This window comes from Heterocephalus glaber, unplaced genomic scaffold (assembly GCF_053883595.1).
Source record: "Heterocephalus glaber isolate CG9 unplaced genomic scaffold, H.glaber_assembly_v1.0 deba00001662, whole genome shotgun sequence".
NCBI classification, from domain to species: domain Eukaryota; kingdom Metazoa; phylum Chordata; class Mammalia; order Rodentia; family Bathyergidae; genus Heterocephalus; species Heterocephalus glaber.
This window is the reverse complement of record NW_028258403.1, coordinates 9,919,810-9,991,898: the sequence shown is the minus strand read 5'-3', so window position 1 is coordinate 9,991,898 and position 72,089 is coordinate 9,919,810. Positions and strand designations below refer to the sequence as shown.

The 72,089-nt window shown below is 37.4% G+C and overlaps 1 pseudogene; it reads right to left on the bottom strand.

Annotated features, from left to right (window-relative positions):
• Positions 1 to 44,430: 44,430 nt before the first annotated feature.
• LOC101708394 (large ribosomal subunit protein uL10 pseudogene) lies at positions 44,431 to 45,442 on the bottom strand (annotated as a pseudogene).
• Positions 45,443 to 72,089: the final 26,647 nt, after the last annotated feature.

Below are 72,089 nucleotides of genomic sequence, written 5' to 3'. Positions count from 1 at the left end.
CTCTGTCTCCAGGCTTTCAATAGCACCCCAAAAATGATAGGCCTTGTAAGGAGTGAGCAGTTCCAACAGGGAAAAAGTATGTTTAGAAAACAGGTTATTCCTTCTGGATTAGTAACAAAGACTCCACAGCATAACCTCATCTGGGAGGGAGCAGCATATTCATTTCCCAATTTGGGGGTCCTCCTTAGGCCTGCTTTCCGCTTTGGTCTGTGGCTGCCCTCTTCTCTCCCTGTTACCCAAGGATAAGGAGGGTGGGCCACATTTGTCTAACATCCAACCTGCTCTGGGTCCCTGGATGGCAGGGCCAAACTCCAGCTAAAGCCCTCTGCCTTGCTTTGCACAGGGAGATGCTGACCCTGTGATGTTTGGGAGCCAGCAGATTCCTTGCAGAGTCTTCTAAGTATTTCCAGAGATTCTATAACAAGTGAGGTCTGCCCTCGCTAGAGCCAAATGTCTGTAATCTCTTCCTAACAGCAGGTAATGGTGCTAACATTTAGTGATTAGAAGTTACTCTTTAGCGTGTTGTATCCATGTTCTGTGGGTTTTGGTTACAGGTTATACGATTAGGTTTGCGAGAACAGTAGTGAACTAAACTTCCCAGTGAGAGGTCTTCACACCAGGGAAGTGTTACTTTTCTGCAGCAGCCCTGCCTCGTCACTCATTAGGGCGCTGCAGGTTGTCAGCCACTGCTCTCAGCGCGCGCACAGGCGCGCACCCTTAACGTCCTCGGGGGCGCGCACACGAGCAAGGCGCGTGTGTGTACACACGCGCGCGCGCACACACACACTCACACACACACACACGGCACTAAAACTAAATTAAGAAGCCGATGATTAAGACAAGCGTCTACTAGGCCTGTCATTTCAGCATCCTTCCATCATAACATTGTGGCACCGGCAATTTTGCTTGAGAACCTCGAGAGAAAAAAATCTATGGGAGAGCCTCGTCTTTGAGAGTCGAAATGTTTAACTTGTACAAGCCGAGGATCCATTCGGAAGTGAGAAAGTCCAAAAGAGGAGGGGGGATGGTGTGAAGTAAGAGGAAGAGGAGAAGAGGGAAGAGGAAGACGGTCTTCCCTGAAACCCTTGCGTTCTCGGGGCAAGTCTCGGTGACAAGGCCAGAAATTTCAGGCTTTCAGAAGCCAAATACACATGCAGAAGAAGAGTCCAGCGATCTTTAGCAAAATGTGCAACGAAGCTTTTTCTCAACATTAACTGGAGGACAGTTAGGCTCAGAGAGATCACCACCAAATATTGCCACCTGAGGACAGAAGGCCCTTTAGCCTCCCTGAACAAATTCTCCATAGAAAGTTCTGCACATCTCTGATAAATAGAAATGTCATTTCCCTTCTACTTTGCTTCCCGTTATTTGCTAGCAGCTTGGGAATTTAGAGGTAGACAATGTATAGAAGGGGTCTAATCTCTGATAATGTGAATGCAGGCCTGTCCACTTACAGATATGACCCAATTGAGAAAGATGGTCCCATACTACCTGTGCCCCTGTACCCTGAAAAGCCAATTTCTATTTTTCCTCGAGCTGCCCAGGGAAATGACAACATCCACTGTTCAAGAGGACAGGGAAAGCTCAAGAGAAAAGAGTTGGAGAAGTCATCCTGAAGTAGAAATGGAAGCTAAGGCCCAGTTCTTAACTGTTATCCTCCAAGACAGGATACAAGACTGCGCTACCTTGGGTTTTCCATCAGTGGGGCACTAAAAGAGAGAGAGAAAGAAGAAAGTCTTCATAAATATAAAACTGAAGTGAAAGGTACAGTCTTCAAAATGCTGAGCTCCTAAGACCCAGTGCTCCCACTGTCCCTCTCTGTTCTTAATTTCCAGTAGGAGCCTGAATCATCTACTTTGGGAATTGGTATAGAAGCCTTCAAAGAATGTGGACATCAAAGTCTGTCTGTTTTGAAGTGCCTTTCCAAATGCTCACCACACTCCAGGGCTGACAGGAAACATGGAAATGTGTGGCCCAGGCTGGACACTATGCTCCAAGCCTACAATATCAACTACTCAGGAGGCTGAGTATATAGGAAAGTGGAGGCCAGCTGGGCAATTTAAGAAGACACTGTTTCAAAATTTAAAAATAAAAAGGGTTTGGGATGTAGCACAGTGAAAACGCTGCCCCTGAGTTTGACACCCCCCCCCCCCAGTACCATCACCAGCACTAACATAATAAACAAACAAAGTGACTCAGCTCCAACTCTTAGGCGGTCAGCTCAGAACTACTCCCATCTGAATACATTAAATGTATGTAGAAAGCACGAAAGAGCCCAAGGTCCAGACATGAGATTGATCAATCTGATATAGGAAATGATCGCATCCACTGAAGTTCTGGAAGAATAAGGAGAAAAACTGCAACAGAGAGTGAGCAAGTCAGGAGGCACACAGTGTAACCGCCACCCCCACATCTCCCTTAGCCTGGGAAAAGTCGTAGGAGAGAAAGTAAACTATTTATTAATCAAATACATGTGCTTCTTTTCTCAAAGCCTGCGAGGACAAGCCAATCGGCCAGTTTTGACTTGGTGGACAATCACACCCACCTCCTCTCCGCTCTGCAGCATCGCTTCTTGCAGCTCTGCCCCACCCCCACCCAACTCCAAACCCGGAGAATCAGTTGGTGCAGCGTTTCCCAAAGGACCCCGCTCCGCCCACCTCCTTGAGTGTAACTGCTGTGCTACCCCAGGACCAGCCTCGGAGGAGCCTGGGCCCCTGCGGGTCCTCCCCGCTCTTCCCGAGAGCTCCTTTGTCGTCCCTGCCTGCCAAGTGCAACAAGCCAGAGAGAGGCCTTGCTTCTCGGTTTCTTCCCCAGATTCCCACTCGTCTTCCCCACCCCCCTCCACCCCCACCCCCCACCCCCCGCTCCTGAAAAGGCAACTTTTCACCCTAGATGTCTCGTTTTTTTTGCACATCAGACTGGAAGCATGCACACGCAGATCAATATTTTTGGACGTATGGGTCATCTGCCACGGTGAACGCGGGGGAAAAAAAAGAAACCAGTGAAAGGTTTTAAGGTTCCACAGTATCGATACGGTGCATAACTCAGAGCTAAGATACCAGTGTGTGCCAGTGAAGATAATTTTGAATATTCAATTACATCTAAGGAGTATTGAACCCGGTAGTCCCATTTCTTTTCTGTCCTTTGGAAGAAGATGCATGCGGGAAGAGGACCTGACAACTAAGCTAGGGGCAGCCCAACCAGGCGTTAGGAGCAAGTTATGGTTATCATGTAACACACACTCTCTCTCACACACACACACACACACACACACACACACACACACACACCTCTTTTTCAGGTCAACAACAGAGGTGGTGGGATCCTTTTGATTTATAAAACAAACCTAGACAGATTCTGGCTGACCGATTTTGTACCTTCCCTCTGGAATTTTCTTAAGGCGCGCAGAGAGAGAAGGCGGCGTTCAGGGAGAGCGCTCCATCGGCGAGTTTGGCTCCGCAGCGTCCGAACTCTGAATCACCGCGGTGAAGAGGTTTTTTTTTTTTTTTTTTTTTTTTTCCTCACCGAGCGTGAACTTGTTAGATAAGACAGACGAGGCCACGAGAAATGGAAACACAGAAAAAGCCCAAGAGCACAGCCTATGAGGCTGACAGGCGGCGGCCCACGGTCTCGGAGGCACGGGCGAAGGCTGGTTCCGAGCGTGTCTGGTTGTAGCCTCCGCGCCGCCAGCCCGGCCACAGGCTCCCGTGGCTGCCCAGGCTGGGCTGTCTGCCTTTGGGCCCTGGCATAAACTCCTCCAAAAGCGAGAGAAGGGCCCGCAACTAAGCTAAGAATATGCACACCCGCTCGCTCGCTCGGAACACAACACTGGGCCCCAATCTTTTCCTCCAGGAAATTCTATGTCTGGACCATAAAATAAACGGTGTGTTGGAGAGGCTGGGTTTTAAGGATGTCTGGATTTACACATGAAACATTATTTTCCTAATTAAAAGTAAGTCTCTCTCCCTCTTTATATGCATACACACGCTATTTATTGCACGCCCCTATTTGCTTGAAAAACTGCTCAGAGCATCTGTAGTGCACACTGCTCATTCTTTGTCCCCTCGAACTTTTGCAGCTGATGGTGTGGTTTGTGGAGATCAATTAGCACTGGATTTTGCTCCAGGATTGCTCCCCGGGGCGAACAAATGAAGCCAACTCCTCTCCAGCGAGTTTTTTCCGCCCATGAGTGTATCCAAGCCAGGACTGCTGAAGCAGTTCGAAATCCCCAGCCTTGGTTTCATTTGATTTTGTTGTTGCTGTTATTGATAAATATTGGGTCATACACAAGCCACTTGTCAGAGCCTTTGGCTTCATCTCGCAGCTGCAGCTCCTAACGAGGCATTTGAGTCGTGTCCTAGAAACTGGAAGGATTCGAGGGGAAAGCAAAGACACGCTCTCTGCCCCTTAAATTTTGGAGATGGTCCCTTAAGATTCTAGTCCTGTCTGCTGTCACGTTTATTTCTTAATTTGTTCCAATACGTGAACCCTGGGTAGATATGTGTAACCCCCTTAAAAAAGACTAAAAAGATCTTTAAAAAAAGAAGAGGAGACTCTTGATCCCAGTCCTCTAGGTTTATGTGAAACCAAAGGAGCACATAGATAGACAGATAATTGTTGTAATTGCAGGGGGTGAGGGTGAGGTTGTAGGTAGGGCGTTTGGGGGTTGTGTAATCGGAGTAATATGTACAGTTTTTCTTTCGGCGGCGCTGTATATATTCTTTCCCTTGATACATGTTGCACATGAACTGAACTCATGGTCTGCTTGTCTTAGCATGTTTGAAGCCCCAGACATCTAACAGTATCATTACAGGAAAGAGACAAAGCCCCAAAGACTCCAGGCTGCCTTGGGAGTTCATCTCGGCGTTGAACTTTTCCGGCCAGTTCACCCGCACGTTCAGACTCCCTTGCTGCGCAGAGTGCAGGTCTTCCCCGGGCTGAAGCGGGGGTGTGGGGGAAGAAACAGCTGATTTTCGACATTTCACAGGGACTCTTTCTATTTATCAGTGTTACCGAAGTGTACGTTACTGGAAAAACAACAAAACAAGCATAGAGCTGCAATTTTCCAGAAAATAGGATCCCCAAATATAAAAATAAAAAGTAGCAGATAAGATGTATAATTCAATCAAATTACACAAAATTGCTTGAAAATCCAGAACAGTAGCAATCCATTATGCCTCTGTTTTATTAGTGACAAGCACAATTACTCTAAAATAAAGAACACTGGTGAATATATAATTGGCTGTAATCATGTTAGTGTTTGAATAAAAATGACGGGAACATTTAACACTTTGACAACAAAATGTTCAGAAATAACTTATTTATTCAAACAGTTTTTATTTTCCTCCAAGTGAAGGAGAAACACAGTTTGCTTAGGAAAATCAATGACTTTTCCCTTCAATAAATAAATATCCAAAAGGGGAAAAAACAGCCCCACACCTCTATATTATCGCTATTATTATTTTTAACCAGCAAGAAGCTTAATCCTGGGCTTGAAGTCAGCTTCTCCCAGCGGCGGTTCGGCACCAAAGTCTGCCCCCTAGAGGAGGAACTCGGAAGCTCATCACGGCGCCAACCCCTTTTCCCGCGGTGACCTCGGGAATTAAAGTTAATATTCCTTTGCAAATTGCTCTCCAAACTGACTCCCCCACCTCACCCCCTCATATCCCCTTCCGCCCTACAACAGCGTCACAATATTTTCTTAGTAATTGCTGTGCGCTGCTGACAAAAGCGCCGAGTCTCCGGTAGCGCGTTGCTCCGCCTGGAAAGCGCGAGGGCGCCCTGGGGAAGCCGGCCAGGGGAGTCCCGGTCCTGCGGACCATCCCCGCTCATCCGCTGCGCTCCAGGGCAGCCTGAAGTCGGTTCCCGGAGTGACGGCCGGCGACTCGGACACCGCGTTCCTGTGCTGCCTTTTGCGGGCTTCCTTAGAGAAAACAGTCCTGGTACGGCTGCCGGGCAGTCAGTACCTTAAGGGCTTTCCCTAGCGCACATCTCCCCCAAGAAAAAGCCATTATCTAATTAGATCCCGGAGCCCAGTGGTTCCCTTCATTGTCCCAGATGGGTATGCTGGAAATACTGACTTAAAGATATTAAGGAGGAGGCCCTGCTTGCTCAAGCTCCCTGCCCCCAGGAGAGACCCATCCGGAAGAAATCCCTGATTTTCACACTGGGTCCTGGAGTGCCTAGAAACTTCGGCGGGGCGCGTAGTCCCGGGACCCGAGGGACTAGGAACCTTTTCGCATTGTAGTTCTGGTGGACCCCATCGGTCCTTTAGGCAGAGGAAAGCCAACCTCACTTACTGAAACCAGCGCTGGGAGATGGTGAATGTGGCCACGGAAAGAGAAATAACTGCTTCTGTGAGCTCCAGGCTCCCTTCAGACCCCTTCTCAGATGGACCCAGAGCCCCGCCAGTTCCCAGGTCGTCCTCCCTGCCCCGCTTGATCAGAATTTTATTTTATTTGTTTAAAGGTAGAAGAACACAGTTCAAGTTGAAGTTCTGTTAGAAAGGCCAGGAAAGAGCAAGCGAATTGAAGTCGCCGTGGAAAAGGCGATGTGTGAAATCATCAGACTTAAATTGGCTTTTAATTCTTCTGTGTGGGTGTGTTTTGCCCCCCGAACCCCTCTCTCAGCTCTTCCCTTCTCTCCTCTTCTTTCCGTCCTTCCTCCTTTCTTTCCTTCCTTCCTTCGTTTTCTTCGACTTCTAAGTCCTCCTGCCCCGCAGCTTCCTAAGTGCAAGCAAAAGGAAATAGTGGGTGTGCTGGAAGCCACCGTTGGTACCCAGAGTCTCTTGGACACCCTGTCCTGGCCCCTTGGTAGTCTCCTCGGTGGTGGAGTTGGAATGAAACACCTGGGAGCTGTTTCTTCTTCCCCTCCCTCTCGAAGAGGACGTCTGGATCGTGGACCGAGGAGCTATTTCCCACGGTAGAAATTATTTGTAAGGTCGTGAAAGTGAAGGTATACTTTAAAAACGCCAAACATCTCAAACTGATGCCTCAGTGCCTGTGAGGCATGCCCCAAACTTACTCTACCCCCCTCGCCAAGAGCATAAGTCTACAGAAATGTTGCGTTTTGTTTTATACAAAACTAGCACTCCACTCTGCGCTCCCAGGTCTGTCATGCCTCCCCTGCATTATACTAACGGGCTATGTTAGCCTTCCCCTACGTGTTCAGGCTGCTAATGCGGGCCACTTCAACGCAACAAAAATGCTCATCTGTGGAGATTTTCCCAAGGCTAGCTGCGATGTTGGCTCCTTTCTCTTTTTTAAAAAAGCTTTTCAGGGCACGTCCATTCCTTCCCCACCCCTTCTTTTCTTGAGATGGGGACTGGAAAAGGGGTCCCACAACTTTGAGCCAGTGTGTGAGGCTCCTTCCCTGGCTGCCAGTCCTCAGAAGGGAGGCGTGATTTTTTTGGTTTTCCCTTGAAAGCAGAAATGTCTAGATCATTGGGCTAGCACTTGGTTGCCTTGCTCAGTAAACTTGCTTTCATCTTTCTCTCAGTCATGTTTCTCTTTCCTCCTCAGCCCAGCTTGTGAGATCACTTCAGGATTCCCTCCTGGCCACTTCTGTGATGTTCTCAGCCCCAGCCTTCTGAAGAAAACTCCATTGGGTTTACTTTTCTGTTGGTAGGGAACTGGGTAGGGGACACTGTCTACACTGGAGTGCTGGTGTGCGTTGTGTACATTTCTCCAGCTTCAAAAACTTTCTAATGGAGACTTGGGCCTCTTGGCCTTTCCCCCATAGGAGGGATGCTCTGGAGGAAGCACTAACTGGAACTTAGATGGCAGCCTTTTGTCAGGCCTTCCTACTCCCTCAAGTAAGTCTGCTCGAGAAAGTAGTGTTCTGGAGATTTCTACGCATCTCCTCTCCAAGGAGAAGCCCATGGTGGTGGTGGTGGTGGGGGGCAAAGTAAAACCAACTTCATATATAATAAATGTACTCAGTGGAGCTTAGTTTAAAAGATGATGAGAGTCTTCATTATTCACAGCTAGAAGATTTTTGTTTCTTAAAACCTGATCGCAAATAGACATGGCAACTGCTTTTCAATTCTGCCTTTACCATTCTTTTCCTATGAATCTTTTATGAAGTTATTTTACCATTTCAGTTCTTTCTTTATTTGAAAAATAAGTGACCTGAAATCAATATATAAAATACCAAATACCTTTCATTTGTACAATTCTCAGCAAAACACCACCAAGAAATGATTCCAAAAGTTGTAAGAATCTTGATAAAATATATATTTTTGGAGAAAGCAGGAAATAAAATCTCATTCAAACAGCAGCAGCGACATCTAGTGATTGTAATGTTCAATTGCCGAGATGAAAGTTTACAGAGCAGTGAGTTTTAGAGGAGATAGCAATGGTGACTTTTATAATAAAGCTTGATTGTTTCACAAAGAGTATTTTTTTGGTATCAAAGATTATTTATCTAAGTTTAGATTATAGTATTATTTTATAGGAAAGAAATTATTTTACTACCTTAAGTGTGCACAGAAGGCAATTAAAATGTGTCAGAACATTCTTCCGATGCTTTAAATTCCATGCCAAGAAACTAGTCCTAACAATGGTATGTGAGTTTTACTTTGCTTAATTAATTTTATAAATTATCATCTGGGGCTGGGGGTGTGGTTCAGTGGCGGAGCATTTGCCCAGCACGTATGAGGCATAGTATTCCATCCCATCACTGCAAAACAAAGACAAATGCTCACTAAATGTATTTCTACACAAATTCTTAAAAGGGTAAAATGGAAAAAATTTCTGATATCTCTTTTTATCTGAACCAATCATTTCGTTGAGTTGAGGTAGCTTCCTTGTCAAAATCAGGGAACTTACTGAAAATAACACTGTTATAAATAACTATGACTATGCTCCCTCTATGTAGACTTTGGTCACAATGTTGTGAAATTCAAATAAATGGAATTCTGATGCCTGGATGGGGTCCATCTCATCCCTTTGCAGAAAAGATGAAATGTACTATTTGCACACAGTTGTTGTTGCAAGGGAAGACTACAGAGTACAGGATCTCAGAATAACAACTTTTTCATTTGTATGGCATTTGACATTTTATACTAGGGTAGTGGAAAAATTCACTGTGGCTCTGTAACCAGCCATGTGAGTGGGTGTAGTTTCTGCCTGCATTTCCTGAAGCATAAGGGTGTTTAATTTCCCATTAGAAAAGTAGCTGATAACTACTGGGGCATACGAATCTATGTTTTGTAACTTTGAGGATATGCATTCTGTTTATTCCATTTTGTGTTTTCACCAAATATTACTTTTATTTTACTATGAAACTCATCCATGGTTTGGCAGACTAACTAGCTAGTTCTAGAGCAAGATAACTGGATTAGTAGTTGTAATCACCTGGGAGAATTTGAGCTAGTCACATGACTTTTCTGGACCTTAGTTTGTACACAAAATGAAGAGGTTGAGTCTTTCTACTGTTGAGTGGCTCAAGAGATCTAGGAATCAATAAATCATCAGCCTTCATTTGAGAAGACCCTCTTCCGGTGCCTGTGCTGTCATTTGCAACTCTTCACTGAGCAGTTAGGTAATTCATCAGAAATAAGAATTGATCAGCCCTCCTTCTTCCCCATGTCTCAGCCATCTCCCACTTTTGATGCGTTAAAAAATAATCAAGATTTTAGACTCTCCAGTCAACATATACTGACTCATTGGCATGCACTCAGCAGTCATTTGCTGTCCCTCCAGAAGAATCATAATGTGAGAAAAGGATTAGACTGAGCACAAAGCAGAGGCAGCTGTATTTGAGTTTCTCCAGCATGTTCCTATATTCTCATGGTGATGATTAATTATTATTTTTAATATTTTTAGGAACCAAAGCCAAAATATTCTGGCTGCAAATAGCCTACATTTTCTCCCTAAATTCCTTTAGAGATGGCAATAAAATGTCTCCAAATGCTATCTTACTCAGAGCTTCATTTTACACAGCTAGTTTCTTCAGCAAGAAGAGTGCTCACAAAAGGCAAATATCACTCCTTGATGAAAATGTGCTCAACATTTAGTGGAAGCCCCAGTAGGCTGAAGACATCCACAAGGAAAAATATTTCTACACTGACTTAGATTGATAGATAGAAGAGGATTCATTTTGCAGAAAGTTCTGAATCTATCACAAGTTTCTTTTTCAGGTGCCCTTCTATTGTTCTCTATATATCTTTCTGTTCTTCCTACTCCTTGGTCTCTTAATTAAAATATTTATGTTTGTACAGGTTGAGTATTTCTTATACAAAATGCTCAGGGTCAGAAGTGTCTAAAGGTTTGGATTTTTTTTTTTTTCTAATTCTGGAATACTTACATAGGCTTTATGAACTGAGCATTGTTACTCCGAAGTCTGAAGTCCAAAGTGTTTCCAAATCTAAAACTTTTTGCACAGCTTCTCAGCACTCAAAAAATTGAAGATTTGGAAGCATATTGGATTTCAGAGTTTTGGATTATGGGGTTAAAAAATGTTTAAAATTAACAAGTCACATTTTCTTCAATGATTCTTTACAAACCCCATAGAGATAAGTAATATTTTCTTTTAGAATGGAGGAAACTGACAGAAAGAGAGTAAATTTCTTGCTTAAGGTCAAACTGTTAGGAAGACCCAGAAAAAGAGTGAGAATCCTAGTTTTGGAAGGGCCGCAAGGTGTATTTGGTCATCCTGATGGTTGCAGCCTTAGTGCTAGGAACCAGGAGTACTGGGTGATGCTGCTTATCAGGTTTGCCAGGATTCCCCTGCATGTATTGAATTTGAAAAATCTCAGCATTTAGTTTAAAGGATTCTTGGGACTCATTACTCCCTATAACATGATAGAGTCTGTGTTTGCTACTCTTTTTTTTTTTTCAGTATGATTTTCTCCTCTTAATGCTAATAATTTTACATTATTTTCACAGAAGGGACAATCTTTGAAAAAAAATGAATTGTACTCGAAACATCATTGTTAGTGATCGTGGAAGCCCACATTTTGGAGTTGGAGGGAATCTAAGATATCATGTAATTCAGCACCTCTGGAGAAATATCTGAATCAAAGCGTCCTGGAAACTGGTGAATCTGAGTTTGGCTTATTCTGAGCATCTGGGTGTTGATTTTTGCTTATCTCCTTGTTGTCTGGGGATCTTGCATTTATGTATTTTGTTACTCTATTCTTACTGGCCACCCTATAGACTAGTTTTCTAAATGCACTGCATCTTCAGCAGCGTTCTGTGGATTGGCTAAGCACCCTACTCTCTGCCGGAAGCTGTTAGATCTAGCATGGATTTTCTATTTTCTTCCAAGTGGCTCTCTGCTGCCCTCAACTGGTGGTCAGCACCAGAGCGCTCTAGCTTTCAGCATTCCTGCCAATCCGGGGCATTCTTGAATGTAAATGCAAATGAGATACAGGAGCAGGATTAACCACCTTGCTTACGCCTTTTATGGCAGAGAGAGAGAGAGCAGAGAGGGAGGGAGGGAGGGAGGGAGAGAGAGAGAGAGAAAGAGAGAGAGAGAGAAGAATCTAGGCCTCTCTGTGTGCCCTTACATGCATTTTCTCACTTCCTACATGTTTACTTACAGCCTATGAGGGAGGATATCTGATCTTCCTTATTTTTAATTGTTTGTGTTAGAATACTGAGAACTATTTAATTATCAAGTTGAGATACATCTCTGCTGACATAGTACCTTGTAAAAATTTCTGAAATTTTCATTTATTTTATTTGTATTTAGTCTTAAGTAATAAGCATTTTCATCTTAAATGTCATAAAGATATTCAAAATTATATGAGGTCCAAAAATGATAAGTAAACTTTCTCATTTATTCAACAAATATGTATTAGGAACATACTATATGTTAGATACTGCTCTTGGTACTCACAATACAGTATTGGATAAAAGAGATTTAAAAACCATTATCAATTAACCATTGCTTCACATTTCAGTTATTAGAAGGTTTCCATCATTTAAGACTTGAGATGTACATCTTTGCACAAATATCTTTTTCTCCACCACTGATTATTTCATTAAAATAGATTTCTTTTAGAAGAAGAATGTTTTGAATCACACTGCATACATTTTTTAAAAGATAGTTGCTACACGTTGGTGAATTGTATTTCATTAAGTTTGTACTTAAGTATGTGTGCATTGGCAATTTATGAATGTGCCTGTCTTATTGAACCCTCACAAAACATTACATTTTCTACTGCTGGCTTAAGAGGACAAAGTTCCTAAAACTAGCTTAAGTGTACTTTTCTTTATTTACACACATTATTCACTTTTAAAATTTTTCTTCTATAATGTTTCTATTGAGTCTTTTGCCCATTTTAACAATATATTCTTCTACTCTTGAAATTAATTTTTAAGGATTTTCCTAGATAAGGATATTAACACTTTGAAATTTTGTTTATATATCTTCTACAATTTTACTGGTCTTTTTTAGTCTGTTATGAGTGCTTTGGCTATAGCTACATATAGATTATATATGTATTGGCATGGTGAAATCATAATGAGCCAAATTGTGGGTAAAAACTTAAGCCCTGGAGTTATACTGTCTGCTGTTGAGTCTGAGTCCAACACTTTCTGATTGTGTAAACTTGAAGAAATTATTAAACTTGGGCACTTTGGTTTCACTAAGTGTAAATTGGGAACAACAGTGTTAACTAGCCTGTAATAGGAGATAAAAATGAGGTAATTTATAAGGAGTATACTTAGAAGAGTACCAGACAAATGGCAAGTCCACAACATTTCTATTATTCTTTACATATTCAAATTTATGGCTTTCTAAATTTTTATTACTCTTAATACAACACTTTACATATTGTTAAGTTCAGGATCTCGAATGTTTCCCAAAAGTCTCATTCTAAGGCTTGGTTCACAGCTTTATGGCAAATTGGGAAATGATTGGATGATGAAGGCTTTAACTTCATGAGTGGGTTAATCTACTGATGGATTCATAATTTGATGGCAGGAGTGGAGAGGATGGGAACTTAGGAGGTGGAGTCTAAGTGAGTTGGACGGAAAAGTCACTCCAGGCATGGCTTTGAAGACTGTATGTTATCCCTTGCCCCTTCCTCTCTGGCTCTTTCTGTCTCTCTCTTTGCTTCCTAGCTGCCATGAAGTGAATAACTGTCCTTCCATACATTTTGTCATGATGTTTTTCCCTCACTACAGGCCTAAAAGCAATGAAGCCAGCAGATAATGGACCAAAACCTCTGGAGTCATGAGCCAAAATAAACTTTTTCATTTTAAATTTGTTTTACTCAGATATTTTGTCACAGTGATGGAAGGCTAAAACACATATGTAGAAATAAGTTACATGTTATCTTTTATTAACTAAAGTTCAAATTTAGCTAAGAATTTGAATGTCTAGGTTTATAAATGAATATGATTATTCTGGGGAAATGCTACTATGTCTTTTAATCAAGTATCTAATAATAACTTTATTCATTGAATCAACAAATATTTATTAAATCTCTACTGCACTAGGAACTGCAGTTAAACAAATAGTGAACAAGATAGATGGAAATCTTTGCCCGTATGGAGTTTACATTCCATTTTGGGAGAGACAATAAAGAAAATAAATTGGTTTCATGAAAAATATAATGGAGGAAGATAAAGGGAATGTTAGTACCAAAAAGAATGCCATTTCAAGTGGGTTAATCAGGAGAGACTACTGAATACATTAGTCTTCTATTGGTGTTTAACAAATTACTACCAACTTAATAGCTTCAAGAAACACAAATTTATTATTTTACAGATTCTGTGAGTCATGTCAAGAGTCCAGGAACAGGCTATCTGAGACCTTGCTCAATGCTTTATGAGGCTAAATCAAAGAGTTCCCTGAGCTCTGGCTTTCTTCTGGAGCTCAAAGTCTTCAAGGTCATTCAAGTTGTTAGAATAATTCAGTTCCTTGTGATTATAATATTGAGGTCCCAGTTTTCTTAATATGACAGCTCTTGGTTGAGGTCTTGGTTAGCTCCTAGAGGCCACCTGCCTTTCCTTGGTATGTTATTGCCATAGGTAATTCACAAGCTGGTAATTTCTAGTTTTTTTTTTTTTTTTTTTTTTTAAAGAGGAGGACATTGAAGCACAGATTAAGTTACCTGCTATAAACTAGTGGGTCAAGGTGTAAAGCCATTTGGCTGCTTGTTCTATGATTTTAAGCAATACCAGATAACAATTTCCTTTAGATAGGCCTGGCTGAGTCAGCATGCTGTCCTTTTCCTGGATCTTTTATGTCTTATGTACTAATTTTCTTTTTAAGCAACAAGAGGTTCAATGATTTTTGCTATATTAAGAGCTGCCTTGAACTAAGATCACTGTGTTAATTATCTTTTAATATTTATGATACCTATGGAGTAAATCATTTTACCATTCTTTTTTCATCTTTTATCCAAGACTACAGATAAGAAAACTGAAGCCATGATCTAAATCACCTGAGCAAGGTCATATACCCGGTAGGTAGTAAAGACAGTGACCCTACCAAGGTCTTTCTATACTAGGAGTGGGATGTTACTCCATCACCTTCAGATCTTGGTGTATCCTTTGCTCCAGAGCACATATTTATGATATAGTTTCTGGACTCTGTGCGCTAGAAAACATTGGGCTGCCATTCTATCACCTTTGCTCTACCATCCTGACTAATCAAGGCTACTGCTCATCTATTGAATTCACACTGTGTGTGTCCAAGTGTCTGTACTGTAGCAGTCACATTATCTGCTTTTTGATTGATATGTGACTTGTTCTTTAGAAACTGTCTCCTGGAATGATAGGAGGAGCTCTGTGTTTTCACTATGAGACTTGATTGGGCCAGAAGTTCTGATTTTTTTTTTAATAAAATGCTACCAACAAGACTTTTACCCTGGAAAATATGAACACACTTTCTCTTTAGTGGTTGCTATTTTTCTATTATAAATTATCCCCTAGATACAAAGGAGCATCTGTTTTTATTGTTTACCATGTGTGAAATAGATATTTATGCATTTGGAGTGCATCCATGGGTCCGAAGTGGTGAAGCCCACAGTGATAAAAAAGTACAATTAAGAGTTCAGCCTGGCTGGCATGGGCTGCATGAATCTACCTGAATGTCTTGTATAAAGGGTATTAATTAGCTTTCAATCAGAAACACTGATTTTCTTTTCTTTTCTTCTAATATTTTTAGGACCTTGTTTTGAAATAAAGTGTTTTTTGGTAAAAGTAAAATATATTCATGTGTCACAAAATGGTGTTTTAACTACCAAGGAGCTACATATATGACAGTGTTACCATGAGGTTATAATAAAACTGAAATATTCCTATCACTTCCTTATTGTACAGCTGAAGAAAAGGCAAGAAGACAGGAAACTGCTGGCTAAGAAAAAGAATGTTCAAGAAAACTCACAGTGCAAGCTTTCACAGAAACCTTCACAGAGCTCACCAATCTTTTTAAAATTTGAAAATATGAATCATCATGCCAAAACATTTAATAGGGAGAAATGCATATGGTGCATTATCTGCTTACAAGCAAATCTGTGATGAGAAAAGAAACAAACCAAACAAGACACCATAGGTACATTTTTGAAAATAGTGACACCTGTTGAAGAAGAGCTTCAGGCAAATCCTTCCTCAAGATTTCCAGAGGAAGGCGCTGTCATTCCAGTAGGTGACAGCTCCATGTGTGCTACTGCCACTGAAGACCTTCCAGTGGGACACAGCGAGGATGGATAAGACAGTGACACTGATAATCCTGACCCTCTGAAGGTCCAGCTAGGAGGTGTCTTTCTATCTCAGTTTATAACAAAACAATTTAAAAATAAACAAAAACTTTAAAATAACAACATAAACCAAAAAGTTTTGGATAGCTATTGAATGTGTTTGCACTTTAGACTAAATGTTCTTTTAAAAGCCAAGTTGTTAAAAATGTTAAAAAGCTTATAAGTAAAAAGATTACAGTAAGCTATGGTTATTAAAAAATTAATTGAGCATAGCCATGTTACGATGATTGTGAAGTCTACAGTAATGTGCAGTAAGACCCTCAGCCTTTGTGTTCACCCAAACCCTCTGCCTGGTTCATCCAAAGCAACTGCCAGTCTTTCAAGCTCTGTTTATAGTAAGTGCCCTAAATAGGTGTTATGTACCATGTTTTTACTGTGCCTGTTGTATGTTTAGATACACAAATACCATTGCATTACAATTAACTACGCTATTCAGTAGGGTAACATGCCGTACAGTTTTATAGCTTAGAAGACATAGGCAAACCATACAGTCTAGGCTTTGTCATCTAGGTTTATTATAGGGGTCATACAGTGAAAAAGTCCCTTGGGGTTGCATTTTTCAGAATGAATCTATATCCTTAAGTGATAGCACATGCCTAAATACTCTTTCAAAGAGGTAAGCTATGACTTCGTGAAATAAATACAACTTGGAGATATATAGGCATGTTAGATTTTAAAGTAACTCATAAAGTTACATTTGTGCTTCCTCAAACTGTTCAAAATGGTAATTTTAAACCTATGGATATCCTAGACAGCCTCCTAAATGCACAAGGACTGATAAAAATATGATGAATGTTTAAATTTTTAAAAAAATTCTTACAGTAAAAGAACAATGCTGTTAATCTCTCTGAACACTTCCCACCTTTGAACACACTTATCCCATCATTCTTGCCAAGTTCTGAAACAAATCTGGAAGTCCTCTTTTGTGAATACCTCTACAAGTGTTCATTAACAAAATAGGTTGAATGCTGCTGCTGAGTGTCATCCAGCAGAAAGGCCGACTTGTAAAAACACAAGGGTGTGTTCTCATTCACTAGATATGGTATCATCTGACCTCTGGCTATTTTAACTTTTTCCCAACATCAAAATGATAAGGAAAGGTGAGCATATGAATCAGTTCAGGACACTGAGGCCTCATGATATGCAACTAAAGACACTCACAAAAGAGGACTGCAGGAACTGCTTCAGAACTTGAGAATAAAAACTGAATAAATGTGTTGGAAGAAAGAGGGAGTATTTTGAGGGAGATTAATGGCAATGTGTCCTTTATGTAATACAGTTAAAATTTTAAACTTTCACCTTATCTTTTGAACAGACTTCATAGTTTATAAAAAGAGGTCTTTTTGAAACTTCTTTCATAAGCCCTATAACTCATTTTCACTCCCAATTGCTTTATGGGGCAGTAGTAGAGTATTTCTTCTACAGTCTTTGTCTGAGGTTTTATCTTTTCTCACATTTACTTTACTTGTGCTGAGTCATTTCTTGGGATCACAGAGTGAGAAAGGCTTTAAAAGCTATCTGGCTTTGAAATAGCTCATCACAGATTTAAAGATTTTGCAAAATGACTCCTAATTAATACCTGAAAACATATGCATACTTCAGTAGCTGAAAAGCCTCAGGACCAGTATTTGGTAGAAAGGTCTCGAACATTAGAAGGCCCAAATCCTAGGACTTCATTCTACTGTTCAGTAACTGATATTGAACTTTCCATTCCAGCATCTCTCATGTTCCTTCTATCTCAAATACAGTTTAGATAGGGCACAGAGCCATGTGCCTATTGTCCCACCTGCTCAGGAGGCTGAACAAGGACAATCAGTTGAGCCCAGGAGTTTGAGAACAGCCAGTGCAATATAGTGGTAAATCATTTAAAACTGCAGTTCAATACAGTTGTCAGGTCTAGTTCTAAACTTTATTCTCAAGAAAAAGTGAAATGTAAATGATGGAAGCTTATAACTAGCAAATGTAAGGTTCTAATTTTATTTCTGAATTTGATTTATGTTGGGACTTTGAACACACATGAACTCTCCAAAAGATGACCATATTTATTGTCACCGACTCCTCCACTAATTTTAAATTCCATATATTCTTCAAGGGTGATGAATTAATTTTTAATATTATACTGCTCTTTAAATATTCACAATAAATTTACCAGAACATGTTTTCAACTTAAAAATTGTACCTACATGATACAGTGTCTAAAACTTTTCATGCATTTTAATAAAAATGAGTCATATGGTTTTTTATTAGGTTTTGCTATAAATCCACACATCAACTTGAAAGACATAGTTCTAATGCAGCAGCTGCACATTTTCTTCACAGTTTATTGTAATGTCATTAGTCATTGTTAGTTCTATTAGTCAGAAGTTTCACATCTATAATGAGACTCACTTGTGGTAGTCAGTTTTGGTAATTATTTTTTTTAAATGTTGACACACAATTTAGTGTGTTGAAATTCAGCTTTATTCACAGATATTTCTTTCTGTTCTCTTGCAAATCAACATGGTAGTTTCAAAATAACAGTGCCTTTCTACATTTTAAGCCTTTTAGATGTGTCATCATATTAATTTTTTGCCCTTTATTATTTCCATTAATTAATTTTGCCCTTTAACTTTTACTGATCAATGTGGACTAATTTGTAATCTCAACATTTCTATGAAATAATACAAAATTAAGACTGATCATGTCATGCTGTGAGTTAGTGAGGGATATTAACATTTTGAACACAGTATGTTGATTTAAAACCAGAAAGATTTCAAACCAGTGTTTGATTTATGCTTAAACTCAAATTATGAAGAATTTTGAATATTACATTATGGTTCAAATTTCCTTACTTAGTACATTTTTGGTGGTTTGAAAATGATGGAGCTTTACATTATACCACTCTACTATTATTAGGAAGTTAAAATATGCAATGAGGTAAGGAAGGTATTAAATATGTCATTCAGTCTATATTAATTTATATAAATGGAAGACTTACTAATTTTAATATAGATTGGCTATATGGTTGGTTATTCACTCATCAATTGAATATATAATTATTAACCACTTTGCACCAGATACTGTACCAGGTGAGAAGAGTAAACTGATTCATAAAATTTAGACTCTACTCCATTGGTACTGAATTCATCAGAAGAGATGAACACAGTCATTCATGTATCATAAGTCAGAGACTTTCAGAGGCATGGCTGGGTACTGTGGAAGTACAGAGAAAAGCTCCTCTTGTCAGATTTTGAAAAAGCTTTCCTGGAAGATATGTCATTTTAGCTCTGTCTTCAAAGACTGTTTAAAAAACTAATTTAATACATGGAAATGTAACAATCAAATTGCATAAAAGAGCTAGTGATAAAATTAACAGAAGCATTTCTCTTCAACAGCAGTCTTGCTTCCTGGAGGACAATTGTCTTAAATATTTTTTTTTTTTTTTTTTGGTACCTAGGATCGAACTTGGGTCCTTGTGCTTGCGCAGCAGGCAGCAAAACCACTGAGCTAAATCCCCGGCCCTTAAATATTTTTGTTTGTATCATTTTGGTCCTTCCACCATAATATCTCACTATGTGATTGTACTATCTTTGAATGTCCTAGTGTTGTTTATCATTGTATTAGTTCAACAGGTTACTTTTGTTACTCTAAACATATCCTGATATGTTATTATGGTATGAGCTTACCATCTGTACATTTTTCCACCTTGTAACTCCGTGATGTTTTACCACTTGTCAAGTATGTTAATATTTTTATTTTGTTAATGCTATTACCATTTGTAATTTGATATGAAACAGCACTCAAATCCTTTATTCTTTCTCCATACATTGACTCAAGAAATTCATGCTTTTGTTACTTTGTTCTACGACAGAATGGATTCTTTCTCTTTAAATAATTGCTTAATATCATGCAAAAGTTTATTTGGTTTACATTTTAATCATTGCTTTTACACAATTTTGTTCCTGCATTTCCTTGTGTTAGCACTTAAGCCATCTGTCATGTTTTGAAGTGGTAACATGTACTTTACTGCATTTTCACATATACCCCATATAGTGTACTCTCACCCTGCGTTCTTCTCTCTGATGCCTTCTCCTCACCCTCATTCCTCTTACTCTAATCTGAATAAATCACTATCTAGGATTTCTGTACAGCTTGATCTCAAGAATTTCCTGCATTGCTTTCCTGGGTGGGATCTATTCATGCTGAATCCCATCTCTTCTCCACCACTTTATAATCTTACTTCTTTTTCTCTTTTGTTTTGTTCTTTATTTCTCTAGTGAAGACAATAAAATAATTTTTAAATAAGGGCTATGTGGGAAATATATATCATATTAACAGATGACTATTCTGCTCTGTGTGTGTGTGTGTATCTGTGTGCACGTGTGTTTTTATTGAGTGTATCACTGAACTTGAAGGTATTGTGATAAGAACCTCAAGCAAAATAAATACAAAGAAAACTATACCTAAGTGGATCATGGTAAAACTTCTAAGAACTAAACACCAAAAGAAAACCTTGAAAACAGTCAGAACAAAAAGATATGTTATCTTCAAAAGAACAATAAAAGGCAAATAAGAGTATTATCTATCTTCTGAAAATGAACAGTAAAATATAGAAAATTGAAGAATGGTAATCTTGAAAATGCTAAAATAAAATAAAATATGAAAACTTATAATTAAAAACCTCCTAGCATGTCTAATGTTTTGTAGTTTCTAAGATCTATTTTTATTACACTTATCATAAGAAATTTGACTCAGATTAACTGTGGCACTATTGATAAACATACAAAGGCCAATAATATAATTAAGTGAAAATATTTTTGAATAGAAGGTTATGTCCAGTACTGTTAGTGTAATATATAGGCTCAGGGTAAATATTTTTAAATGCTACTAAATAGTAAACATAAAAATAAGACAATTTTATTTCTCCAAGTGGAGAAACCAAGGGCACTAGAGCTGGATTACTATCTGAAAACTCCAGGTCTTCAACTGACTATCTGTGCAACATGGAAATATTTTTAATCTAAATTTTTAGTTTTTGCAACATTTTAAAGATTGTGATATAAAGTTGTAAGAATGCTTCATAGGGCCGGGGATTTAGCTCAGTGGTTTTGCCGCCTGCTGCGCAAGCCCAAGGACCTGAGTTCGATCCCCGGTACCAAAAAAAAAAAAAAAAATGGTTCATAGGTTAGTTATTATGATGATGATTAAAAGATACCAAAGCAATCATATAATTGTATATTATCTTTTGCTGGATTCAAGTATTTGGCTTTCTTAAAGAAAGTACCTGAATGCAACTGATGGATAAGGTGAAATACCAATTCCATTGGCTTTGGGATCTGCCCCAGGGAACTGGTGAAGCACACATCTAGATGTGTCTGGGTGGGTCATGGAGGTGTGACCTTGGGTTCTATATCTGGTCCTTCACCCCTTCCTCTCTGCTCCTGTTTTGCTTTCTGTCTTGGCCACCACTAACTAAATATCTTTGTTCCACTGTGCTTTTCTGACATGGTGTTTTTGACTCAAGGCTAGTTGACCACGAAATTGAAATTGTTGGGAATACACTTCCAGACTCAATATGTCTGTACAAATAATAAAGCACTCAGATATCAAGAAATCTCATCAAGATTTTTTACTTCTGCAGAAGGGTGTGAGCACATTTTAGCATGAGATAGCAGAAGAGCAGAAAACCAGCAGCAGGCTCCTTTTATTTCCTAACTCTGAGAAGCAGCTGACATTTTACCCTTTGTCTGGTTTGAAAGATCACAATCAATCCCGATTGGCTAGTTTAAGCAGCATGAGGGGAGGGCCTGAAAGGTTGCTAGAGGAGGGAAGAAGAGGGGTATAGGGAACTGAAAGTTCTTGGCTGTTAATAAGTTATCTTTGGTGGTCAGTCATGTTCCCAAAATCTAAGCTGAGCAAACATTTCCCATAACTGGTGTAAGGAGTGAGGATGAGTAGCCTAGGATGTTCTAGAGTTTAAATTAGAGGCATTCCTATTTATATCCATTGATAAAAAAAGACCTTGTTTCTTACAAAGTGAATCCCTGAGATGGTAAGCTAAATTAAACCTCTCCTCCTTTAGGTAATGGGTGTTGGCTATTGTATGCAGCAACAGGAATGTCAATACAGAAAATTAGTATTTCCAGAGAGTTGGGGTCACTGCTGTGTTTATACCTTACCATGTGGTTTAGAAGCCTTTGGAACTAGTTTGCTACAGGGGTTTGGAAAGATTTGGAAATGTAAGCTAGAAAATTCCTGGAATGCTTTTAGCAGAGCCTGATGCATAACTCTGGATTCAGGCCCAAGTTCAGAAGAACAGAATGCTGATAGGAGTGCGGACAGTAAAGCCTAAGCTCAGGAAGTTTCATTTGGGAGAGTTGGAATAGAGGCCATGTGTGTAACACTCTCTGAAAGTTTGTCAACATCTTGCCCATGTCCTGAAAAGTTTCAGGAGATAGAGATGAAGAGTGATGGACTGAGTTATTTGGTAGAGGAAATTTCCTGGCAGCTCAACATTCAGGCTATGATATGGATATTGCTGGGTGCTTCCAGTCAGATTTATATAGACAGTTGCGGGGGGGGGGGGGGTTAAAAAGAAGAGCAAAAAGTTTGAAAAATTTGTTTTGGCCCCAAACGAATCATGTGAAAAGTGGGGGCCAAAGAAGTGTGATTGCTGGAGAGATAAGCATCATTAAAATGAAAGCAAGTAATTTGTACAGGTGCAAGAAGAAAACTGCCTTCAAGGGATCTCAAAAATCAGCAAGACCATATGGACTGAAGGCTGTAGAGTACAAAAGTATAAATCTTTCATTTGGGAAGAGTCCTTGGGTCTCTTCCCAAGAAGATCCTCCTAAGGGAATTGCTCTTCTGCTCTATTTCCAAGTTGCCATAAATTTAGCTTTGCTATGCCTTATTCTTCTGCAATGATATTCTTGCTTTGGGGGCAGCTGACCATGGACTGAATTTCTTGTAAAAGTGAGCCAAATTAATTCTTTTAGGGCTTGGAATACGTCACCCCAATATCTTCTTGTCTTGAGGGTTTGCATTGAGAAGTCTGCTGTGATTCTGATGGGATTTCCTTTGTATGTGATTTGTTTCTTTTCTCTCACTGCTTATAGAATTTTGTTCTTCTGTTGCGTTTCTGGAATCTTAACCATTATATGCCTATGTGTAGTTTTTTTGATCACGGCTAGTTGGAGTTCTATATGCCTCACTTATCTCTATGTCAAGTTCTTTCCCCCATTTGGGAAGTTTTCTGCCATTGCTTCTGTGAACAGATTTTTTATGTCATCTGAACTCTCTCCTGATTCTTCATTGACTCTGATCAGTCTTATGTTATTCTTCTTTGCATAGTCTAGCAGCTGCTGGATTGATTTCTATTGTTCCCTTACTATTTTAAAGAAATTTTTCTTTTCCTGGTCAGTTATTGCAATCTTATCTTCTATATCTGAAATTGTGTCCTCACATTTGCTTATTCTGCTGCATAAGCTTTCAATGGAACTTTTAATCTCCTGGAAATCTGTTTGCATCTGTTTTATGGATTCCATTTGTTTCCCATGTTGTGATTCCATCAGCTCCTCTATTTTTCTTTTCTTTTCTTTTTTTTTTTTCTTAAATTCTTTTATTGGTAAATTTTAGGTATACAACACAATCACACTTCTCATTGGTAACTTGTACCTTTACATGATGCACCTTGGTTCTTATTTTTTCCCCAATCCTAGCCCTCCCTTCACCCCCTCCACCCTTCCCTATTTACAAAGACTTTATTTCCATTTTTTCCATTTCTCAGCATTTTTCCTTTCCCTTCTTTCCTTTCCCCTGCCCCTCCCACTACCCCTACCCCTTTGGACCTTTTCTTCCTATTTTGCATTATCGATTATTCATTCTAATCATTGGTACATTTTAGGTCTACAATGACATTCATCATTGGAAATTTGTACCTTTACATAATGTCTCTTGGTTCTTATTTTTCACCCTTGCCCATCCCTCCCTTCAATCCCTCCATTCCTCCTCTATTTTTCTTATCTGTGTCCTGTCTAGTTTTATTAGTTATGTCTTGTGCTATGGGCATAATCTCTGTTGTTATCTGAGAAATTATTTCTGATTTCATTTTTTCCAGATCCTCTTTTGTTGCCAGTTCAGGGAGTCCAGGTGGTTGAGTATCAGATTATTCTATCTAGTTTCCCTTTGGGGTTGGTTTAGGTGATTTGCAAGTCTGGTTTTGGGATTTGTTTATGTGTCTTCTCATTTCAATGGGGGAGAGGGGTGTGCTGCTTGTGCCTTTGAGGCTCACCTCCTTGGGCACTTGGTGGGGCTCTTCTCTTCTGTGCTGGGGCCAGTGGAACCAGAGCCTGAAATGCTCAGCTTTTTGTTGCTGGGAGCATCTGCAAAAATAGCTGTTATTTTTGTCACTTTGAAGATAGGATAACTGCCTTTTAGGGGTTAAAAATCTTGCATTATTTTCACTTTAAAAAATAATTTTAAGTATCAATGAATAAATGTTATAAATTTCAAGGGAAAGAACTGAGGTCCTTATATCAATCCTAGAAAAAATATAATGTATGCCAACTGCTTCCATATAAAACTGATTCTAACCTGTAGATTTTTTTTTTTTTTTTTTTTGGTACCGGGGATCAAACTCAGGAGATTGCGGTTGAGAGGCAGGTGCCGGAAACACTGAGCTAAATCCCGGGCCCTAACCTGTAGATTTAATCATACATATCTGAAGAATATTATGTCTCTTCTTTTAGTTATTTTGTCTATGTATTGACTTCTTGTCTTTTTATTGTCATTTGACTTGCATTTCATTTACAGTAGAGCCAACTAATTCTAGACAAAATTGAATAGTAAATGAATTAAATCTTTTTATCTGAGGAAATTCTTGTCAGTGTTTCACTCACTCTATTCTATGAAAACACCAGGGAAAAGATTGAAATTAATCATTGCTTTTTTGCATATAAATTCAAATTGTTTTTCATTTGCTTCAAAATATTATTTCAAATCTTAACTTGAAGTGGGTAATAAAAGAGATTTTATTCTACTAAAAGAAAGCTAGGCATTTTTAGGTAAATAAAAGACACAGAGAAAGTTAAAAAGTAAAATATTTCTCAGAAATTTCTGAAATATCTTATTATTAGTGTTGCCCAAACACTAAGTAAAGTTTAAAAATGGAACTGGCCATGGATATCTGCATGCTGAAAAACATTTAAATGACTTTTTAAAAATGTAAAATATTATCTATAATAAGTCTTCCTTCTGTTGGGCTCTTCAAGTTTTTATATAAAGATGAATTATGAAACCTGATTACAGCTGTTGAATTTATGTGCCTTTACTATGTTGGATTTTATTGGTAGAGTTACTGTTCAGCTATACCTTTTCAAAGGCATATATATATATATATATATATATATATATATATATGTACTCATATATAATGTTTGTCCACTCCAAATTACAGCCAACCCTATACTGGTCAGGAATCAGAGTGGGAGTACTGATAACGATGTTTTTGACAGTTTCATTGACCAGAAAATATTGATTTGCATTAGTTAGAATGTGATAAAGACAAGAACAAATCACTATGTTATAGAAGTTGATTTTTTCTTTACATAACAATCAAAAATAAGTGGTTCAAATTTGCTTCATGAAATTATTTAGGGATCTATGTTCTTTCCATTTATTGTACTATCATTCTTTCAGCCTTTTAGCCTTTGCATGGTGACAACAAGTCTTTGTGAGTCCAGCTAATTAGGGCAAAAGCAATGTGATAAATGTGCATTAAGTTCCTAAAACTTTGGTTTGTAAGAGATGTATATTACATGTAGAAAAATTTATGTGGCTCTATGGTAAGAAACAGCATGGAAATTCCATTTAATCTTGCATCCAGAAGTGAAGGAAACTCATGTTTTGGTAGACATCTAAGAGTCTGTCTTATGGTGTGTTCTATTTCAGTTAATCATGTCAAAGTTTCTTGAGGATATGCAGATTTTCCCCATTGAATAGGCAAGAATTTTATGGTATCTGATGGGCCCTTAAACATGAGAAATATTACCATCCTTCTTTTTCTGTAGACTAGGTTTTACACCTGTCTATAATGGCTAGAAATTATAACTTTTTCATTACATGCGATTTTCTTCATCTTTAATTTTGTTAACTTATTTGATCTGAGGAAGATGGGACTAATACTAGAACTTTCTTGTAGTTTATCTGTGTCTTGTGAATCTGTTTCTAGAGAAAACAACCACATTCTACCTGTACTTCTGCTATGAAAAATAAGTTCTTACTATTTTGAAACATTTAATCTCCCTGGGGAATCAGGTTCAAAAAGCATTGCTTACTAGGTACTTTTTAATGTATTCTTTTAAAATAACCTAATGTACAGGTAACTGCTAAATTGGTGTATAGCAAGGAAATAAAACAAGACTTTTTCCTTTGTTACAGAATCCTTCTTCAACTAGGACTTAATATTAGAATGCTAGAGCTAGAAAGACAAGAAAATGTTGTTCCTTCAAGTAAAATGATAATCACTAAATTTTCTATTATGACAAAACTCATGTTTTGATATTATATGAAATTTCATATGCAATCAAATTCTAGAAGATACAAGAAGCCCATTATTATGCTCCCTTACCAGCTGATGTCTCTGTGTCTCAATTGAAAATTATTTCTTTTGGCTGCAGATTTTACATTGCTAAGACTCAAATATCTCTAGGAAAATTAACTTTTAAAATTTCAAAACTATTTTCTATTTTGTGTTAAGTGAACTTTTATTGAATATCTTGAGGGCTTATTTTGGTATCAGAAAGCAAGATGCTTGATAGTGGTGGGGATAGTCCTGTGATTAGGGAAATGGACACACCAACAATTTTCTTTAAAAGATGAATTTAGTTTGTAGATTTGCTCTTTATGGAGGTAATTTTGAGTTCTGGCTAATTTACAGAGTAAAAATTTAAAGCTGATCATGCTCACTATAAAAATTTATCATCTGAAAAAATACAGATGTAACATCCTGTGAATATTCATCTTTAAATTAGAAAATTGCAATTGTGATTTAATTAAAAGACAGCTTATTAACAATTCATAATGAACTGAAAAATAGAAGACTTTAATTTTCATAAATCTATGTTAGAAATGTTAATGAATAGGTTTTTTTTTTATTTGTGACAATTTGTGATAAAATCTTTTGACAATAAATTTACATAATAAATAGTATGGAATTTAAGAGACATACTTTTATCAATAAAGGTATTGATCTACTGTTGATGTTCCAAAGTGATTATCAGTCAAATGTTGTTATCTGTTTTCTGTTCTTGAGTTACTTAACTTTGTACTTATCAGTTTTATCTTCTTTAGGATTGTGAATGACATTGCTGGATGATGAATGGACAGTTTTCCACTGTTTGGAAAAAACTACGGCCCGATTTTAAGAGATTATTGAAATATTCAGGTCTTTGTAAATTGTGAAAAGTGAAGTTTTAAAATTTGAATGTGAGTAAGTCTTTTGCTTTATTTTTTATTTATTTATTTTTTTGAGACAAGGTCTCTCTATGTAGTTTATACTTTCCTTGAACTCACTATGTAGCCTGGGCTGGCCTTGAATTCGAAGTGATCTTCCTGCCTAAGCCTCCAGAGTGCAGGGATTATAGGCATGTGCTACCAGATCTAAGCTACAATCTTTTGCTTTAAATTGGACTTAAGACATTGTCATGGCTGCCAATAACTGTACTGATGTGAATTCTTAAACTCTCCAGTTTATATTTAGCTCTAATAGCTAACAACTTGGTCAACTCTGTCTGTAAGGTTTAAATAATCTTTTATCAATCTTTTAGTCCCTAATACTGGGCCTATAATAGGCAATCAAAAATATTGAATGAATGTTCAGTAATTCCTTAATAGGTTCATATGCCATATTAATACATAATTACTCATTCTTTTTTCTCTGTACTATGCACTAAAGAACATAGAGAAGTGAGTAAGACAAATAGCCTGGTTGACAAAGGAGAGGAAATTAGACAAGTGAAAACATCTACAATATACAGTGAGATAAGGTAAGAGCTGTTGAGACAAGAGTAAAAAGAATACAACAGAGGTTACATAAGTAGAAAGCTTGCACACAATTGAATGCCTTCAGGAGGTTGTGCCATATGAAGTTGATCCATACAAGGTGTTTGTGTAGCTTCATAGTACACTTTGAGAACTGTCATAGTGAAGAATGCATTTCTCTACATAAGATCAGTGCAAATCAATTATTTTCCACTCTGAACCAAAATAGCTGTTATGTGGCACTTGATTAGTGTTTGTAAAGATTAAACTCTCCACTTAAGTATAAACTTCCTGAGAACTGTGTTGGTATGTCTAATGTATACAATATTTTTATTTATATTCATATTTTAATGAATTATTTTAATTGTGCAAATGTATAGAGTATAGTATAATTCAATACATATATAAAATGTGTGACATCCACTCAATTTAGTGTGCTCATCTCCTTAAACATTTTTAAGGGCTGGAGATGTAGCTCAGTGTTAGAATATTTGTTTGGTATGTGTGAGGCACTGGGTTTTATCACAGGCACTGCAAATATATATATTTAAAAGTTTTTGATTAACATGTAATAAGTATACATTTATATGGGGCATATTCTGATATTGTGGTACATATATACAATATGTACAGATCAAATCAGGGTAATTCATTTCTCTATCTTACCATTACTTTGAGTTTTGGAGCTTCTTTCTTCTAGTTATTATATAGTAGGTTATCGTGAACTATAGTCACCCTACTGTGCTGCACAGTGCTGGGACTTACTAGCTCTATGTAATTCTCTTTTTGCATCAATGACCAGACTTCTCCATATCTGTATTCCCACCCTTTCAAACCTGTAGTAGGCACTATTATATTTTCTGTTCCATGTGGATTTCAACAGCCCTATAGGAGAGAGAATATGCACATAACATTTTAAGATGTTACTTTATAATGTTTCAAATTAACAAAATTTTCAATTTAAGTAATTGTGCTAGGTGTATTGTTTGATGACCAAAATAGCTCCTCATATATGGTGCACAAGTAAGGATTTTTTTTCAGTATTGGGAATTGAACTCAGGACCTCATATTTGCCAGGCAGGCATGGCACCACTGAGCTAAATCCCCAGCCTACAACTAAGGGTTTGTAAAAGAGCAGGTAAAAGCTAAGAAATTAGATTTAGAACTTCCATCTTTAAACATGAGTTTCCCTACCTTTTAGCAGTGGCAATGTGTTAAGCACAAAGGACTCAGTATTCTCACCTAATAGGTACCAGCACAGTCACAAACACCTTGCAAGGCTCAACCTCAGTGCCATAACTGTCTGAAGGTATCTAAACTGAGGTATAATTATCACATTTATTTTACAAAGTTCTGTTGTTGTAAATACTGTTATCTTTCATTAGCGTGGTTGTGTCTAATGTTTATATCTTTGAATCTGGGCTGGTATTTATGACAATATAACCAATAAATTATAATGGGAGTAGGGCCAGTTGTCCCGAATCCTGTGGCTCTTGCTAATCCTTTTATATATCCTGCTCTTAGAAAACTTACTCGGGGACTCAGCTACCATGAAGGAAGATTGGCCATGCTGAGACTTTCTTGTTGGAAACTCCATAAATAGGTGCTCTGGTTAACAGCACCCACTGAATTCAGCTTTCAGCCATTCCAGCCCAGACATATGAAAGGTGGGTTAAGCCTCCTAGGACCCTTCAGAAAAGCCCCCTCCCAGCTGAATGTCATCTGATGAACTCAGCAGTCTCCATGTGTAGCATTAAAGTCACCCATTCTAATCCCACCTGATGTCATGACCCAATTTCATCAATCATGAGGTATAACAAATGGTTGTTGTTTTAGTGTTGCCAGAATAGTGGGGTTGTGTCACAAGATGAATGAAACTATGGACAGACGAGGTAGGGTGCAAGCAAATTTATTTAAAATATATAAAGATATGAAAGTAAAAGATATAAAGGCAAGAAAGTAAAGCTCCTGTTAGCCAGGAGAAGGTTTTGAGCAGAGTACCATGAGGGGTGTTTTTCTAGGGTCTTTTTTTAATGGGTTCATGTTTGTAGTACATCACAATTACATTCATCATAAGGAGTTGCTACATGTACATGACATTTCTGAATTCTTTTATTTAACCTCCTCCCCTCCACTTTTTCCCCCTCTCTGAACCTCTTGAAACCCTTCATTCATATATGTTATATATGTTTGTACTACATGATGATCATATTCCTTGTAAGACTTGTTGCATGGACACAGTACTCCCCCTTTTAAAAAATGAGTATCCTGGGCTGGGGATTTATCTCAGTGGCACAGCACCTGCCTGGCAAGTGCCAAGGAACTGAGTTCAAACTCTGGTACCAAAAAACCTCAAATCTCTTTTTCCTCCCTTTCCCCTCCCTCCCTCCATCTTTTAGTTCCTTTCCCATATGCCAAAGATTCATCTTGTTATTTGTCTATTCTTTATTTTGCATTTTGTTCCTATACTGGGGTTCTCATATAAGATAGACCATGCAATATTTAAGCTTCTGTGTCTGATTTACACTTAACATTCTGTTCTCAAGGAGTATGCATTTTCCTACAGAGAAATCAAGTTTATCCCTCTTTATGGCAGAGTACTACTCCATTGCATGTGTGTTTTTTTAATTCATTCATCTGTTTATGGATACTGAGGCTGCTTCCAAGAGTTAGCTATTCTGAATTGTGTTGCTACAAAAATGGATATGTATGTTTCATTGTAATATGATGTTTTTAACTCTTTCAAGAAGGTATTTAGTAGGAGAATAGCTAGGTCAAATGGAATTTGTATTTTTAGTTTTTTGAGGGATCTTGATTTCCATAATGGTTGTACCAGTCTACACTCCCACCATCAGTGAAGAAGGGCTTCTTTTACCTTGCAGTCTATCCAGCATTTGATATTATTTGATTTCTTGAGTATAGTCATTCTTTCTGGAGTGAGACAGAATGCCAGTGTTTTTAAAATTGCATTTCTTGAATAGTCAATGACACTGAACATTTTTCACGTGTTTATTGGCCATTTGTACTTCTTCATCTGAAAAGTGTCTATTCATTTCAGATGCCCAGTTTTTTTTTTTTTTTTTGGTACCAGGGATCGAACTCTGGTCCCTGCGCTTGCGAGGCAAGTGTCGGAACCACTGAGCTAAATCCCTGGCCCTGGATGTCCAGTTTTTGATTGGATCTCTAAATTCAGGGGGGGGGTAAATTTGTGGGCTTTTTATATATTCTAGATATTAATCATTTGAAGAGTAGCTGGAAAAACTGTTCCTATTCTGTGGATTGTCTCTTCATTATCTTGGTGGTGGTTTCCTTTGCTGTGCAGAAGCTTTTTAATTTGATGTAATCCCACTTGTTGACTCTTGGTATTATTACTTGTGCAACTGGGGTTCTGTTCAGAAAGTCTCTTATATCTAGTGTCTTCAAGAGTTTTACTACATTGTCTTCCAGCAGATAGTTTCTGGTTTAATATTTAGAACTTTGATACATTTTGATTTTAGTTTAGTTTTGGTGGATTTAGAGATATGGATCTATATTCAATCTTCAGCATGTCAATTGCCAACTTTCCCAGCACTATTGGTTAAGGAGGGTATCTGTCCCCCAGCAAAAGAATTCAGAGCCCTTTGTCAAAGATAAGGTAGCTGAGTGTGCCTGGAGTTGTTTCTGCATCCTCCGTCCTGTTCCATTGATCTGTATTTTTTTTTTTTGTCAATACCATGATTTTATCAATTTTGTAGCATAACTAAAGTCCAGAATTGTGTGATGCCTTCTGCCTTTCCCTTGTTGCCAAGAATCGCTTTTGCTATTCTAGATCTCCTCTGGTTCCACATGAATTTTAGGGTTGTTTTCTCTAGTTTTGTGAAGAATGCTATTACTACTTTGATTGACATTGCATTAAGTCTGTGTAACAGTTTTGGAAGTATGGTCATTTTGATTATATTGTTTCTGCCTATCTAGAAGAGGGGGTATTTTTCCATTTCTGATGTTCTCTTTTATCTCCCCTTTCAGAATACTGTAGTTTTAATTGTAGAATTTTTGACTTTTTTGGATAGGTTGATTCCTAAGTATGTCATTTTATTTGATGTTATTTTGAAAGGTATTGTTTCAATTATTTCTCTCAGTGAATTTATTATTGGCATGTAGGAACACTATTGATTTTTGTGTGTTGGCTTTGTATCCTGCTATGCTACTGAAGTTTATTCAGTAGAATTATTAATTCTAGGAGTCTTTTGATTGAGTTTTTGAGGTCTTCTAGGTTGAGGATCGTGTCATGTGGAAATAGATTTAAATCCTTCATTTCCTATAAATATCCCTTGGATTTCTTTCTCTTGTCTGATTGCTTTAGCTAATGCTTTGAGAAATATATTGTACAGAAATGACACTGGACATCATTGTGTTGTTCTTGATTTTACAAGAAAAGCTTTCTTCTTCTCTCTATTTTATATGATGTTGGCAGTTGGTTTGTCACAGATGGATTTTATCAGATTGAGATAAAGACCTTCTATACTTATTTTCTTCAGTGTTTTTTTAAAATCATGAATGGATGTTGGATTTTGTAAAATAGTTTTTCTGTGTCCATTGCGATGGTCATGTGATTTTTGTTTTTGCTTCTCTTTATGTAATGTATTACATTTATTGATTTATGTATACTTGATCCATCTTTTAATCCCTGGGATGAAAGCTACTTGGTCATAATGTATGTTGTTGTTGTTTTTTTTTTTTTTTTGATTTGCTACATTCTGTTTGCCAGTATCTTGTTGAGAATTTTTGGATTTTATGTTCATTAAAGAGACTATCCTGTAGTTCTCTTTTTTGGTTGGGTCCTTTTATGGTTTTTGAATCAGGGTAATGGTTGCTGCCAGAATGATTTTGGAAGTACCACTTCCCTTTAGATGTTATTAAAGGGTTTGAAGAATATGGGTGTTTGATCTTCTCTAAAGTTCTTGTAGAATTCAGCTGTGGATTCACTAGGACTTTGGCTTTTCTTAGTTGGTAGATTTTTTTAAAAATTAGTTTTATTGGTACATTTTAGGTATACAATATAATGGCATTCATCATTGGAGATTTGTACCTTTACATAATATATCTTGATTCTTATTTTTTCCCCATTCCCTGTCCTCCCTTCAACTCCTCCATCCCTTCCTGTTTACAATGACTTTGTTTCCATTTTTTCATTTTCTCATGTTAATTCCATTTCCTTCTTTCCTTTCCCCTACCCCAACTACTTTCCTTTTCCTTTGGGTCTTTTCTTCCTATTTCACATTGTCTATTATACATTTTGATCCTTATTTACACTTTCAGTTTCTCACAACAGAGAAGCTATTTGGTATTTACACGTGTGACCTATTTATTTCACTTAAAACTATCGCCTCAATGTGTATGCATAAATGTCTATAAATGTCTCTAATTTCTCATTCTTTATGGCTCAGTAGTACTCCATTTCATTAAAAAAACACATTTTCTTTATCCCATTTCCAGTTGATAGGCAACTGGACTGTTTCCAAGTTTTAGCTATTACAAACTGTGCTGCTATGAACTTGGGTACACATATATTGCTGTGGTATGATTCTTTTAATTCTTTTGGGAAGATATCCAGCAGGGGAATAGCTGGATCAAATGGGACCTGTAATCCTAGTTTTGTGAGCTATCTCCATACTGATTTTCACAGTGGTTGCACCAGTCTACACTCCCACCAACAGTGGAGAAGGGTTCCTTTTCTCCCCACAGATCCACCAGCATTTGTTATTGATCGATTTCATGAACAGCCGTTCTTTCTGGGGTGAGGTGGAATCTCAGTGTTGTATTCATTTGCATCTCTTGAATGATCAGATAGCATCTTTACTAAATGGTGCAGGAAAAATTGGGTTTCAACTTGCCAAAGATTATAACTAGACCTATATCTCTCACCATGCCCTAAACTAAAATCGAAATGGATTAAAGATTCAAATATTAAAACAGAAACACTAAACCAGCTGGAAGAGAGATTAGGTAGAACTTTTGAAGACATTGGTGTAGGAAAAGATTTCATGACCAAAACCTCAGTTGCAGGTGAACTAGCACAAAGAATCAACAACTGGGATCTCATCTTACTAAAAGGCTTCTGCACTGCAAGAGAAACCACCAACAATGTGAAGAGACAACCCACAATGTGGGAAAAAATTTTTTTACCAGCTGTTCCTCAGGTGAAGTTCTACTATCTAGAATATATAAAGAAGTTAAAAACATCAAACTTCCCAAATTTAAAGACCCAATCCAAAAATGGGCATCTGAAATGAACAGATATTTCTCAAAGAAGTAGAAATAGCAAATAAACATATGAAAAAATGTTCAAAATCATTGGTAGTTTTTTTTTTAGTTGTTGTATTTGCTTTATTGGGAGTTTTGGTGGTCATAGTGCTGGGCATTGAACCCAGGCCTCTTGAAGATTAAGCATGCTCACAATCTACTACAGAGGCACTGAGTTTCACTATACTCCAACTCCTCTGGTAACTGTTTATTAGAGGGAAAGAGACAGGAAAATCAGAAAAGGCAAAAGGCAGGCAGGGGGAGGTTCCCAGGAAGCCAGGCACCAGCTTCCAAGAGTACTCTCATTTTATGATGAGACAGTCAACTCTGAATTTACCAAATAGCTTGTTGACTAAACTTGGTTACTTATTTTCTGATCCCCTTCTGTATGGCTGTGTGAGTGTCGACAGTCATGTCTGGCAGGCCCAGTTTTCCCCTCTGTGAAATGGCAAGACATGATTATTATTAGGCATAGTCCTTTGAAAGAATGTTTTCTAAGGCAATCCATGTCAGCCACTTAGACCTGTACCTGGCACAGAATAGGGGATAAGAAAGTAATCATGATCACCATTATCATCTTTTAAAATTAAGTTTATTGGTACATTTTAGGTATAAAATACAGTTACATTCGTCATTGAGATATTGTACCTTTACATATGTATCTTGGTTCTTATGTTTTTCCCCTTCCCCTGCCCTCCTTTCACCCCCTCCACCCTTCCCTATTTGCAAAGGCTTTACTTCCATTTTTTTCCTTTTCTCATATTTTTTCTTTTCTCTTCTTTCCTTTCCCCTACCCCTCCCACTTCCCCTATTTCTTTAGACCTTTTCTTCCTATTACACAATATCAATTATACATTTTTAAAATTACAATATCAAGATCTAGAAGACATTACCACAGATTTTACAGAATTTAAAAGGATATAGAAAGCATATTACAAAATTCTTTTTTCAAATAAGTTTGACAGCTTCTAAGAAGTACCTTGGAGGACAAATTAATGAAACTGACTCTGGAGGAAATATAAAATTTGAATAGCACCTATTGAAAAAAGTATATTCCAGGCTGGGGATTTAGTTCTGTGGTTCCACTGCCTGCCTCGCAAGGGCAGGGTCCTAAGTTTGATACCCAGTACCAAAAAAAAAAAAAGTATATTCCTATCTTGAAAACCTAACTATATGACAACAACAGGCTCATATACATTTTAACTGATAAATTATATCAAATATTTAAAGCAGAAAAAAGAAAAAACACTTCTCTCATTTTAGGAAATCAACATTGTGCTAATACTAAAACTGGAAAAAGATAATAGAAGAAAAAAGTATGAACATAGATAGAAATTTGTTTAACAAAACAAACTATTTGAAGTCAGATCTGGCAGTATGTAGAAGGTGGTTTTATTACATGGATGGCAGTGTTGGTTCAGCATTGGAAGATCCATCCCTCAAAGTCATCATTTTAACAGAAGAAAGGAAAAAGTCATATGATCCTGTCACTAGTTGCAGAAAAAGTATTGATCTAAATTCTACAGCTGTTCATGGTAAAAGCTATCAGGAGACTAGAAGTAGAACAGAACCTTCTCAATAAATAAGCCATGTACTCCATAGTTCCACCAAAAATGCCTTAAATGAATGGAGAAGATGCAATACTTTCTCCCTAAGGTGGGGAACAGGGCAGATATGCCTACTCTTCATCTGTCCATTAAACTTTGAAACATAGGCCCAAACCAATAAAATGACACAATTAGGATAGGATTGGCAAAGTAGAAGTAAAATCTTTGTGTGTAGATGAAACGATCATCTACAGAAAAAATACTAAGAAATCTCTAGGAGCCCCTAGAACTTATATTTGAATTTAGCAGGATTAGAAAACACAAGGTATATATAAAAATTCAGGTCTATGTATACTTGCTATAAATGAAGAATTGGATACTGAAATTTTAAAGTTATGCAAGAGTACAAAAGACCTAGAAAAGTAAAAAGAAAAAAAAAACAGTGTTGGAAGACATTTAGTACCTAATTTTAAGACTTCTTCTAAAGCTACAGTAATCAAGGCAGTAAGAAAAGACATGTAGATCATTGGAATAAAACAGAGAATCTAGAAATAGAACCACACATATATGGTCCACTGAGTTTTGAAAGATTATTTAACATTAACATTTTATAGAACATAAATTCAATTCAAGAGCAGAGGAAAAGACAGTGTTTTCAGCAAATGGAAAAAAATGATAAATGAGATTCCATCAAAATTTAGAACTTTAAATGACATTATTGAGAAAATGAAAAGTAGTCCTTAAACAGACCATATTTATAATGCATATAACTATGACCAGAATATATAAAGAGCTCTTATAGGTCATTAATAGACAACTCAATTAAAAAGTAGACACAAGAATATGATAAATAGCCAGTACCACACAAGAAAAGGTGTGCAACACTAGAATCAGAAAAATACTAATCAGTACAATAACAAAATTATATTATACACTCATTAGGGAAATGAAGTTAAAAGTTTTAAAAGAACAAATATCAGTTTAGGTGTGAACCAGTTAGAACTTTCTAATACTGATAATGTGAATGTCAAATGATAAAACCATTTTGGAAAAAAATATATAAATTTCTTGTATTAATGTTAAGAACCAACTCTTCTGTTCTTAAGTTTTTACTTAAGAGGAATGAAAACACATGTTCACAATAGATTTGAACATACAAGTTGACTATCCCTTATCTGAAATTCTTGGGACCACAATGTTTCAGATTTTCATTTGAAATCCACTTGATCTGCAAAGAGGATAGCTACTCCTGCTTTTTTTGGGTTCCTGTCTCATGGAGTATTGTTTTCCACCCTTTTACTTTCAGTCTATGAGTTTCTTTTTGAATTAAATGTGTTTCTTGTATGCAGCATATTGTTGGATCTTGCTTCTTGACCCATTCTGCCAGTCTATTTCTTTTGATTGGTGAATTGAGACCATTAACATTGATAGTTATAACTTATACATATTGACATCATTATCATAACTTTTTCTGTTTGTTGAATTCTCCCCTTTTGTGTTTAATTTCTTGTTGCACCTGACAGATTCATTCTGCTGGGCTTCCTGGGGTTGTGATCCTTGTTGCCTTTTCCTAGGATATTGTCTAAAATTTTTTGGAGTGCTGATTTGGTATTCATGAAGTTCCTAAGGTGCTCTTTGTCAAGAAAGTATCTTATTTCTCCATCAATTTTGAAAGATAGTTTTGCAGAGTACATCAATCTGGGTTGGAGGCTGTTTACCTTAATGGCTTGAAATACATCACTCCGATCTCTTCTTGACTTAAGGGTTTGCATTGAGAAGTCTACTGTGATTCTGATGGGCTTTCCTTTGTATGTGATTTGTTTCTTTTCTCTAACTGCTTTTAGAATTTTGTTCTTCTGTCGCGTTTCTGGAATCTTAACTATTATATGCCTATATGTAGATTTTTTTATGGCTAGTTGGAGTCCTATATGCCTCATTTATCTCTTTGTCAAGTTCTTTTCCCCTGCTTGCAAAGTTTTCTGCCATCCCTTCTGTGAACAGTTTTTTTTATGTCATCTGAATGCTCTCCTGTTTCTTCCTTGACTCCAATCAGTCTTATGTTATTCTTCTTTGCATCATCTAGCAGCTGCTGGATTGCTTCCTCCTGGTCCCTCACGATTTAAAGAAATTTTTATTTTCCTGGTCACTAATTGCAATCTTATCTTCTATATCTGAAATTGTGTCCTCACATTTGCTCATTCTTCTGTATAAGCTTTCAATGGAAGTTTTAATCTTCTGGAAATCTGTTTGTATCTGTTTTATGGATTCCATTTGCTTCCTATGCTGGGATTCCTTCATGTTCCTCAGCTCCTCTATTTTTTAAATCTGTGTCCTCTCTAGATTTATTAATCCTGTCTTGCACTATGGACACAATCTCTTCTGTTATCTGAGAAATTATTTCTGATTTCATTTTTCCCAGATCCTCTTTTGTTGCCAGTTCATGGAGTCCAGGTGGTTGAGTACCAGAGTGTTCCATCTCGTTTCCCTTTGGGATTGTTTTAGGTGATTTGGAAGTCTGGTTTTGAAACTTGTTTACATGTCTTCTCATTTCAATGGGAGGGGGAGGTGTGTTGCTCCCGGCACCTGTGTGGCTCAACTTCTCTGTGCTGGCAGGTGTGGTATAGCAGCCTGGAAGCCTCCTCTTGTTGTGCACTGGGAGTGGCTCACCTCCTCTGTGCTGGTGGGGGTGGTAAGATACCCTGGAAACCTCCTTTTGTGAGCTGGGAGTGGCTCACTCCTCTGTCATCATTATCATTTTATTAGTGCTAGTAAATATCAGAGTAGTGATCTACATCCTTTAAAGGAGCTTAAAGCAAAAGCATATGAGAGAGAGAGAGAGAGAGAGAGAGAGAGAGAGAGAGCTCTAAAGGAGGTATCTTCAATGTGATAGTAGTGTGGCAAGTTCTTGTGAGAAGTCTTCTTGGCCTGGCTGCTCCCATCAATGACTTTCATGACTCACCTCAAAATGCTTTCAAAGTGTCCACATTCTAGCAAACAAATTTTCAGCAAAGTCAGTAGAAGCTCCATTTCACAGAGGAGCTTTTGGTTTTGTTTTTTTTATTTAAATGTATCTCTGGGGTTTTGTTGATGTTGGTACTAGAAAACTGGGGATGAACATGGAAGCTTTCAGAGACTTGTGGATGCTGGTAGAGACCCAGGCTCTCTGTGACAGCCCAGGAAAATTGCCACACTCCAGATCTTAAATTAATCCAGTGAAAGTATACTTCCTTTAGGACTGCACTTCCCTGGGCCTCATCACAAGCAGAACCCAGTGATCAGTGGCTACTTTGGCTCTGAGTCACTGTCAAAAGTTGTGAGATTTCACAACTGTTGGATGAAAAGGAAGGCAAAATTAACAGCTCCACACAACATGCATTTTTTATTGCACAGTTATGTGCATCTGCATCTGGAGTCCTGCAGATCTGATAGGTCCTCTGCACTTTTGGGGCTTAAATGTAGGTGTCTGAGAGAAAGAGCTAAGTGAAAAATCTGCTCTCAAACTCACTTGGTTGTTGGCAGAGTTTCAGTTTCACATGGGCTGAGGGGATGAGGACCAGACACCCTCAGTGCTGTGTAGAGTTCTGCCCACTTATTAGGAAACACTGATGTCTAAAGATATAGAATTATCTTTCTAAAGAGCAAATCAGTCCTGAGAGGGAAAATTCATTGTCTACTGGCATGGATTTCTTTGTCTGCACTTGCTTGTCCTGTGAGGTCTCCCAAGGTTTGGTAGAGTGTTCCTGGCTTGGCTTGCCAGATCCTACAGTTGGGTGGGTTAAACATAGTCCCAGCTCTTGTGTAAGCCCAGGAAAGAATAGCCAAGTGTACAATTTGAGTATGTAGTAAGTAGCTACATTTATTGAAGCTCACTGGATGGTAGCAGAAACAGGGAGAAGGGCAAAGCGAAGAAGAGGGTGAAGGAAGAAAGGGACTTTAGGACAAAAGGAGAAAGGGACTCAAGTGCAAAGGGAAAAAAAGAGAGTTTGTAGTTTTTAATTATAGTACCTCTTCAACTTTATTCACCGATAGTGGATAATTTTGGAATTTTTATATCTTGTTGCTTTAGCTTTGGTAGTTCATATGTATCTAGAAACCTTTGTATTTCTTTTGAATTTTCAACTTTATTTTAGTACAGGTTCCCATGAATTTCTGGATTTTGGCAGAATCACTTGTGATTTCACCTTTTTCATTTCTAATTGCATGGATTCATGTTTTTTTCTTTTCTTGTTTTATTAGGACAGCTAAGGGTTTGTCTATTTTGTTTAATCTTTCAAAGAATCAGCTCTTTGATTCATTGAGTCTTCATATTTTTTTTGTCTCCACGTCATTTATTTCTCCTGTAATCTTTGTAATTTCCTTCCTTGTACTACCTTTTGGTTTGGATTGTTCTTGTGTTTCTGTGATCTTGAGCTCACTCTGTTTTTCTGATGTGGATATGCACAGCTATAAACTTTCCTCTTAGGACTACTTTCATTATGTCTCACATTGTATTGGCATTATCATTTGGTACTTAAATAGTGTGATTGTGGAGGGCTTGACCTGCAATGTTTTGGGTGATGATAGTGTAAAGAGAGAACTTGTATGAAATGCAATATCTTGTCTCTTTGAGTACAACACACAAATATTGAGAGAGATAACCCAGGTGTTGATGTCATTTAATTTTAATATGGATCTTGTTCATGTTCCTGAAAAGGTATAGTGTTTGTTTCTCCACCAAAAGGAGGAATGAGAGAAATTGTAATAATTGTAGTACCCATAACTGTATTTTCTTTTGGGTTCCTAGTGCATTTACCCCATCCTTTTCATCATAGTCCCCTACATATTGGAGGAAGACATTGCAGAGAGTGGGTATAAGGAACCCTCATATGGGTTCTGTGCCATTAAGGTTAGAGAAGCAATAAAAGGCTTAAGAAGTAGAGAAGTAATCTATGCTGTAGGCTGATAGTTCTGTCCTGAGGGATTATTTTTTAGTTGGTACATTGAGTCCAGGACCCCCCTCCAATTCTATCCCAGTGGGTGAGGTTATATAAGGAATCAGAATATACTGACAGTTTTTGAATAGCTTTTTTCTATTTCTGTGTCTCAGTTTGTAATGCTCAGAGGGAGAGGTAGTCCTTCTTTTGCCTCTAGACTTAGATGTTATTGTCTTTGATGGGGAAAGGAGTTGGGATCCATGAGATGAATTTATACCAATGTGGCATTAAGTCCAAGTCCTATCTTTCCCTGAGTTGCCCATACCTCTGGGCTAACTTTTGTTTCTAACAGTGGCAGGTAGAGTGGCTGTCTTGAGGACATAAATATGGTGGCATTTAATTAGGCTAGAGTGTCTTTTACCAGTAAGTAGGTAAGGATCCCAGGAATAATGAGGAAAAAATGTGAAAAGAGACATTCACCCCAGCTGCAGGTAAGGGATCAGGAAAAGTATCTGGTCATTGGTCTTCCTAATAGCCTTTAACAGTGGTTCTGACAAAAGACACATGGCCAAGACCAGAGAAGAGAACTGAGAATTTGGCTCTAGTATCAAGAAAGAGGTCAATATTGTCTCATTTAAAAGTTAAAGTTACCCAGGGCTCCAAGGTGGAGATAAAGGTCCAAGTGGTGGGAACCAGGAGGACACCTGAGGGTTTTTTAATCCTTGAGGTCCGAATCATCTGGAAGGAGAGGTATGGCTCTCCAGGCCTTTGTCTCTGGGGACATTTTGACTTTCAGTGATCTTCTAGACATAAAGGACAGGGCTTGGATGCCTTCCCATATTCCAGGAATAACAATCCCCCTGACATTCTGTACAAAAATTCCCTGGGTGTGCACATTTGTAAGAAGTCATCTGAGCATTTTGGGGGTCCTGGGGTGGAGGGTTGGTTCCCCAAAGGACAGTTACCAGGGTTTCCACCTTTTCCTCACCTCTTTTATTCCTTTCTTTAGCTTCCTCCTGACCTCTGTTATGGAAAACATGGTGGGTGAATTAAGGTTTTCAAGGGTACTATCTGGTCCTATTGCCTACTTTCTTCTAAAACAAATTAAGTTGAATAATAATCTTTTAATTTACACTTTCTTCAGGCAGCCATTTTTCACTATCTCTCAGAGGTTAGGTAGGGCAGTTGTGGATGCAAAAGAAGGTCATATGGTGCTTTTTCAAGGTCTGGAAGTCAAAGGAGATCCAGTTTTCAAGGATGTATTCCAAAGCGGGGATCAGAACTGAGATCAGGAGTCCCATTTTTCTGCAAAACATCAAAAAGAGAGAAAGTGTCTCTTGCTTTCCCTATTGAAGTACTCCTGGACCATGATGTCCCTTTGCCACCTGTGGTGTCCCAGTTGCTAGTAACCACAAACTATGATCAAGAGGGGGCAAGACTACTGAATTATTTGCTCTGACAAGCATACTTATTGCTTTCTCCTTCTGTCCCTGAAGCCCTTTTGTTGTGTCCAGAATTTGAATTTCCTTTACCCAAAGGAACTAAAATACCTCTCTGTGAGGGAAATTGAAAATTGACTGTAAGACCCTCTGTTATATGTCAAAGTTCAATCAAGGGTAAAGTAGGATGGGATCCAGGTAGCCACAAAGCTGGGGAAAATTGTCATTTAAATATTCTTTTGGGGCCATATTGGCTATCAAACCTGAACTCAAGGCAGAGATTTCAGCAAGACCTAAGTGGTCGTGTGTCTATCAGGCTTTCTCCAACAGGAGTTCCCTTACATTATTCCCATCTAGAAAGACAGAAAATCCTACTTGGAGTCACAGGAGTCATGACAGAGAAAGGTAAATTATTCCCTCTAGCCACAGACATTGAAGAGCATCAGGGGCAGAAATCACTCCCTGGTTAGCAGAAGGATCAAATCCCAAAGGCAAACTGAGATGAAGACTGGGCTGACATTCCTCCCACTCATGTTAGAGGGGATCTGCTCAGCTTACATCAGTAAAACCTGTCCTTGGAAACGTCAAGATCAGCCACTGTGCTAATTACTTTTTAATGGGTCAAAGGGGTCCAATATTGCCTTGACGAGAAAGCTGCAAAGTGAAAGCAAAGAGTACAGGAAAATGCAGACTTTACTTTTGGAATCCCGGAGGGCCCATAGATATGTTACCAGAACACCAAGGTCATGCCCATGTTGATGAAAAGGAAACCATGGACAGAGGAGATAGGGTACAAGCAAATTCATTCAAAAGTTATAGAGGCAAGAAATTAAAGGATACAAAGGCTAGGAAGCAAAACTCTCATTAGCTGGGAGGGATTTCTGAGTATAATGTTCATTAAGGCCCTTTGTCTAGGGGTTTTTAAATGATTTAGGAGGCAGCTCAGGCCATTGTGTAAGGAATATAATCTATACCCCATAGGAGACTACGTACTTTTTTAGGGTCCGATCTATGCAGTGTTCACATGGCCCATGCAGGGCCCATGCACTCTTGAGCCAGTGGCCTGCCTGATCATATTCTGGGAAGGTCCTAAAGAGCTGAAGGACACCCAGAAGATGTTTTTGTAAGATCCTTTGAGGGTCATGACTCAGCAGACTCTATTTGGGCTGTATGACTCCATTTGGGGCCACTGTCCTTACCACTTAAAAGAACCCTAACTGCTGTCTCACGAATTCCTCTTACATTAGAACATGCAGTTTTGAAGTAGTTTATTACAGGGCAACAAATAACTAGAACATGCTATTATGAACAATAAGTGAGTCAAGTGTATATAAAACTCTTAGCAAGGGTTTGTTATCTCCATGATACTATTAAATATGTTAACAGTTGTAAAATTTGCATCTGGTGTATAATTTGTAAGGACTGAAAAAATGACTTCAAAATGAAAGTCAATAGCATGATTCAGTTTCACATAAAATAAGCTTTAAATCAACACTCTGCAAAGTTTCTCATCTTTCTCTGAATAAGCATTATATGTTTTATCATCAGTTTTTTTTAATCACTTAAGCTCCATCTCATATCATTCTATGTTGTACACCTGAAGAGCCTATCTCAGTGACTTCCACTACTTCTTTGGGTTTCAGTTCTCATGATTTGTTAATGAATTCCACATCTTTACCTTTTGTGCAATTTATTTTTGAATTGGAGATATTACCATCCAAATGCTTACAGAGAATCTCCAACTAAATGTTACATAGACAACTCCAGATCCACATGGCAAAAATAGTACTTATCAAATCCTCATAACTTTCCCCTTAAATTTCCTTGTTGCTTGTTCACTATTTGCAGTTGCTTAAGTCAAAACCTGGGCTCTCAGCAAAAACATGACCCAATATCATAGATCACATTGATTTTATGTTCATTAAAGTGGAACCCTGTCTAGGATAGAAATTGAAATGTTTAAGGCCTCCATACTATAGTTTACTATGATGCCAGAATTATGTGTTTATGAAGCAATAATGTACATAAATAGTACAGAATAGTTATGAAGCATCTGATATTTATGATAGGTTAATAAAATTACAATAGTTTGGCAACTCTTGAAATAAAAGCCTTTTGAATCTTTTGTTTGGTTTTCCAGCTTGAGTTTATTGAAGTTTGTGATTATATTTATTCCCATCCAAATTTTAATCTGAAGGATGTGGAACATCTATATGGATTTAAGTTATCTGGATATTTTTTAAATGCATCAGAACACTTGGAAGTACCATAGCAGTAGGATGCCTTTTCTAGTTAGCACATAGTATCATTGTTCTGTTCAGAGCATTGTTAAGAACAGCATTTTATTCTATACTGGCCATTTTTTCAGTTCTACATGACTGTTCAAAATCTTGATATTTTAAATCAAAATCAGATGATGTATCGAATTATTTCCTACTTCATATAATTTGAATTTTAGCACTTTTGTGATGCTCTGATTTTTTTTTTTTATGAAGAGAATTACACCTTTATTCCTTGTTTTGCCAATCAGGCAGGCTGAGTAGTTTGCTTTTCGGTAATTAGTCAAAGAGATCAAATCCCATATCTTCATCAGACTCCTCTGACTCTTCCTTGGCTTCAGCCTTGGCTGGGGCAGCTGCAGCAGCAGGAGCAGCGGTGGTGGCAGCAGTGACAGGGGCAGCAGCCACGAATGCAGATGGATCAGCCAAGAAGGCCTTGATGTTTTCAGCAAGTGGGAAGGTGTAATCAATTTCCACAGACAAGGCCAGGACCTGCTTGTACCCAATGATGATAGAGTGAGGCACTGATGCAACAGTTGGGTAAGCAATCTTCAGACAGACACTGGCAACATTGTGGACACCCTCCAGAAAGCGAGAATGCGGAGCTTCCTCTGCAATGTCAAGCACTTCAGGGTTGTAGATGCTGCCATTGTTGAACACCTGCTGAATGACCAGCCCAAAGGAGAATGGGGAGATGTTCACCATGTTCAGGAGGGTGGCCTCGCTGTCTCCCACTTTGTCTCCAGTCTTAATCAGCTGTACATCACTCAGGATTTCAATGGTGCCCCTGGAGATTTTAGTGGTGATACTCAGAGCCTGGAAGAAGGAGGTCTGCCCAGGTTCCAGTGTTCTGGGCTGGCACGGTGACTTCACATGGTGCAATGGCACCAGCACGGGCAGCACCTGGCACCTTATTGGCCAGCAGCATATCCCTGATCTCAGTGAGGTCCTCCTTGGTGAACACAAAGCCCACATTCCCCTGGATATGAGGCAACAGTTTCTCCAGAGCTGGGTTATTTTCCAGATGCCCTTGGATGGCCTTGCGCATCATGGTGTTCTTGCCTATGAGCACCACAGCCTTCCCTCGGAGGGACATGCGGATCTGCTGCATCTGCTTGGAGCCCACATTCTCTGCTCTCACAATGAAGCATTTTGGATAATCATCCAAAAGTTGGACGATCTTAATGAAGTAGTTGGATTTTCAGGTCGCCCTGTCTTCCCTGGGCATCACGGTGGTGCATCAGGGATTGCCACGCACGGTTTAAAGATGATGTCACTCTCAGGAGGATGCCTGCAAAGAGAAGCAATGCTCTGACTTTTAATCTGTGGTAATAATTCTAGAAAAATTCTGAGGTTTAAATCTGGGAAGCCCTCTTTCTGTTGAGAAGTCACCATATATACTAATATATTTAAATTCTGAACAATAAAGACCTACAGGAAATTGATATTTAGATTGTGTGTGTGTGTGTGTGTGTGGGGTGTTACTGGGGATTTAATCCAGGCCCCTGGGCTAAGCAAGCACTCAGTTGTGCCGTTGAACTACATCCCAGACTATTTAAAATTTTATTTTGAGACCAAATCTTCCTAAACTGCTCAGGCTAGCCTCAAATGAACTTGTGATACTCCTGTCCAGTAGCCCAAGTACTTAGGATTACAGGTGTGTGTCATGGTACCCAAATAGAAATCCTTTCTTAAGTAGTTTTCCTATTGCTTCAGATGATTTCCAAAACTTCTTTTTTTCCCCCCATTACGTTTATTGGTACATTTTAGGTATAAAATACATTTACATACATCATTGGGATCTTGTACCATTACATGAGTATATTGGTTCTTACTTTTTTCCCCTTCCCCTGCCCTCCCTTCACCCCCTCCACTCTTTCCTATTTGCAAAGATTTTGTTTCCATTTTTTTCCTTTTCTCATATTTTTTCTTTTCCCTTCTTTCCTTTCCCCTACCCCTCCCACTTCCCCTGCTCCTTTAGACCTTTACTTCCTATTACACCTTGTCAATTATACATTTTTAAAATTAAAATATCAAGACCTAGAAGACATTACAACCGATTTTACAGAATTTAAAAGAATACAGAAAGCATATTTCAAAAATCTGTTTTGAAATACATTTGACAACTTCTAAGAAGTACCTTGGAAGACAAATTAATGAAACTAACTCTGGAGGAAATATAAAATTTGAATAGCACCTATTAAAGAAAGTATATTCCTAGTGTGAAAACCTACCCATATGACAACAACAGGCTCATATACATTTTAACTGATAAATTATATCACACAATTAAAGCAGAAAAAAGAAGGAACACTTCTCCCCTCATTTCAGGAAATCAACATTGTGCTAATCCTGAAACTGGATAAAGACAATAGAAGAAAAAAGTATGAACATAGGTAGAAATTTGTTTAACAAAACAAACTCTTAGAAGTCAGATCTGGCAGTATGCAGAAAGGGGTTTTATTATAGGGATGGCTGTGTTGGTTCAGCATTGGAAGATCCACCCCCAAAAGCCATCACTCTAACAGAGGAAAGGAAAAAGCCATATGATCCTGTCACTAGTTGGAGAAAAAGTATTGGGCTAAATTCCATAGCTGTTCATGGTAAAAGCTATCAGGAGACTAGAAGTAGAACAGAACCTTAGCAACAGATTAAAGACATGTACCCCATACTTCCAGCGAAAACACCTTATATAAATGGAGAAGATACAACGTTTTCTCCTTAAGGTGAGGAACAAGGGCAGATATGCCTACTCTTCATCTGTCCATTAAACTTTGAAGCGTAGGCCTGAATCAAAATAGTCTGGCAATAAAATGACACAATTAGGATAGGATTGGCAAGGTAGAAGCAAAATCTTTATATGTAGATGAAATGATCATCTACAGAGAAAATACTAAGAAATCTCTAGGAGCCCCTAGAACTTGTACTTGAATTTAGCAGGATTAGAAAACACAAGGTATATATAAAAATTCAGGTCTATGTATACTTGCTATAAATGAAGAATTGGATATTGAAATTTAAAAGTTATGTAGGAGTGCAAAGGATCTAGAAAAGTAAAAACAAAATGAGAAAAAAAAAACAGTGTTGGAAGATGTTTTGTACCTAATTTTAAGACTTCTTCTAAAGCTAAAGTAATTAAGGCAGTTTTAGTTTAAGGAAAAACATATAGATCATTTGAATAAAACAGAGAATCTAGAAATAGAACCACACATATGTGGTCCACTGAGTTTTGAAAGATTATTTAATATTAACATTTTATAGAATATAAACTCAATTCAAGAGCCGAGGAAAAGACAGTGTTTTCAGCAAACAGCACTAGAACACCTGGTATCGTATATAAAAAATTAACTTCAACCCTTTGTTTCTATACATAAAAACAACTTGAAAGGATCTATGAACCTTAATATGAAAGCCTAAAAGTATAAAACTTAAAGGAGAAATTATAAGGGAAAATGTTTATGAATTTAGGGTAGGCAAGAACTACCTAGTATACAAAAAACATGATGTATAAAATAAAAAAATTGATAAATGAGATTCCATCAAAATTTAGAACTTTAAATGACATCATTAAAATGAAAAGTAGTCCTTAAACAGACCATATTTACACTGCATATAAACTATGACCAGAATATATAAAGAATTCTTAGAGCTCATTAATAAACAACCCAATTAAGAAGTAGACACAAGAAGATGATAAATAGCCAGTACAGCACAAGGAAAGTTGTGCAACTCTAGAATCAGAAAAATACTAATCAGTACAATAACAAGATTGAATTATACACTCATTAGGGAGATGAAATTCAAAGTTTTAAAAGCCTTGTCATGACATTTTCTTTTTGTTGTATTCTCCCCCTTTGCATTTAATTTGTCATGCCCAGTGAATTCATTTTGCTGGGCTTCCTGGTGTTGTGATCCTCATTGTCTTTTCCTAGGATATTGTCTAAAACTTTTTGGAGTGCTGGTTTGGTCTTCATGAAGTTCCTGAGGTGTTCTTTATCATGAAAGCATCTTATTTCTCCATCAATTTTGAAAGGTAGTTTTGCAGAGTACATCAATCTGGGTTGGAAGCTGTTTTCCTTTAGGGCTTGAAATACATCACTCCAAGCTCTTCTTGCCTTGAGGGTTTGCATTGAGAAGTCTGCTATGATTCTGATGGGCTTTCCTTGGTATGTGATTTGTTTCTTTTCTCTCACTGCTTGTAGAATTTTGTTCTTCTGTTGGATTTCTGGAATCCTAACTATTATATGCCTATGTGTAGATTTTTAAAAATTTATATATTAATTGGTACATTTTAGGTATACAATACATTTACATTTATCATTGGGTGTTTGTACCTGAACATGATGCTTCTTAGTTCTTATTTTTCTTCCCATTACCTATGCACCCTTCACCCCCATCACCCTTTCCTATTTACATAGACTTTGTTTCCATTTTTTGTTTTTTCTTTCACATAATTTTTCCTTTCCTTTCTTCCCTCTCCCTTTCCCCTCCTGCCACCCCTCCACCTTTGGACTTTTTCCTATTTCAAATTATCAATTTTTCATTTTAATCATTTTCATCCTTATTTACATTTTCAGTTTCTCACACTAAATGTGTAGATTTTTTTTGATCAAGGCTAGCTGGAGTCCTATTCGCCTCATTTATCTGTATGTCAAGTTCTTTTCCTCTGCTTGGGAAGTTTTCTGCCATCACTTCTGTGAACAGTTTTTTTTATGTCATTTGCACTGTCTCCTTTTTCTTCATTGACTCCAATCAGTCTTATGTTGTTCTTTGGGTGGTCTAGCAGCTGCTGGATTGATTTCTCTTGTTCCCTTACAATTTTAAAGCAATTTTTCTTTTCCTGGTCCCTAATTGCAATCTTATCTTCTATACCTGAAATTCTGTCCTCACATTGGTTCATTCTCCTGCATAGACTTTTTTTTTTTTTGGTACCGGGGATTGAACTTGGGTCCTTGCACTTGTGTAGCAGGCGACGAAACCACTGAGCCAAATCCCTGGCACCTTGTGTAGACTTTTGATGGACTTTATAATCTCCTGGAAATCTGTTTGCATCTGTTCTTTGTATTCCATTTGTTTCCTATGTTGGGATTCCATCATGTCCCTCAGATCCTCTATTCTTTTATCTGTGTCCTCTCTAGATTTATTAATCCTGTCTTGGACTATGAACGCAATCTTTGCTGTTATCTGAGAAATTATTTCTGATTTCATTTTTCCCAGATCCTCTTTTGTTGCGGTTCAGGGAGTCCAGGTGGTTGAGCATCAGAGTTTTCCATCTTGTTCCCCTTTAGGGTTGCTGTAGGTGATCTGGAAGTCTGTTTTTGAGGCTTGTTTATGTGTCTTCTCATTTCTATGGGGTGGGGGGGGTGCGGTGTTCCTGGTGCCCTCATGACTCATCTTCTCTGCCCTAGGAGCGTGGAATGGCAGCAGGGGAGCCTCTTCCCGGGAGCTGAGACAGGCTCACCTTCTCTGCTCTAGGAGCATGGAATGGCAGTGGGGGAGCCTCCTCCAGGGCACTGGGACTGGCTCACCTTCTCTGCCCTAGGAGTGTGGAATGGTAGCAGGGGAGCCTCCTCCCGGGTGCTAGGACTCTCCAAAACTTCTTGACAATCGCTCATGTGGATATGTTTTCTGAAGGTGAAATTCTCTCTTTTTCCTGCACTCATTTTTCACATTGCTGAGTCACTCAGTAGTCTTGATCTTTTGCCATCTTTTCCTAAATTACACTGTGGTCTTTGTCTTGACAATGTTCTTTATACTGTCATGCAATATTATTATTTTTATGCTCCCCTAAATGACTTTATGTGAAATGTATCCATCAGGGCAAAGCTGCTAACTTCAGAATGCTTCAGGGAACAAGGTATTTTATATAGATTTTCTTGAGTCTGAAATCTCTGTTCCTCAGATGAGTTTCAAACACCCTTGCATTTACAGAAATGCATCAATTGTACAAAATAAAGCAGATATGTAACATATTTACAAGCATGTGCTAATGTAATAACACTAAGGGAAGAATAGTGTTTTAATAGAGATATTTTAGTTACTTTAATAAAAATGACTTCAAATCTATGTTATGCCTGGTGTAGAGAATGTGCTTTGATCTTTAGGTCAGCTCATATAAGACAATTAACTGGCAGGAAAGTCAGGGCCTTTCTGTAAATGGACACAACAACATCAGGAAAGTGTTAGAATACCTTAAATTTTCTTAATGAGCTTCAGTGTTTTAATGAGAAGATTTCCTATTCTTGTGTGATTAACATTGCTTTGTGATAGGAAAAGGATCTTTTCTGAAGGAAATATAGAGCAAAGGAGTTCAAGATAAATGATTAAGAGGAAGTTAAAAAGTGGTTAATCCCTCATAGCCCAAAGGAGATTAATTAGGGACAATCAGTAGATGCCTCCAGCATAGACAGGCTCTCATATAATCATTACATTATAACCTACAACAAAGTAGCAAAAATTTTGAAAATAGTGTTTTAACCATTTATGGTTGGAATTTAGACAGTCAAACAATCAGCATAGACTGGCTTTGTAATTGTGTGGGACTGTGAAATTATATCATATATTTAGAATACATTATTATTTCTAATCAGCTTGAATTTTTTTCTATAAAATCAGTCCTTTTAAGTCATTAAGTCAAAATGGACAAACTGGCTGAGTGTGTGTATAAGAATACAACTCTTTGCATATGTACATTTAGAAAGCCAGCCGCCAGTTAGAATGAAATAAGATAAATAAGGAATTATAAGAAAAAGGTATTCTAAAGAGGTCACTGATAACAAACATAATATTAGGAAATGGGAGCATATGCAATCAGTGGCCATTTTGTACAGATGTAAACCACTTTTAGAGATACTGGTTTCACCATTGTTATACACTGAAGAGATTTCAGAACATCAGAAAGAAGTAGCAAGTGTGTTGAGAAGTTCTGAGAAGCAAAAGTGACTAGAGGTAGAGAGAAGTAAAAGTAGCAAGCATATCAGGGAAAGGTTTTTGAGAGAAGTAAAATAAAGGTAGTGATCACCACATTTAAGTAGAGATTAGTTGTGCACAGAAAGCACTATACAGAAGGTTAAAGAAGTTTAGGAGAGTAGTGTGGCTTTAAATTGTAACTGGGGAGACAGAGGTTGTGGAGAAAAAGGACTGAAAGCAAATGCCAGAATGAAAGGAAAGAAGAGGGTATCAGTTACGCTACTGGCATCCATGATCTCTCTTTTCTTTTTTTATTCATTGTTTATTGGTACATTTTAGGTACATAATATGATGACATTCATCATTGGGAATTTGTACCTTTACATGATATATTTTGGTTCTTATTTTTTTTCCCATTCCCCTGCCCTCCCTTCAAACCCTCAACCCCTCCCTACTTACAAAGACTTTGTTTCTGTTTTTTCCTTTTCTCATATTTATTCCATTCCCTTCTTTCCTTTCCCCTACCCCTTCCCCTTCCCCTTTGGACCTTTTCTTCCTATTTCACATTATCTATTATACATTTTGATCCTTATTTACATTTTCAGTTTCTCACACCAGAGAAACTATTTGGTATTTACATATGTGTGTCCTATTTATTTCACTGAAGAATATGGCCTCAGTGTGCATCCATTTAGCTATAAATGTCTCTAGTTTTTCATTCTTTTTTTTTTTTTTTGGTACTGGGGATTCAACTCAGGATCTTGTGCTTGCAAGGCAGGCGGCAGAACTACTGAGCTAAATCCCCAACCCCTAGTTTTTTATTCTTTATGGCTGAGTAGTACTCTATTTTTTTTCAAAGTCTTCTTTATCCAGTCTCCAGTTGATGGGCAATTGGGCTGTTTCCAAGTTTTAGCAATTACAAACTATACTGCTATAAACATGGGTGCACATATATCAAAGTGGTATGATACTTTTAATTATTTTGGGAAGATACCCACCAGGGGAAGGTCAAATGGGACCTCTAATCTTAGTTTTGTGAAGTGTATCCACACTGACTTCTACAGTGGTTGCACCAATCTACACTCCCACCAATAATGGGGAAGGGTTCCTTTTGCCTCACAACCTTGCCACCATTTGTTATTGGTTGATTTCTTGATAGCAGCCATTCTTTCTGGGGTAAGGTGGAATCTCAGCATTGTTTTCATTTGAATCTCTCGAATGACTAGTGATATTGAATATTTTTTCATATGTTTATTTGCTATTTATATTACTTTGTCTGAGAAATGTCTGCTCATTTCAGATGTCGATTTTTGGACTGGTTCTTTAAATTTGGGAGGTCTTATTTTTGTAAGTTCTTTATATATTCTAGATAGTAGACCTTTGTCTGAGGAACAGTTGGCAAAAATTTTTTCCCACATTGTGGGTTGTTTTTTCACTCTGTTAGTGGTTTCTCCTGCTGTGAAGAAGCTTTTTAATAAGATGAGATCCCAGTTGTTGATTCTTTATGCTAGTTCACATGTGAATGAGATTTTGTTCATGAAATCTATTCCTATGCCAATGTCTACCTAACCTCTCTTCCAGCCAGTTTCATGTTTCTTTTTTTTTAATCACTGAAGATTGAACACAGAATCTTGTGCTTGCCAGGCAGGTGCAGGGCACCACTGAGCTACATCTCTGGCCCAGGTTTAGTGTTTCTGTTTTAATGTTTATTTCTTTGATCTATTTTGATTTTAGTTTACTGAATGGTGTGAGATATGTCTAGTTTTAATCTTTGGTAAGTTGAAACCCAATTTTTCCAGCACCATTTATTAAAGTGGCTATCTATCGTCCAGTGAGGGTGTTTAGCTCTTCTGTCAAAGACAAGATGGCTGAGTGTGTCTGGAGTTGTTTCAGCATCTTCTAATCTGTTCCACCAGTCCTCAGGTCTGTTTCTTTGCCTGTTCCATGCTGTTTTTATCACAATAGCTTTGTAGTATAGTTTCAAGTTGGGGCTTGTGATACCCCCTGCCATGTCTCTGTTGCTAGAATTGCTTTTGCTCTTCTAGGTCTCTTCTTGTTCCAAATAAATTTTTGGATTGTTTTCTCAAGGTCCAAGAAGTGTCCTGCTGGAATTTCAACTGGGATTGCATTGAATCTGCCTAACAGTTTTGGAAGTATAGCCATTTTCACTATGTTGATTCTTCCTACCCAGGAGCAAGGGATGTCTTTCCATTTTCTGATATCATCTTCAATCTCTCTTTTCAGAGTGCTATAGATTTCAGAGAAGAGGTCTTTAATTTCTTTTGTTAGGTTGATTCAGTTTCTTGGATGCTATTGTAAAAGGAATTGTTTGCCCTATTTCTCAGTGAGTCTGTTCTTAATGTAGAGGAAAGCTATTGATATTTGTGTGTTAACCTTGTATCCAGCTACTTTACAGAATTTGGTTATTAAGTCTAGCAGACTTTTGGTGGAGTTCCTGGGGTCTTCTATATAGAGTATCATGTCATCTGCAAAAGACAATTTAACTTCTTCATTTCCTATCTTCATTCCTTTTATTTCTTTCACTTGTCTAATTATTGTAGCTAGTGTTTCTAGAACTATATTGAAGAGGAGTGGTGATAGTGGACATCCTTGTCTTGTTCCTGACAAGGAAGTGTGAAGGATTTCAATTTATGACCATTTAGTGTGATATTGACTGTTGGTTTTTTCATAGGTGGCTTTTATCAGGTTGAGATAGAGACCATCTATTCCAATTTTCTGTAGGGTTTTTATCATGAATGCATGTCAGATTTTGTGTAATCCTTTTTCTGAATATAGATGATCATATCGTTTTTGTGCTTGGCCCTCTTAGTATAGTGTAGTACATTTATTGATTTTCATATATTGAACCATCCCTACATCCCTGGGATGAATCCCACTCGGTCAGGGTGTATGATCTTCTTGATGATATTCTGCATTCTGGTTGCCAGTATCTTATTGAGGATTTTGGTGTCTATGTTCATTAGGGAGATTGGCCTATAGTTTTCTTTTTGGGTTAGGTCTTTCTATGCTTTTGGGATCAAGGTGATGTGTGGCTCCAGGAATGAATTTGGGAGTATTGCTTCCTTTTCAATTTCATTGAAGAGTTTAAACACTAGTGGTAATAGTTCTTCTCTAAATGTTTTGTAGAATTCAGCAGTGAAGCCATCAGAACCTGGACTTCTATTGGTTGCTAAGTTTTTAATTGTTTTCAATTTCACTGACTAATATTGAGTTGCATAGATTTTTAAGTCTTCTTCATTGAACTTTGGTAATTTGTATGTATCTAGAAATCTGTCCATTTCTTCTGTGGTTTCCATCTTATTCACATATAGGTTCTCAATAAAGGTGTTGATGATCCTTTGGAGTTCTGCTGGGTCTGTTGTAATTTCATTCTTTTAATTCCTAATTGCATAGATTTGGGGCCTTTTCTTTCCTTATTCTGATAAGGTTGGCTAAGAGTTTGTCAGTTTTGTTTATTCTTTTGAAGAACCTACACCTTTCTTCATTGGCTTTTCTGTATCATTCTCTTAGTCTCCATTGCATTTATTTCTTCTCTGATCTTTATAATTTCCTGCCTTATATGAGCTTTGGGTTTGTCTTGGTCTTCTTTTTCTAGAAGCTTGAGGATCAGCATTAATTTTTTTATTTGAGCTCACGCTATTTTCCTAATATGAGTATTCACTGCTATGAATTTACCTCTTAAGACTGCTTTCATTGTTTCCCATAAATTCTGATATGTTGTACTGGCATTGCTATTTAATTGTAGAAACTGCCTAATTTTTCTTTACATTCCTCTGTGACTCATTGGTGTTTGATGAGTGTGTTGTTCAATTTCCATGTTTTTATGAAGTTCTTTTGCTATTGATCACCAATTTCATTGCACTATGGTCTGATAATATACAGGGGATAATGTCAATTCCTTTGCATTTACTTAAACATGTTTTATGGCAAGTATGTGGTCTATTTTGGAGAACAAACCATGTGCAGCCAAAAAGAATGGGTATTCTGATTTTGTGGGGTGGGACAATCTGAAAACATCTGTTAAGTCCATTTGTTCAAGGGTTTGGTTGGGTGCTAGTATATCATTGTTTATTTTTTGTCTAGTTGATATATCTATTTGTGACAGTGGGGTATTGAGGTCCTCCACTACTATTGTATTAGTGCTTATTTGATTTTTCATGTCCATTAATATTTGTTTTATATAGTTGGGATCCCTAGTATTTGGTGCATATATATTTATGATTGTCATCTCTTCCTCTTGTACTGTTCCTTTTATAAGGGTGTAGTAGCCTTCTTTGTCTCTCTTAATTAGTCCTGGTTTGAAATCTATTTTATCTGCAAATAGGATAGGTCTTTCTGCTTTTTGGGCTGTTCCTGCCACATGGTGTATTGTTTTCCCCCCTTTAACTTCGAGTCTATGAGTTTCTTTTTGAATTAAGTGTGTTTCTTGTATGCAGCATATTGTTGGATCTTGTTTCTTGACCCATCTGGCAGTCTATTTCTTTTGATTGGTGAATTGACACCATTAACATTGATGGTTATAACTGATGTGTACTGACATCCTTGTTAGGACCTTTTGCTGTTGTTGGATTCTTCCTCTTTGCATTTAATTTCTCATCTTGCTTGATGGATTTATTCTATTGGGCTTCATGGGGTTGTGATTCTCATTGTCTTTTCCTAGAATATTGTTTAAAATTTTTTGGAGTGTTGATTTGGTAATTATGAAGTTCCTCAGATGTTCTTTGTCATGAAAGTATCTTATTTCTACATCAATTTTGAAAGATAGTTTTTGGAGGGTACATCAATATGGATTGGAGGTTGTTTTCTTTTAGGGCTTCAAATATGTCACTCCAGGATCTTCTTGTCTTGAGGGTTTGTGTTGAGAAGTCTGCTATGATTCTAATGGGTTTTGCTTTGTATGTGATATGTTTCTTATCTCTAAATGCTTGTAGTATTTTCTTCTTCTATTGGGTTTCTGGAATCTTTTTTTAAAAATTCTTTTATTGGTACATTTTAGGTATACAATTCATTTACATTTATCATTGGGTGCTTGTACCTGTACATGATATACCTTGGTTCTTATTTTTTTCCCCATTACCTGTGCATCCTTCACCCCCTCCACCCTTCCCTATTTACATAGATTTCATTTCCATTTTTTTTTCTTTTCTCATCATTTTTCCTTTCCCTCCTTTCCTTTCCCCTTCCCCTCCCTTCACTCCTTTGTCTTTGGACCTTTTTTCCTATTTCAGATTATCAATTATTCATTTTAATCATTTTAACCCTTGTTTACCCTATCAGTTTCTCACACTAGAGAAACTATTCCATATTTACACATGTGTGTCCTATTTATTTCACTTAAAATATGGCCTTGATATGCATCCATTTAGGTATAAATGACTCTAGTTTTTCATTCTTTATGGCTGAGTAGTACTCCATTTTATATAAAACACATCTTCTTTATCCAGATTCCAGTTGATGGGCACTTGGGCTGCTTCCAAGCTTTAGCTATTACAAACTGCTGCTATGAACATGGGTCCACATATATCGTTGTGGTGTGATTCTTTTAATTCTTTGGGGAAGATACCCAGCAGGGGAATAGCTGGGTCAAATGGGACCTCTAGTCCTAGTTCTTTGAGGTATCTCCATACTGATTTCCACAGTGGTTGCATCAGTCTACACTCCCACCAGCAGTGGAGAACGGTTCCTTTCTCCCCACACCCCCGCCAGCCTTTGTTATTGGTTGATTTCTTGATAGCAGCCATTCTTTGTGGGGTGAGGTGGAATCTCAGTGTTGTTTTCATCTGCATCTCTTGAATGACTGGGTTTCTGGAATCCTAACTATTATATTCCTAGGTGTAGATTTCCTTTCTGATCATAGCTAGTAGGAGTCCTATTTGCCTCATGTATCTGTGTTTCAAATTCTTTTCCCCTGATTAGGAAGTTTTCTGCCATTACTTCTGTGAATAGTTTTTTTTTATGTCATTTGCACTCTCTCCTGTTTCTTCATTGACTCTGATCAGCCTTACGTTATTCTTCTTTGCATCATCTACCAGGTGCTTGTTTGATTTCTCATGGTCCCTTGCTATTTTTAAGAAATTTGTCTTTTCCTGGTCACCAATTGCAATTCTGTCTTCTATATCTGATATTCTGTCCTCACATTTGCTCATTCTGCTGCATAAACTTTAAATGGGGTTTTTAATCTCCTGGATATCTGTTTGCATCTGTTTTATGGATTCAATTTCTTTCCTATGTCATGATTCCATCATGTTCCTGAGCTCCTCTATTCTTTTAATCTGTGTCTGCTCTAGAGTTGTTAATCATGTCTTTCACTATGGATATCATCTCTGTTGTTATCTGAGAAACCATTTCTGACTTTATTTTTTCCAGATTCTCTTTCGTTGCCAGTTCAGGGAGCCCAGGTGGTTGAGTTTCAGATTATTCCATCTCGTTGATCCTTGGGATTGCCTTTGGTGATCTGGAATTCTGGTTTTCAGTCTTATTTAGATGTCTTCTTATTTCAACGAGTGCAGTCTGCTCTGCCTTTATTTTATTTTATTTTTTGTATTAAATTCTTTTATTGGTACATTGTAGGTATACAACACAATTACATTTCCCATTGGGAATTGTACCTTTACATAATGCATCTTGGTTCTTATTTGTTCCCCATTCCTAGCCCTCCCTTCATCCCCTCCACCCTTCCCTATTTATAAAGACTTTATTTCCATTTTTTTCATTTCTCATCATTTTTTCCTTTCCCTTCTTTCCTTTCCCCTGTGCCTCCCACTACCCCTACCCCTTTGGACCTTTTATTCCTGTTTTACATTATCAATTATTCATTCTAATAATTGGTACATTTTAGGTATACAATATAATGACATTCATCATTGGAAATTTACACCTTTACATAGTCTCTCTTGGGTCTTGTTTTTCACCCTTGCCCAGCCCTCCCTTCAACCCCTCCATCCCTCCCTATTTACAAAGATTTTGTTCCTATTTTTCCATTTTCTCATATTAATCCCATTCCCTTCTATCCTTTCCCTTAGCCCTCCCACTTCCTTCCCCTTTGCCCCTTTTCTTCCTATTTCACATGACCAATTATACATTTAGTCCTTATTTACACTTTCAGTTTCTCACACCAGAGAAACTATTGGGTATTTACACATGTGTGTCCTATTTATTTCCCTTAAGAGTATTACCTCAATGTGCATCCACTTAGCTATAAATGTCTCCAATTTCTCATTTTTTATGGCTGAGTAGTACTCCATTTTATAAAAAAACCACATTTTCTTTATCCAATCTCCAGCTGATGGGCATTTGGGCTGTTTCCAAGTTTTAGCTATTACAAACTGCGCTGCTATGAACATGGGTGCACATATATCACTGTGGTATGAATCTTTTAATTCTTTGGGGAAGATACACAGCAGTGGAATAGTGGGGTCAAATGGGATTTCCAGTCCTAGTTCTTTGAGGTATCTCCATAGTGATTTCCACAGTGCTTGCACCAGTCTACACTCCCACCAGCAGTGGAGCAGGGTTCTTCTTTCCCCACAGCCCCGCCAGCATTTGTTATTGGTTGATTTCCTGATAGCAGCCATTCTTTCTGGAGTGAAGTGGAATCTCAGCATTGTTTTCATTTGCATCTCTCAAATGACCAGTGACGTTCAACATTTTTTCATGTATTTATTTGCTATTTCTAATTCTTTGTGTGAGAAATGTCTGTTCATTTCAGATGCCCATTTTTGGATTGGGTCTTTAAATTTGGGAGGTCAGTCCTTTTAAAGTTCTTTATGTATTCGAGATAGTAGACCTTTGTCTGAGGAAGAGCAGGTGAAGATTTTTTCCCACATTGGAGATTGTTTCTTAACACTGCTGGTGGTTTCTCTTGCTGTCCAGAAGCTTTTTAAAAAGAAGAGATCCCACTTGTTGATTGTTTGTGCGAGTTCACGGGCAACTGAGGTTTTGTTCATAAAATTTTTTCCTACACCGAAGTCTTCAAGGGTTCTACCTAACCTCTGTTCCAACTGGTTCAGAGTTTCTATTTTAATATTTAGATCTTTAATCCATTTTGATTTTAGTTTAGTGCATGGTGAGAGATATAGGGCTAGTTTTAATCTTTGGCAAATTGAAGCCCAATTTTTCCAGCACCATTTATTCACGAGGCTATCTTTCCGCCAGTGAGGGTGTTTGGCTCCTTTGTCGAAGATGAGATGGCTGAGTGTGTCTGGCGTTGTTTCTGCATCTTCTAATCTGTTCCACTGGTGCTCAAGCCTGTTTTGTTGTCAGTGCCATGCTGTTTTTATCACAGTAGCTGTGTAGTATAGTTGCAGGTTGGGGATTATGATACCCCCTGCCATGTCTCTGTTACCTAGAATTGCTTTTGCTATTCTGGGTCTCTTCTTGCTCCAAAAGAATTTTTGGATTTTTTTCTCAAGGTCTATGAAGTATGCTGCTGGGATCTCATTTGGAATTGCATTAAATCTATATATCAACTTTGGAAGTATGGCCATTTTTACTATATTAATCCTTCCTACCCAGGAGCAGGGGATGTCTGTCCATTTTCTGATATCATCTTCAATCTCTCTTTTCAGAGTGCCATAGTTTTCAGAGAAGAGGTCTTTGATTTCTTCTGTTAGGTTGATTCCTAGATATTTCAGTTTTTTGGATGCCATTGTGAAAGGAATTATTTGCCCTATTTCTCTCTCAGAGTGTCTCTCATTGGTGTAGAGGAAAGCTATTGATTTTTGTGTGTTGACCTTGAAACCAGCTACTTGATTGAATTTGGTTATTAAGTCTAGAAGACTTTTGGTGGAGTTCTTGGGGTCTTCTCTATACAGTATCATGTCATCTGCAAATAATGATAATTTGATTTCTTCATTTCCTATCTTTATTCCTTTTATTTTTTCTCTTATCTAATTGCCGTGGCTAATGTTTCCAGAACTATATTGAACAAGAGTGGTGATAGTGGACATCCTTGTCTTGTTCCTGATTTTAGTGTGAAGGATTTCAGTTTTTGACCATTTAGTATGATATTGGCTGTTGGTTTTTCATAGATGGCTTCTATCAGTTTGAGGTAGAGACCATCTATTCCAATTTTTTGGAGGGTTTTTATCATAAATGCATGTTGGATTTTGTCAAATGCTTTTTCTATGGAGATAATCATATGGTTTTTGTCCTTGGCTCTATTGATATAGTGTATTACATTAATTGATTTTCATATATTGAGCCATCCCTGCATCCCTGGGATGAATCCCACTTGATCAGGGTGTATGATCTTCTTGATGATCTTCTGTATTCTTTTTGCCAGTATCTTATTAAGGATTTTTGCATGTATGTTCATTTGTGAGATTGGCCTATAGTTCTGTTTTTCAGTTGGGTCTTTCTCTGCTTTGGGGATCAAGGTGATGCTTGCTTTCAGGAATGAATTTGGGAGGACTGCTTCCCTTTCAATTTCATGGAAGAGTTTAAACTGTAGTGGCAGCAGTTCCTGTCTAAATGTCTTGTAGAATTCAGCAGTGAAGCCATCAGGGCCCGGGCTTTTCTTAGGTGATAAGTTTTTAATTACATTTTCAATTTCATTGGTTGATATTGGGTTGTTTAGAATTTTAGGTCTTCTTCATTCAACTTTGGTAATTCATATGTATCTAGGAATCTGTCCATTTTTTCTGTGTTGTCCATCTTATTGGCGTATAGGTTCTGGAAGTAGGTATTGATGATCATCTGGATTTCTGCTGGGTCTGTTGTAGTTTCACCCTTTTCTTTCCTAATTGCATGGATTTAGGCCTTTTCTTTCCTTTTTCTGACAAGGTTGACTAAAAGTTTATCAATTTTGTTGATTCTTTCAAAGAACCAACTCTTGGCTTCATTGATTTTTTTGTATCATTCTCTTAGTCTCCATTGCATTGATTTCTCCTCTCATCTTTATAATTTCCTCCCTTGTATGAGCTTTGGGGTTGTCCTGCTCTTCTTTTTCTAGAAGCTTGAGGTTCAGCATCAGGTTGTTTAATTGGGCTCATTCTGTTTTCCTAATACGTGTATTCACTGCTATGAATTTCTCTTGTAAGACTTTCATTGTATCCCATAGATTCCGATATGTTGTATTGTCATTGCCATTTAATTGAAGGAACTGTCTGATTTTTCTTTAATTTCCTCTGTGACCCATTGGTTATTCAGAAGTGTGTTGTTCAATTTCCACATGTTTATGCAATTTTTTGAGTTTCTTTTGCTATGGATGTCCAATTTCATCACACTATGGTCTGATAATATACAGGGGATAACTTCAATTCCTTTGCACTTACTTAAACATGTTCTATGTGTGAGTATGTAGTCTATTTTGGAGAATGACCCATGTGCAGCTGAGAAGAATGTGTATTCTGATTTTGTGGGGTGGAAGACTCTGTAAACATCTGTGAAGTTCATTTGTTCAAGAGTTCGATTGAGTTCTAGTATTTCATTACTTATTTTTAGTCTAGTTGATCTATCTATTTGTGACAGTGGGGTTTTGAGGTCCCCCACTACAATTCTATTAGTGCATATATGGCTTTTCATGTCCGTTAGTATTTGTTTTATATAGTTGGGTGCACACGTGTTTGGTGCATAGATATTTATGATTGTCATATCTTCCTCTTGGATTCTTCCCTTTACAAGGATGTAGTGTCCTTCTTCATCTCTCTTAATTAGTGTTGGTTTGAAATCTACTTGATCTGCAAAGAGGATACCTACTCCTGCTTTTTTTTTGGGTTCCTGTCGCATGCAGTATTGTTTTCCACCCTTTAACTTTCAGTTTATTAGTTTCTTTTTGAATTAAGTGTGTTTCTTGTATGCAGCATATTGTTGGATTTTGCTTCTTGACCCCTTCTGCCAGTCTATTTCTTTTGATTGGTCAATTGAGACCATTAACATTGATGATTATAACTGAAACATATTGACTTGTCATTGTCATGACTTTTTCTTTTTGTTGGGTTCTCCCCCTTTCCATTTAATTTCTTGTCATGCCAGATGGGTTCATTCTGCTTTGCTTCCTGGGGTTGTGATCCTCAATGTCTGTTCCTAGGATATTGTGTAAAATTCTTTGGAGTGCTGGTTTGGTATTCATGAAGTTCCTAAGGTGCTCTTTGTCATGAAAATATCTTATTTCTCCATCCATTTTGAAAGATAGTTTTGCAGGGTACACCAATCTGGGTTGGAGGCTGTTTTCTTTTAGGGCTTGGAATATGTCACTCAAAGCTCTTCTTGCCTTGATGGTTTGTGTTGAGAAGTCTGGTGTGATTCTGATGGGCTTTCCTTTGTATGTGATTTGTTTCTTTTCTCTGACTGCTTGGAGAACTTTGTTCTGCTGTTGTGTTTCTGGAATCTTAACAGTTATATGCCTATGTGTAGATTTTTTTTTTGATCAAGGCTATTTGGAGTCCTATATGCCTCACTTATCTGTATGTCAAGCTCTTTTCCCCTGCTTGGGAAATTTTCTGCCATTATTTCTGTGAAGAGATTTTTTTATGTCATCTGCACTCTCTCCTGTTTCTTCATTGAGCCCAATCAGTCTTATGTTATTCTTCTTTGCATCATCTAGCAGCTGCTGGATTGATTTCTCATGTTCCCTTATAATTTTGAAGCAATTTTTCTTTTCCTGGTCACTAATTGCAATCTTATCTTCTATATCTGAAATTCTGTCCTCACACTGGCTCATTCTGCTGTGTAGACCTTCAATGGAGTCTTTCATGTCCTGGAAATCTATTTGCATCTATTTTATGGATTCCATTTGTTTCTTATGTTGGGATTCCATCATGTTCCTCAGCTCCTCTCTAGATTTATTAATCATGTCTTGCACTAAGGGCACAATTTCTCCTGATATCTGAGAAATTATTTCTGATTTCATTTTTTCCAGATCCCTTTTGTTGCCAGTTCAGTGTGTCCAGGTGGTTGAGTATCAAAGGGTTCCATCTCATTTCCCTTTGGGGTTGCTGTAGGTGATCTGGAAGTCTGGTTTTGAGACTTATTTATGTGTTTTCTCATTTCAACTGGGGCAGGGGGCTGTTAGGCCTGCACAGATTACCTCCTCTGAGCTGGGTGAGGTGGGACCGGGCCGGGAGCAACGGTAGGGATGGTGACCCAAAAGCCCTTTCTGTGAGCTGGGAGCAGCCAGAGGGATGGTGGCCGGGAAACCCCTTCCTCTGGACCAGGAGCAGTGGGATCGTGGCTCAGAAGCCCCTCCTTCTGGACCGGGAGTGGTGGGAGGGATAGTGTCCCGGAAGCCCCTTCCTCTGTGCCAGCAGCAGCAGGACAGAAGGTTGCCCAAAAGCCCTTTCCTCTGGGCTGGGATCAGCGAGAGGGATGGTGACTGGGAAGCCCCTTCCTCTGGACCAGGAGCAGTGGGACGATGGCTCAGAAGTTCCTACCTCTGGGCCGGGAATAGTGGGGCTCAGTACCTTGGTCTGGTGGTCTGGTGTCCTCTGCGCCTTGGCAATGTGGAATCAGGTGGCTGCCTGTCTGCAGTGGGGTGATTCGTCATCTTCCGTGTGACTCAGGACCTCAGTAGAGCATCTGCTCTGCCTTTATTGAGGTGACTCTTTCCTCTCGCAGTGTGCTCCAATTCTCAACAATCCTCAGAGAGGTCATCTCTCTGCTGTTCACCACTATGTCAATTCCTGGGTACAGAATGCTGATCTTATGGATCCCTGTGCTGGGCTGTTGTCTGGGCTCCTTTTTCCTGAGGCCTGTGTGTACTTACTGATTGTATCTGGGAAGACCTGTCCATGATCTCTCTTTTTTTGTTTGTTTTGTTTTGTTTTGTTTTTTTGGTACTGGGGTTCTAACTCTGGACCTGGCGCTTGCAAGGCAGGCGGCAGAACCACTGAGCTAAATCCTCAGCCCTTTGTCCATGATCTCTTAATGTGTATTTAGAAGGTTTTAATTAAAAAAACACACATTTTATTGATATATGTTTGTGATACCTAAATTATGTTCATCTTGGAGAAATGGCAGAAGGTTTTATTTCTATAGGAGACATTACTTTTTTTAGTTTAAGAAGTTAAATTAATGGTGTAATGATCCAGCTATGCTTCTGGAAATTTGTTGGGAAAGGAAGTGCAAGGCCACTGAGTAGGAGAAGTGCACTCCTATGTGCACTCTTTCCATCCTCACTGGGCCAAAGAAAATGCAGAATAATGGGATTTGGGCTTTCTACAATTCTTTTCAGAAATAAGGGGACCCACACACTGAGCTTGTGGCCTTGCATGGAATTATCTTTCCATGCTTCAGATTTAGTTTGTTCTTTGTTCTCCTTCAGTGCATACCTCAGTTATTTTCAGATATGGCTCCATCTTTCTGTGTTTCTGACCCCTTGGGGTAGAAGTTGAAATCCTTTTGCTGTAGCAGGGGATGTGGTGTGTGTAGCCATTCTGCCTAAGAGGGTTATTGAAAGAGCTCACTTGTCATGAGGGAGAGATGCATTGTAAGCAGCTTGGACTTTTTCACCGTTTCCTCTTGCTGTAAGTAAATATTGTACCCTTTTATCCCACTGTGCACATTGACTGCTCCCAGAAACCTGGAGTCATACACTGCTTTTACTTGGGGTAGCAGTTGCCCCACTTTTAAGATTGGCTGCCCTCATGCGATTTTTCTACTCTGCAGTGCAGCCTGACGACTCAGAGAAGGGTGAAGCAAAACTTCTCCCCTCTGGGATTTAAGAGAACTGTACCATAGGTTAGAGGTGGGAAGAGAATATTAGGCCTTGAATCATCTTCTTATACTGATTATCATTGAGAAAGTTTCTTTCAGGTCCAATTGCATATTGCTTCTTTTGTACCCCTTTTAGGTCACAAAACAAAGTGCAATAATCAGCTCAGCTTGACAGATTTGCATCTTGGGTCCCACCTTCTCTGGTGGACCACATAGTCATTTCAACCTTAGAATTCATGATTTTCCTCTCAGGAAGTCTTCCAGGAATAAGAGGCCTAAGTTTCTTCACTGCTTTATACTGGCCAGACCACTTTTATTTCATGTTCAGAAGAATATCCACTCCAAACTATAAACTTTAAAACTATATTTTTATTCTACATTTTAACATTTTATATTGATAACCATTAAAAATATAACTTGACTCATTACCATATTTTCTGCATTTTCTTGAACCAGAGGAACTAATCTTTAAAACGTTCCATGAAACAAGGATGTGATATATCCTGTCTTTCATATGGTAAAGAAAAGGAGAGTAACAGAAAAATTAATGTCAACATTACATATTAAATTTATTTAAATCTTCATATTCTGGCAAACTTGTATATAAGTTATTTTTAATAATAATTAGAATGATACAGATAGATTTTAAGAAAGAGCAAAAAAAGTATTTTTGTCAAATTGGAGTTAAGAATATATGGAAATTTTCTCCATTTTAAGTGTTTCTTAATTCTTGCACTTTCTGTGGTTAAATTTGTATCAACAAAGAGAATTAGAAAGTAAGGCAATTAATCAAATTTCTGTGTAAAAATAACAATTGAAAAATAAGTAAAATTTCCTATAGAATTCTAGGGTTTGCCATCTACATGGACAACACTCATTAGTAGATTCTTAACTCTACTTTTACAAAAGGCTTGTTCTCTAATTGTCACTATGTTTAAAGTAAAATAGTTTGATTGATTAAAAAATAAAAGTTGCCAATCTTCCATGAGATATGCCCGGATTCAAGAATATCTTATTGCAAAGACTATCTTATTGCAGTTTGTTTTTTCCTCTCCTGTAAATAAAGAGTCAAGCAATATCTTCTAATAACTCACACAACTACATCTTTTCTTGTTAGAACATGTCACCCAGCACATTTTGATTAGTTGTTCTCAGATAATAGCTGGGGCAGATTGACCAAAGGAGAGCAATTTCTTTAATCAGGATAACATAATGACTCCATCACAAACTTTAGATAGAGCTATGGATATCAGTGGTTTTCTTTTTTTATCTATTAAAAATGCTGTATCTGCAGTGGAATTGAAGACAGGACCTTTTGCAGGTCTCAATATGAGTTTGGAAAAGACCATAACAATGCTTTTAGAATCAAATCCTTTAGCTATTCTACAAAGAAACAAGTTTTCTGGTAACTTGGATATTACTTGAGTACAGTGACCCTGTAAAGACTAGAAGTGAGATGTGAGATGTAGTAAAGTGAAATTTGAATTATCTACCTTGCTAAATCCAATGGCTTCTATCTTCTCTTGAGTTGTTCTGTGGGTATCAGTTACTTCATCTTTGAAAGGAAGGCATAGTCTAGCGTATCTTATGGTTCTTTCTGTTCTTACATTCTTTTGAATAATTTGCCTTGCACCCAAATGATGCCCTAATTTTGGCTCATGGGTAGTAAATGTTTGATGATAATGAAAATAAATTGACTTCCTTGTGAATGGTAACTCAAGTAGTATGGAAATACCACAGCATCTTAGTACTTGTGATTTTGGAAGCATAACAAATGTGATAAAGTCACAAATGCAATAAATTTTGTTTTACTTGGGTGAAAGAGAAATAGTTGTTATCTAAAAACAATCCGAACTCTGTAGAAACAAAGTCCCCTTTATATTTATTGAAAATGTCTGGGAAACATGACTACTGTTGTTTCTTTTGAGATACCAAATAAGTAATTTGAATACATTATATGTAATGCATGTATTTTAAAAATATTTTTAGCTAGGACAATGAATTTTATGCTTTGTGAATATAATTAGTATATTATTATTTAAAAAATATACAGCTGGAGAAACAAACATTAGGCAGGCAAGAAAACAAAAGTACAGGGCCAGGGATTTAGCTCAGTGGTTTCATCACATGCTGCACAAGTGCAAGGACCCGAGTTTGATCCCCAGTACCAAAAAAAAGAAAAAAAAGAAAGAAAGAAAACAAGAGTACAGGTTTTCATTTTGGTCTAAGCAAGTCAATCTAAAATAATTATATATCACTGTGTTCTTGTATGACCATTAAAGGTTGGAACAGCAAAACACAGAAGTATACTTTTAATTGACCACTACTTTGCATATAGAATAAATTGACAATTTGTATGCATATCAAAAGTATTAACAGTAGTTTACATTTTTGAGCACAAGCAACATTCTATTGAATACTTATTTATATTTACATGTGAACACTTATAACACTCTCATGACTATTGACTTCTATAATCATGATGATTATTATCATCACTCTCATCTTGCAGATGAAGAAATAGAGGTCCAGAATATTTATTAATTTGTCTAAAAGGCACATAACCAGTAAGCAAAGTAGCTAAGGTACAATCACAGCCATTCTGGTTTTATTCTCATAACCAACTATATATTATTGATATTTATTGTGATGCCTTATAAAAGTACTATTAAGTCATATGAAATGGATCAATGTCTTCTTTATTTGGATGTTTAATAAAGAAAAATGATATTTCCATATGCTCAAATAAAAGACATTGACTTCTCATTCATAAGTATGTGTAATTTCTATCTTTCTACAGTTTTTGAAAGGAAAAGCTGTAATATCAATTTTCCTTTTGTTTTAGCTTAAGACTGCAATTCATTTCTACACTTTATCATGTGTGCTAGAGTGTGTCAATGCTTTTTATTGTTTGCATTTAATGCTGCAAGGAAACATTTTCTGGTGAATTGCCATCCATGAGCTGAAACATATTCTATACTCCAGGAAAGTATACAGAGCAAATAAATGTCTCCTTTTATTTTTTTAGAAGGCCTTGTTTAGTTTTGTTGGTATTATCCTAGCCACGAATGTGTTTCATTTAAAAATTACTGAATTATTTGTTGTACACAAGCAACTGACATTCAATCACACACTAATTTATTTCCCTTCTTTTTCAGAGGTATTGAACATCTATTTCTTTCACTATTTTCAAAATACTAAATGGGACTAACAATTATAATGATGTGTCTTATAAAGTGTAACAAATTGTAAATAAGTCAGGAATAATAATAAAATAGTAGAAAGAAATTTTAGCAAAAAAATAGACTCAGTTGAATTATGTGCAATAGTTTATTCTTTTAGTCTGAGAAACAGTTACTTGTTTGTGGTAGATGGTAACTATTCTAAGACCTGTAAGGGCAATTTTTGTTGCAAAGTGAGAACATTTGAAATTGCCTATCACAGTAGGAAAATTCTCAGTTTCCTTGTGCTGGACAAAGAGAGATCTGCCACAGATGCAGTGGCTATTATTTTTGTACTTATTGAACTTCTGAATTACATTGATGTATGTTAAGGGATAAATTATGAAGGTTCTGGTGAAATCTTACTCAAATTAATGTTTAAAATATGAAAATGTGTTGGGTATGGTAGTGCATGCCTAAAACCCCAAGCACGTGGGAAAATAAGGCAGGAGGATTGCAAATTTTATGCTGGCTTGGACAAATTGGTGAGATCCTGCCTCAAAGAAAAAAGAGATCTGAAGATCAACAAAGGATTGTATTTGTAGCTCAGTACTCACTGAGTTCAGTTTCCAGTGCCACACACAAAAATATCTGAAACTTAAGTTATATCATTTTAGTCATATCCAAATTCATTCACAATTTATGTAGACTTGTTTTATGAAAATTTGATACTTTTGGTGAAAATTTTGCTTTTCAGAGTAGTACATGGCTTATCTGAACTCTAGAAGTTATACTCCTCAACGTTCTTGAAAGTAATGAAAAGAAATACTTTAGGAAGACATATTAGAATGCTTTGTGAACAATTGAAAAGTTGACTTAATCTTGTTTCAACACAAGAAATTATATTATCTTACAGGGATGGCATCAAGGTGAGTTAATTTAGTAGCTCCATCTTGTCATCAGGATTCAAGTTCTTTCAGCCTCTCTACTTGGCAATATCTACTTTACACAAGGGCTAGTTTCCTTTATGAATGTGAGATGACTGATGACTGCTATAGGTTTGTTTGCTTTTTTTCAGTGAATATGTGTGTGTGAGTAATATTTTGGTGAGAGAGAGAGAGAGAGAGAGAGAGAGAGAGAGAGAGAGATTGTCTATGTGAATAATTGAATTAAATTTGAATAATTTAGGAAAGAGGATTGCTGAGAGGAAGAAAGGTGCTCAATGATCAATGTCCAACACAGGGAAACAATATAAATGAAATCACATGACTTTCTTTTAATGATAATTTTTGTGTCCAGCAAGTTCTAGTAAAGTTTGATTCTACTGGACTAGTAATACTTTGCACAATATTCAAGGTTATCTTGAAAAAAATTAAAATGTTTTCTATTGCTTCACTTTTAGAATTTCATTATGGCCACTTAACAAAAGACCCTGCAATCTTAATTACACAAATGGAAGATGTATGTTTTAAACGGAAAGTAATTTCATAAATTTGAGAGCTTTTATTGCACTAATTTCTTATGCCAAGAACTGATATTTATTTTCATAATTTTTAGTTTTGTCATGATAGCTTAGAATAAGCACCAATTGGCAGCCTCCCTTGCAGCTAGGAGCAGCCTTATGATCAATATCTCTTGATGGGGATATGAATAGAAGTGATGTGTGCAACTTCCAGCTAATGCTTTTAATGGGAAATTGCAAAGCTTTATGGATGGTAGAGACAAGAAGAAAAGAATCTAGATACCCAAGGACTTTGAAACAGACGTCAGTCTACATAATTAGTATACTTTGAATAAGTCATTTTAGTTTATGCTGAATGTATATCTCAGATAGTAGATAGTGAATATCATTTTGGTTTATGCTGAATTTACATCCTTATATAGTAAATAGCTAATATCAATAAAATATCTAGAAATAAGGTGTGATTCCTTGAGACTAGAAATTGGATCACAATCTTGGTTATGCTAAAATATATATTGCTTGCTATTGACTATTTTTTTTGGGGGGGAGTAACACCATATAGAACATTTAACATTTTTAGTTTTATATTGTAGGTTTTTTCTGCAAACAACAGATTTAACTATTTTAATGAATATACCCATTTTAAGCAGTTAACATCTAATCACTTTACTTAATCAAATCTTTCATGCCTGTATATTATATATTATATATATATATTATACATCTCCACTGTTTACTGTCTGAAAGCATTTTAACAAGCTATTGCGGTGGCAGAATTAATTAGATCTCAGAACTAGTATAATAAAAACAAAAAGCTATAAGAATATATTAAAATAGATTACCAAAATAATAGAGCCCAAGGTTTCTAAAGTTGTATTTGACTAGTCAAATTTTCCTTAATAACTAGATGCATCACAATACATTGTTCATTATAATATTAAAGGAATATAATGAAATGAAAATTGAGGCAATAGAGAATTCAGTATGCACCATTATTTTAAATTTAAAATCTTCCTTATAATGAATATAGCTAAAAACATAAAAGACAAATGATAGAGAAATTAAAAGCAATTATCAGAGGAATTCTCAGCAGAAATTTCTGATTTAAATTAAAGCCTATGATTAAAAATCTCCTGCCTCTTTGTCCTTCTCCACTCTTCCCACAATTCACTGCTGCCTCAGCACCTTATTACTTAATTTCTTTTTCTCAAAGACAATCAAGGTATGTTTGATCGGTGGCAGAAATGAACATATTAACTTCACATTTTTCTGGTTCCTGTTCCTGTGAGCTCTAATGCTAAACTTGTTTTTAAGAACAAAGATGAATCCACTATTGGAAAAGGGCCATGAAAAGTAGAATTATATTTCACATCTATAACACTGTTAATTTTGTAAGTGAAAAAGAGGTCATTTCAGGTTTTTCTCTTTTTTTTTCTTTTCTTTTCTTTTGTTTTTGGTACCAGGGAACAAACTTGGGACCTTGTGCTTGCGAGGCAGGTGGCAGAACCACTGAGCTAAATCCCCAGCCCAATTTCAGATTTTTCTATGATGAAGATTTGAAAGGTAGCATAGTGTATTTGGTGGTCATGGATGGATTATAACTATTTATGTTTCCTATGTACTAAAAAGATTGCAGTACATCATCCATATATATGATGTATTTTTGTTCAACCAGAAACAATTTTTGACTATCAGCTCAGGCAATCTTCTACTTTTTGGAGACATAAGAAGAAATAAAATGACTTTTTCTTATTATGTTTACATTCAAGTGACTAAAATGAACCCATCATAAAACATAAGTGAAGTAATTCAACTGAGTTTTACTTTTTGATGAATCCTCTTTTGTTCCTTTGGAAAATATGAAGTTCTTTTTTAAAAATTTGTGTTCTCCTTCTGCTGCTTGTGCATATACTTAAATTTCATATTTGCCTTTATATACTGTCTTACTTTTTTCATTGCTGAGACAAAATACCCCATGCCCAAAGTTAAAGGAGAAACGGATTATTTAGGTCACAGTTTATAGAGGTTTCAGTCCATAGTCTCCTGGCTCCGAGGCAAGGTAGCATGGCAGAGGGGACTCGCAGAGGAGAAACAGTTCATGGTGGACAGAAGACAAGAAGGCAGCAAAGCAGTGAAGTAGCAAGGAAGCAAACAGCGAGTGACCAGGGACATTCAATAACCTTTCTGTCCCTTATTCAGACTAATCACCCTAAGGGCAGGTAGCACTCACAATCAGGGTGGGGCAGCCTTAATCCTAGCATTGTATTATGAATCAATCCCAGCTTTACATCCTGGATCCCATCATCACACACCTTAGATCCAGCCATCTCCAAAAAGCCCCACCTATGACCCCATAAGGCTTTGTGGGACATCTAGATTCAAGACATGACATGTACTCACATCAGGTATTTGCTAAATATATTTGTCATTTTTTCAGATGTCACTGGTAATTATTTTTCATTCATACTATTTTACTTTTATTTTATTGATGTATTTTTGCAGTACATGACATTTACATTCATCTTGGGATGTGGGTAAATGTGCATAACACAGCTCATTTCTTTTTTTAATCCTTTCCCTTTTCTGCACAACTTACTCCCTCTATATCTAAATCTCCTTTTCCAAAGAAGGGAAAGAAATAATATGAGGAAAGAAGTAAAAACGGAAACAAAGTCTTTTGTAAA